We start from the raw sequence: 72089 nt of genomic DNA on the forward strand, positions 1-72089 counted from the left end.
TAACATTCGAGAGCAATCAGTAACATTAGAGAGTGAGATTAGTAACATTAGAGAGTGAGATCAGTAATAGGAGAGTGAGATCAGTAATAGGAGAGTGAGATCAGTAACATTAGAGAGTGAGATCAGTAACATTCGAGAGCAATCAGTAACATTAGAGAGTGAGATTAGTAACATTAGAGAGCATTCAGTAACAGGACTGCGAGATCAGTAACATTAGAGAGTGAGATCAGTAAATTAGAGAGCAATCAGTAACAGGTGAATGAGATCAGTAACATTAGAGAGTGATCAGTAACAGGTGAATGAGATCAGTAACAGAGAGCGATCAGTAACAGGAGAGTGAGATCAGTAACAGAAGAGTGAGATCAGTAACAGGAGACAGAGATCAGTAACAGGAGAGTGAAATCAGTGACAGGAGACAGTGATCTGTAACAGCAGAGAGTGATCAGTAACAGGAAAGAGAGATCAGGAACAGGAGTGAGAGATCAGTAACAGGAGAGTGAGATCAGTAACAGGAGAGTGAAATCAGTAACAGAGACAGTGATCTGTAATAGCAGAGAGTGATCAGTAAAGAAAAGATTGATCAGGAACAGGAGATAGTGAGATTAGTAACATTAGAGAGTGATCAGTAACAGGAGAGTGTGATCAGTAACAGGAGACAGTGATCTGTAACAGCAGAGAGTGATCAGTAGCAGGAAAGAGTGATCAGTAACAGGAAAGAGGGAGATCAGTAACAGCAGAGCCTGATCTGTTACAGGGAGAGTGAGATCAGTAATGTTAGAGAGTGATTAGAAACAGAAGGGTGAGATCAGTAAAATTAAGGAGTAATCAGTAACAGGAGAGAGATCAGTAACAGGAGAGAGAGAGACTTTGATCAGTAACAGGGAGAGAGTCAGTAACTGGAGAGAGATGGGTATCAGAAGAGAATCAGAGATCAGTAACAGAAGAGAGACAGAGAGATCCGGAACAGGAGAGTTCATGGACAAGGGAGTGAGAGAGGGATGAGTAAGATGGGAGACACATTGCGAGCAAGAGAGAGATTGACTGGTAACAGGAAAGATCAGTAAAAAGGGAGAGAGAGATCAGTAACAAGGGAGAGAGAGATTGGTCGGTAATAGGAGAGATAAGTAACAAGAGAGAGGCGGGGGACAGCGATAGAGATTAGTAACATTGTAAAGAGAGAGATCAGCTTCAGGGGAGAGTGAGATCAGCAACAAGGGAGAGCGAGATCAGTAAGAGAAGGTGAAAGATCAGTAAAAATAGAGAAAGAGATGGCCCAGTGACAGGAGAGATCACTAAAAAGGGAGAGAGAGAGAGAGAGATCAGTAACAGGGAGAGAGATCAGTAACAGGGGGAGAGATCAGTAACGGGAGACAGTGATCATTAACAAGATCAGTAAGAGGAGGGAGAGCCTGCTCCGACATTCATTATGATCATGGCTTTTTAAAAAAATGTATTTTATTCCGAACAAATATAAAAAACAGTAACATGTACAACAACACACTCCACAACCTCACAGTCCACAGTTTTTCTCCTTCCCCCCCCCCCTTCCCTACCCCCTGCCTCACCCTCCGTGGCGAACAGTTGGTTAAACATTGTCATGAACAATCCCCACAGTTTCTCGAAGCCCTCAGCCAACCCCCTAATTCAAAATTGATCTTTTCCAACCAGATAAAGTCGCACAGGTCACCCAGCCAGGCCGCCAGCCTCGGCAACATATCCGACCTACAATTAATCAGATTCTTCGCCCCCCCGCTATGTCCCCAATCATACCCTCTCCCAACTCACCCGGGAGCAGTAGTTACTCCAATGGGGTGTACCCCAGCAACCTGGGGAACATCGTCACTCCTTTCGTGCAAAGTTCCTCACCTACATGTATCTAAATTCACTCCCCCTCGGCAACTCAAACCTCTCCTGCAACTCATCCAGACCTGCAAATTTCCCTTCCAAATACAAATCCCTCACCCTCACCAGTCCCAGCTCCCTCCACTTCCCAGACATCCCATCTATCTCCCTGGCTTAATCCTGCGATTCGAGCATAGTGGTGTCAACACAAACATCCCCTCCAACTTAAAGACCGGGATTCTCCGATCCCCCGATGGGTCGGAGAATCCCCAGGGGGAGGCGGAATCCCGCCCCGCCGCTGGATGCCCTATTCTCCGGCGCCGTTTTCGGGCAGCGGCGGGATTCCCACCATGTCGGTCAGGGGCCGTTGACAGCGCCCCCCCCCCCCCCCGGCGATTCCCCGGGCCCCGATGGGCCGAGCGGCCGTCCAGTTTTGGCCAGTCCCGCCGGCGTGAATTACTCACCTCACGCACGGCGGGACCTGGCAGGTGAGTATGTGCGGGCGGTCCTCGGGGGGTCGCAAGGGTATCCGACCCCAGGGGGGCCCTCACTGTGGCCTGGCCCATGATTGGGGCCTTCTGATTTGCGGGCGGGCGTGTTCCGTGGGGGGACTTTTTTCCTGCGCGCCGGGCCCCTGTAGGGCTCCGCCATATTGCCCGGGGGCCGGTGTGGAGAAGAGAACCCCTTGCGTACACGTGGAAATACGCCACCAGTCTGCGCATGCGCAGAAATACGCTGGCCGGTCCGCGCATGCGTGAGATCATGCCGGCCGGTCCGCGCATTGAACACCGCCAATCCCTCCGGCGTCCATCTACTCTCCGAACGTTCGGAGAATTCCTTACTTTCAAGGGCTGTTGAAGCCGGAATGGTTGGAGCCGGTTTTCCCGCTGGCGTGGGGACTTAGTCCCCAGAAGGGAGAATCCCGGCCAAAGTGTCTTCGCAGCTCATTCCACACCCTAATCATCGACTGTACCACCGGGCTCCCAGCGTACTTTCCTGGAGCTTGTGGCAGCGGAGCTATCACCTCAGCACTCAGACTAGATCCCCTCAGGATTCCTCCTACATCTTAACCCACTCCACCCTCCCACTCCCCTCCCGTTCAACTTCTCCACATTCACTGCCCAATAATAGTGCAGCAGATTCGGGAGCGCCAACCCCTCTTTCTGCCTCTGTAGCAGTACCCTCTTTACCGCACTTTCCCCGCTCATATAAACTCAGAAATGATTGTCTCCAATTTCCGGAAGAAGGTCTTCGGGAGAAAGATCAGGAAGGTCGGGAAAATGAACAGGAACCTTGGCAGCACATTAATTTTCACAACATGCACCCACCCTGCCAGTTTCAAGTGCAATGTATCCCATCTCTTAAAATCCTCCCTAATACCCTCCACCAACATTGTCAAATTCCACAGGCAGACATCATAGTCCATTCCTTCGTCACTTGAATCACAAAGTACCTGAACCTTTTCCTAGCTACCTTAAATGGCAACATCACCAAGTTGGCCACTTTCACTGGAAACACCTCGCTCTTCCCAACATTTAACTTATACCCAGAGAAGGCCCCAGACCTCTCCAACATTCCCATGATCCTATCCATACTCTCCAACTGATCCGACATGAACAAATCATCCGTGTACAACGTCACCTCGTGCTCCCTGCTCCCACTCACAATCCCCTGCCACTTACAGATCCCCTAAGGGCCATCGCCAAGGGCTCAAACGCCAACACAAAGAACAATGGCGACAGCGGACACCCCTATCTCGTCCCCCTCTACAGCAGAAAACTCTTGTGAATTTGTCCCTTTTGTACATACACTTGCCACCGGGGATACATATATCAAGCGCACCCACACCACAAACTCCGGGCCAAACCCAAACCTACCCAAGATCTCAAATAATTACCTCCACTCCACCCAATCAAAAGCCTTCTCTGCATCAATTGAAACAATGACCTCCACCACCTGCCCCACTGACGGAGTCATTACCACATTTAACAGTCTACTGATGTTACTGAGAGCTGCCTACCCTTTATGAAACCCGTTTGATCCTCAGCAATCACCCCGGCATGCATCCCTCCATGTGTGGCGCGAATGTAACTTGCCACTTGTCACCCCAAGCCTGGATAGTGTCCAGGTCTTGCTGCATTTGGACATGGACTGCTTCATTATCAGAGGAGTCGCAAATGGTGCTAAACATTGTTCAGTCATCCGCAGACATCCCTACTTGTGACCTTATGATGGAAGGGAGGTTATTGATGAAACAGTTGAAAATGGTTGGGCCTTGGACACTGCCATGAGGAACGTCTGCAGTGATGTCCTGGAGTTGAGATGATTGACCTCCAGCCACCATCTTCCTTTGTGCCAGGTATGACTCCAACCAGCGGAGAGTTTTCCCCTGATTCCCACTGACTCCAGTTGAGCTAGGGCTCCTTGATGCCATACTCGGTCAAATGCTGCTTTGATGTCAAGGGTTGTGACTCTCTCCATAGACTTTACAGTGCAGAAGGAGGCCATTTAGCCCATCGAGTCTGCACCGGCTCTTTGAAAGAGCACCCTACCCAAGCCCACACCTCCATCCTATCCCCATAACCCAGTAACCCACCCAACATTAAGGCAAATTTGCGACTCTAAGTAAGGGTAATTTAGCATGGCCAATCCACCTAACCTGCACTGGACTGTGGGAGGAAACCGGAGCACCCGGAGGGCTGTGGGTCATCAGGAGCAGCAGAATTGTATTCAACCACAATCTGCATCCTCATGGCCTGGCATATCCCCACTCTCTACCATTACCACCAAGCCAGGGGATCAACTCTAGTTCAATGAAGAGTGCAGGAGAGAACGGGGAGAACATGCAGACTCCGCACAGACAGTGACCCAAGTCGGAATTCGAACCTGGGACCCTGGAGCTGTGAAGCAATTGTGCTAACCACTATGCTACCGTTTCACCTCACCTCTAGCATTCATCTCTTTTATCAATGTTTGAACCAAGGCTATAATGAGGTCAGGAGCTGAGTGACCCTGGTGGAACCCAAACTGAGCGTCCATCAGAAGGTTATTGCTGAGTAAGTACCGCTTGATAGCACTGTTAATGAGTCCATCACTTTTCTGATGATGGAGAGTAGGCTGACAGGGTAGTAATTGGCTGAGTTGGATTTGTCCTGTTTTTTTGTGTACAGGACACACTGGGACAACTTTCCACATTGCCGGGCAGATGCCAGTGTTGTAGCTGTACTGGAACAGCTTGGCTAGGGGCGCAGTAAGCTCTGGAGCACAAGTCTTCAGTACTATTGCTGGGATATTGTCAGGACCCATAGCCTTTGCAGTATACAATGCCTTCAGCCATTTCTTGATATCATGTGGAGTCAATTGTATTGGCTGAAGACTGACATCTATGATGCTGGAGACCTCCGGAGACCGAGATGGATCATTCTTTCGGCATTTTTGGCTGAAGATTGTTGCGAATGCCTCAGCCTTGTCTTTTGCACATACGTTCTCGGCTCCTCCATCATTGAGGATGGGGATATTTGTGGAACCTCCCCCTCCAGTGAGTTGTTTAATTGTCCATCACCATTCATGACTGGATGTGGCAGGACTACAGAGCTTAGACCTGATTCATTTGTTGTGGAATCGCTTAGCTCTGTTTATTACTTGCTGCTTATGCTTTTGGCACACAAGTAGTCCTGTGTTGTAGCTTCACCAGGTTGACACCTCATTTTTTGCTCCTGACATGCTCTCCTGCACTCTTCACTGAACTAGAGTTGATCCCCTGGCTTGGTGGTAATGGTAGAGAGTGGGGATATGCCAGGCCATGAGGATGCAAATTGTGGTTGAATACAATTCTGCTGCTCCTGATGACCCACAGCGCCTCATAGATGCCCAGTCTTGAGTTGCTAGATCTGTTCGAAGTCTATCCCACTTAGCACGGTGGTAGTGCCACACAACACGGAGGGTATCCCCAGTGTGAAGACGGGGGTCTGTCTCCACAAGGACTGTGCGGTGGTCACTTCAACCGATACTGCCATGGACAGATGCATCTGCAGCAGGCAGATTAGTGAGGATGAGGTCAAGTATGTTTTTCCCTCTTGGTTCCCTCACCACCTGCTGCAGTCCCAGTCTAGCAGCTATGTCCTTTAGGACCCAGCCAGTTCTGTCTGCGGTGGTACTACCGAGCCACTCTTGGTGATGGACATTGAAGTCCCCCACTCTAAGCATATTCTGCATCCTTGCCATGCTCAGTGCTTCCTCCAAGTGAAGTTCAACATGGAGGAGTACTGATTCGTCAGCTGATGGTGGCCAGTGTGTGGTAATCAGCAGGAGGTTTCCTTGCCCATGTTTAACCTGAAACCATGAGACTTAATGGAGTCCAGAGTTGATATTGAGGACTCCCAAGGCAACTCCCTCCTGACTGCATACCACTGCGCCACCACCTCTGCTGGGTCTGTTCTGTCGATGAGACTGTCAGTAACAGGGGAGAGAGATCAGTAACAGAGGAGAGAGAGTGAGAGAGATCAGTAACAGGGGAGAGAGAGAGAGAAAGATCAGTAACAGGGGAGAGAGAGAGATCAGTAACAGGGGAGAGAGAGATCAGTAACAGGGGAGAGAGAGATCAGTAACAGGGGAGAGAGTGAGATCAGTAACAGGGGAGAGAGAGAGACCAGTAACAGTGGAGAGAGTGAGATCAGTAACAGGGGAGAGAGTGAGATCAGTAACAGGGGAGAGATCAGTAACAGGGGAGGGAGAGATCAGTAACAGGGGAGAGAGAGAGAGACCAGTAACAGTGGAGAGAGAGTGAGAGAGATCAGTAACAGGGGAGAGAGAGGGAAAGATCAGTAACAGGGAAGAGAGAGAGATCAGTAACAGGGGAGAGAGAGATCAGTAACAGGGGAGAGAGTGAGATCAGTAACAGGGGAGAGAGAGAGACCAGTAACAGTGGAGAGAGTGAGATCAGTAACAGGGAGAGAGAGATCAGTAACAGGGGAGAGAGAGAGAGACCAGTAACAGGGGAGAGAGTGAGATCAGTAACAGGGGAGAGAGTGAGATCAGTAACTGGGGAGAGAGAGATCAGTAACAGGGGAGAGAGTGAGAGAGATCAGTAACAGGGGAGAGAGAGATCAGTAACAGGGGAGAGAGTGAGATCAGTAACAGGGGAGAGAGAGAGACCAGTAACAGGGGAGAGAGTGAGATCAGTAACAGGGGAGAGAGAGATCAGTAACAGGAGAGAGAGTGAGAGAGATCAGTAACAGGGGAGGGAGAGAGAAATCAGTAACAGGGGAGAGAGAGTGAGAGAGAGATCAGTAACAGGAGAGAGAGTGAGAGAGAGATCAGTAACAGGGGAGAGAGAGAGTGAGAGAGAGATCAGTAACATGGGAGAGAGAGATCTGTAACAGGGGAGAGAGAGATCAGTAACAGGGGAGAGAGAGAGTGAGAGATCAGTAACAGGGGAGGGAGTGAGAGAGAGATCAGTAACAGGGGAGGGAGAGAGTGAGAGAGAGATCAGTAACAGGGGAGGGATAGAGTGAGAGAGAGATCAGTAACAGGGGAGGGAGAGAGAGATCAATAACAGGAAAGAGAGAGATCAGTAACAGGGGAGAGAGAGAAACTGAGAGAGAGATCAGTAACAGGGGGGGAGAGAGATCAGTAACAGGGGAGAGAGAGAGACTGAGAGAGAGATCAGTAATAGGGGAGAGAGATCAGTAACAGGGGAGGGAGAGATCAGTAACAGGGGAGAGAGAGAGTGAGAGAGATCAGTAACAGGGGAGGGAGAGAGTGAGAGAGATCAGTAACAGGGGAGGGAGAGAGTGAGAGAGATCAGTAACAGGGGAGGGAGAGAGAGATCACTAACAGGGGAGAGAGAGATCAGTAACAGGGGAGAGAGAGAGAGAGAGACTGAGAGAGAGATCAGTAACAGGGGAGAGAGAGAGACTGAGAGAGAGAGATCAGTAATAGGGGAGAGAGAGAGACTGAGAGAGAGATCAGTAACAGGGGAGAGAGAGAGACTGAGAGAGATCAGTAACAGGGGAGAGAGAGATCAGTAACAGGGGAGAGAGTGAGAGAGATCAGTGCTGGAGAGAGAGAGATCAGTAATAGGGGAGAGATCAGTAACAGGGGAGGGAGTGAGAGAGAGATCAGTAACAGGGGAGGGAGAGAGTGAGAGAGATCAGTGCCGGGGAGGGGGGAGAGTGATCAGTAACAGGGAGAGTGATCAGTACCGGGGAGATCAGTAACAGGCAGAGATCAGTTGCTGGGTGATCAGTCTCTGGGATCTCAGTGAGAGTGGATCTGAGAGGAGCTGGGATCTGTGAAGCGGGCGGCGCTCTCTATCTCTCTCTCTCTCCCTCCCTCACCCACCCGGGCGGGGAGCGGGATCCGGCCACCAGCCCGTGTTTGTCCCCCGGGTTCCTCCTCTCCCCCCGCCCCGCACCGGGGCCCGGCCGGGCGCTGACGGGATGACGGTCGCGGCCGGGTTTGGGCGGACAGCAGCCAGAGGTAAGGCGGCAGGCGGCGGCGGGAAGATGGCGGTGGCCGGGGTGGAGCGAGCGCGGCTGGAAAGGACGAGGCTGGCGGCGGGGGCCTTGCGCTCCGAGGCCGAGGAGGCCTGGCCCCGGGGTGGGTGGGTGAGGGAGGAGGGCCGGCCGGCGCCTTGGGCCTGACGGTCACTCTGCTCCCTGTCCCCCGGGGAGGGGGGGTCGTGTTGCCTCAGGGCGCTCTGGAACTTTCTGGAAGGCGGGGCACCGGCCGCTGCCCCCCCCCCCCCCCCCCGGCCGGGGCTCCGGGGAACAAGTTTGTGAAATTAGCCCCAAAGTCCCCGCGGGGCCGGGTGGAGCCTCCCTGGCCTGGAGTGGACAGGCCCTCACCTCCACCTCCCCTTTGTCTGGGCGCAAGTTGTGCAAACTATTCCCTTTCTTTTTGATTGTAAATCCCTCTTTGAGCCCCCCCCCCCCCCCCCCCCCCCAACCCCCAACCCCCAAAAAAAATACTGGGGCTGCTGACCCCTCACCATCATCAATAATCACCCTCTAATATTAGTCAGAGAAATCACCCCCCCCCCCCCTTAAATATGTTCATAGTGAGGCAAGAATGTGTGTCTTTCTCCCCCCCCTTGGGGCAATTCTTATCTTTAATGTTTTGTTCTGTTATTCATGTGCTGTGTGATTTTCAATTTTTTCCCGTCAAGAGGGTTTTGGTTCCAGTAAAGTGACTGCGACCCACTTTCTTGCAGCCACACACGCTTTCCAGCTCAGCAGTTTTTGAACTGAGGGGATTAAAATGTCTTCTTCATGCCTCTTCTTTTCTGTGCAAAATTAACTTGGAACAGCCAAAACAAAAATCGTCTTGGACCGCATGTTCTGTATTTTGGAGAGATAGCAGCTCCCACCCTGTGTCAATTTGTTGCTGTACTTCCTTTTCCCAAGTTTTGAAGTATTTTCCAGAGTACAGTTTGACAACCCCCCCCCCCCCTTTACACTCACCCCTTTCCTGTCTTCTCTTCCTCCACCCTGTTTCCAGCCCAGGTGGAGTCACTCAGATCATAAATCTGCTGCAGCATACCTGCCATACAGGCAGAGTTGTCTCGGCTTGTTTCTCTTCTAAACAGCGATCCAGACAAATGTTGAGAGCTTATATCTGGAGAAAGATGTAGTTTATTTAAGTTCTTGCTATTTAGTATCATCTTATCTGTTTTAAGGCACCTTTAAATTTAATAATCTATACCAGTTTTTGTTTTTGAAAATTGTAGTTTTCTTTTAAAATTAGTTGTACACATTTTGGGCCGTTCCTTGTTCCATGTTGGTGGAGTAATTGCTGGGTTCAGAATTGGTTAAGAGTTAGAAGAGGCAAAGAAATTGTTGAAGTAGACGGGCAAACGCTTCATTCAGGTCATTTGTTCATAGCATTTTCAAGATTTCTCTGCTGCAATTTGCAAGTTTCGGTAATAGTACAATATTTAGAATAATAATTACAGAGTTAACAAAACACAGGTAGTGTTCAGTGAATTAATGTAAACTGAAGTTTTGATAGCTCACAGAATTTGCATTTTGAATCTGGACATAGTTTTGCATAAGAGTGTGTATCATTTTTAAATGGGTAGGCATGAGCCTTATTTGAACATGCTTGATGCGCACAAGTTATAAACACTTTTGTGTACTAGTGTAGGAGGGACCTTGATTACTTTTCCCTCCCAGACACCCTTTTGTCATAACAGATGATAATGAGAGACTCCATGTATCCTTAGTTTCAATGTAAAACTGTACAGATGATGAAATGGAAAGCTCAGAGCAAATCTTTTCCCTGAAACTAATTGGCTCTTAGTTTTCAGATCTGCAAGCAGATAGAAAACTGTATGTACGATAAACCATTTTGACTCTTGTAGCATGCATGTGTTATAGGTTTATCTTTCAGCACACCTGCAGAAGTAGCATCATGAAGCTGTTCAGCATCTGCAGTCACTTTTTAGTATTGGTGCTGTCCACGTCAAAATGCAGCTTCCTTATCTTGGATTTTGAATCATACATCCAGGTTTAATGATCCTTCTAATTCTGCTGCAAGGATAAGAGAGCCAGATCTAACGCTGTACAATGTAAGGAGTCAGCTAACATACGCTAGTTTTCCAGAATCTTAAAGAAATAGCACAGCGTGAAAGTACCTTTAAGGTTTTGAATGTAATTTCCCTGGAATATTTGTATGTCATTGTATTAGTTGCATCTGAGCTCTGACAGTCATTATTGTGCAGTAATTATCAAGCAGAGTTGTGGAACGGGTGTATATTCCAGTGAGTCTTCTGTTTAAGTGTACTTCAGTTGTCAGTCTGAGCATGGGAGTAACCACATTCTCAAAATGTTTTAAAGCAACTCGCGTTACGCAGTGCTGGGGGTGTCTTACAAACTCCCCTGAACAATACTGGTCCATGAACTCCAATTTGACGGCACACAAGAGTTGTACTTACTCCAAGATGTCTGATTCAAACAGTGCAATGATAATCATTATGAGCAGAATTCCATAATATTTTGCTTTGAGATCATATTGAAAATTAACTTGAAGTTATATCATCGTTTTTACATGGCTTCAGACTGGAAGCATCTCAACAGCAATGCCAACATAACTAAAATTGTATCATCAACCTAAATTTATTTTGCTGCTGTGATTAATAGTTGTTATTGTTTTGAAATACCCTAGCCACTGACTCCACCCCCTCGCTGGTAACTGATGCTGGACCAAACCGATTCCAACCTTGGAATCCCCTTGGCTCATCCGCTCACTCATAGTTTAATTACCTCCAGACTTTGCTATTTCAATGCTCTCCCATTTATCCTACATAACCTTGAGCTCATCCAAAATTCATCCCCACCAAAAATTGCCCCCTTTCACCCACTGTGCTCGATGACCCTACGCTGTCTCCTTCCCTAGCAATGCATTGATTTTTAAAAACTTTCATTCTTGTTTTCAAATCCCTCCCAATCTCCTTCACCTTCTTCAGACCTACACCGCTTCAAGATCTCTGCACATGGCCAATGCTGGCCCCTTGAATTCCTTATTTTAAATCACCTACCATTAGTGGCCTTCTCTATACTCTGCAAGTTCCTCCCTAAATCCGTGTGGATCTCTGTGCTCCTTTAAGAACCTCCAGGAATAATAATAATCTTTATTGTTACAATTAGACTTACACTATCACTGCAGTGAAGTTACTGTGAAAAGCCCCTAGTTGCCACATTCTGGGGCCTGTTCGGGTACACTGAGGGAGAATCCAGAATGTCCAAATTACCTCGCAGAAACACTGCCTTGATTAAGCTTTTAGTCATCTGCCCTAAAATCTCCTTGTGTGGCTTGGTGTGAGACTTTATCTTCCATTAACTTCAGTAAAGTGCCTTGGAATATTTTGCAAAGTTAAAGGGGCGATTCTCCGATATGGCGGCAAGTGTTTGCGCCGTCGCGTTTCAAGACGGCGCGAACAGGGCCCAGGCACGACCAATTCTGGCTCCCACAGGGGGCCAGCATGGCGCTGGAGCGGTTCATGCCGCTCCAGCCTCTGTACACGCGCCAACCCGCGCATGTGCAGTTGGGCCAGCTCAATCCTGCGCATGCGCAGTTGGGCCACGCCATCCTGCGCATGCGTGGGGAACTTCTTGCGCGCGCCGGCCCCGACCCAACATGGGGTCGGTGTTCTGGGGCCGGCTGTGGCGGAATGTAGGCACGGGGGGGGGGGGGGGGGGGGGAGGAGGACCGGCCCACCAATCCAATTGGTGGGCCCCAATCGCGGGCCAGACCCCTTCGGAGGCTCCCCTGGTGAAGGAACCCCCCCCCCCCCCCCCCAGGCTGCCCCCCCCGAGCATCCCTGCAGAGTTCCCGCCGGCAGCGACCAGGGGTAAATGGCGCCGGCGGGACTCTGTCGATTACTGCGGCCGGCGCAAATGGTGCCGATTCTCTGCACCTTGGGGGATCGCGGGCCGACCCGGCGCGGGGCTCGGAGAATCACCCCCAAAAGATGCTACATAAATTCAAGTTTGTTATCTGAAGAAGTGACCAAATGAGTTGCCTGTTCTGAAGCTTTGTTTCAGCATGAAACAAGATAGCGAAACCTGTTGGTAACGTATCATTAAAATAGCCAATTATAAAAATTTGTCTGCTGTTATGTAGGCAAATACATCAGCCAATTTGCATATATAAGGTCTCATTTCCAGTAACCTGACATGTGACGAAAGGAACTCACGTGTATGTAGTGCTTTCACATCTTCGTAAGAGTTCAAAGAGCATCGCCACCAATTTATTACTTTGGTCACTGTTGTTCTTATAGTTGAACATGGTATAGTTTGTACCTCGCAAACTCCATGTCGGTGTCCATCATCTGTATTTGATTCTGTTGATTCAGGGAGGATCCTGAGAAAATGCTTGAATTCCAAATATAAGCATGCAAGCTTTTTTAGTTCAGTAGAAAAGTCAGTTGTGGCTTCAGTTCAGTGTCTCATTTGAAAGACAGCACCTGCAACTATGCAAGAATATAATGTAGTTTTGGTATCGGGCTGACCAGAGGTTGTGAGTTTATATTTTATTATTTGCAAGCTAGGAAATTGAGTTTATCAACTTTATATTTTTCATAAAACCCAAACTGGTTTTCTGCTGTCCAGCTGTCATAGTGGTTAGCACTGGTGCTTCACTGTACCAGGGACCAGGGTTCAATTCCAGCCTTCGGTCACTGCCTGTGTGGAGTTTGACTTTCTCCATGTGTCTGCGTGGGTTTCCTCTGGGTGCCCCGGTTTCCTCCCACAGTCCAAAGATGTGCAGGTTAGGTGGATTGGCCACTCTAAATTTCCCTTAAATGCCCAAAAGGTTAGGTTGGGTTAAGGGGATAGGGTGGGGGCTAGGCCTAGGTAGGGTGCTCTTTCAGAGGGTCGGTGCATACTTGATGGGCCAAATGGCCACCTTCTGCACTGTGGTCGTTCAAGAAAGTGAAACTATCACATGTAACTAGTTCAACTTTTGTGGTTTACTGGAAATACTCTCTGACGTATGGAACCACCTGGTTGTGCAACAGGCTTATCGTCTCTTAAGACATTGAGAAATGAACAATGAATGTGGCCATGCATTCCCACGCCCAAGAGCAAATAACAATAAATACAGCACCACTGGAGTACTTGGCTGCCGTGTTATCATGCATTATGTATTCCGGTTATGTCGTGGATCTTGATCTCCCCACTCCTTGATTTTGAGGGCTTGAATTATGTTTCTATATTAGATGGCCTTCATTGGATTTTCAGAAGAAGGTGGGTATAGGGAGTCTACTGTTTATTGAGCAGTTCCAGAATCTATAAAGCTGCTGGGGAAGGGTGAGGTTTGGAGGTCCACATTTCTGATTTGTACAGGAGCTCCAACCATATCTGTGCATCACGTAAGAGCAGAAAATGCTGGAAATACCTGGCAGGTCTGTCAGTTGAGTTAATGTTTCATATCAGTGACCTTTTGCTGCTAGACCTGATGAGTATTTCCAGCATGTTCTGCTTTTATTTCAGACTTCCAGCATATGTCAGATTTTGTTTTTGCACGGCTGTGTATCGCAGTTTCAGTTTACCCAATGTTTCACAGATGCTTTACTTATATTTTGAACGGGGAGTTAGCTTTCAACCTATTTGAAAGAGGCTCATGGTATTCCAACCTGATAGTAATAGGAGTTCCTTATCCTATTGATGGTCGACCAAGTATATATAGGAGTTGGTTTAGAGGATGGTAAGAATTTAGCATTTCCCAGGAATATCTGTCCAGAAGATCTGGCAGTAGCATTGTGCCACAATGTACATTAATCTGTAGCTATTCTTCTTAGGTTTGTCCAGCACTCCTGTGTTGGGTAAAATGTTTGGCACTTGTAAGGGAAAGGGACATATAGGTTGTAAAGTTTTGTGCTGGTCCTCTTAAAATCTGAGATTGTAAAAGCCTGCATCTGTCCTCCATTGGTAGTGGATTGTCCAGGTTGCATTTCCTCGCATATTTATGTTTTCTGCTGCAATGGAGGACTGAATTTATTGTCTACAGAAGTTCTGGATGAACTGTTCCACTGGTGGTCAGTTTACAATTGGGGGAAATGGCCAGTTCTTTGAGTGTAGTGTTGGATCTGGGGATAATCCTGTTGGGTAGTGTGAAAGTTGCCAACAAACTGCTGTGATCAATTTTCATGTTCTTGCTTCATATGCTAAAATCATTGCTGAAAAATTGCTGATATACGGGAATGATGTGAGGCTAATGGGTATAACAGTGCTGAGAAAATCTATCTCGACTAAGCTGTTGATTGTTTCTGTGAGTTTGTAGGGAGTTGCTTGTCTCAAAGTCAAATCAGAAGTTTTGAGTAGATGCCTTTCCTTTTGGCAGTAATTCTGTGAGTTGTTCAGCTTCTGTAATGTCTGTAGCTGAGAAGACTCACTTAACTAAGGTTCTTCCGAGCCCTACAGTATCGTGTTTGATAAAAAGCTTTATAGCCAGGGAGAGGTTAGTGAAAAGGTTTGAATTAACCGTGAACTGAGAGCAAACAGTTGAGCTGTGACTGAAATACACTACAGGCACCAATTTGCACGTTGGCTATTATCGCAGAATAAGAAGCTCTTTTTGAGCTACTGCTTAGTGTAGTGTTGTGATATTCCTTATATTCCATAGCCATAGAACTACTTGTGCCCATATTAGTTAGTTCCGCAATGTCTATAATGAATAGTTTTGAGTAAATAGTTAAGGTGGTCAGCTCACTTGGGAAATTTAATAGGCCAAATCTTACAGGAGCAAAGCACCTCACAGTGCATGCTATTAGTTGGCCTTTTTTCTGTACCCTTCAGCTCAATTTATTTTCTCTGGCATAACTTGCTAGCAGTGTGTGCTGATAATGGTGTGGCAAGGCCATCTGGGACCTGACTGAACAATATGAAACAAACAATCGGTCTCATTAACCAAAGAGATTTAAGGATTAAGAAAGACACAGGAAAGATAGGGAAGAGTCAATTAGGCTGGATTCGGGTATAGAAAGTAAAATAAGGAATGAGAAAGGACAATTTGTGAGGAAAAAAATACACAAAATAAAATGTTAAAAAAACTTAAATCAGCAACGAGAATGAGACTGACCACTTTAAATTATTTTATTTCTGTACCAGAGAGGTTGATTGATATTGCATTCACGATTATCATGTTGCAAAAAGGCTACTCGTACTCTTCATTGGCAGACCTACCTTTCTGGGGTGAGTTTAATAGCCAATTAATGTACAAATCCTGTAACATCTTTGAAAGAACAGGGAGTCAAAGCAAACAGTAGAGTGGTGTAAATTGACCAGAAGATTCGTTCACAATTCATGGTATATCCCCTAATCCCCTGAACATGCTAATTTGTGCATTAATTATGGAATTACAATGAATTCAGTTCTTCTCATATTATTTAACCATCTTTTATGTGACCATGTGGTAGATCAACTGATGTGTTCTGTGAGACCACAAATCTTAGACATGCCAAGCATTGGAACCTATAGCTGATGGTCAGATGCAATTTCTTTTCCTTGCAGTGAGCTTTCAGAGTAAAAATCACTTCATATTAGGAGTGTTGTGGCAGTGCAACAGTGAAATTCAGGTTTGATTTCTCCAAGGCCATTGAATTGCCAACTAGGCATGCTGCTGTAGAAAGGAAATGCAGAGAGGAACAAGTACTTTATTTTGGCTGGGGATATTGTACTGGAATTGGCTCAATTGTGCCAATGCCCAACTAGCTACCACAGCACAGCATTCATTAACTTGGAGCAAGAGGTAGAGGCAAGAGCAAAATAGAGGGGGCGGGGGGGGGGTCGCATGATAGCGCGGGACTACTGGGTTTTCACGAGCTCTGGGTCCCCTGGCACTGTGAGGCAGCGGTATTAAACACTGTGCCACGCCTTATGAAGGCAGTGGTGATACATGAGGATGTTCTTGTGACGGAGCAAACATTGTCCCTGGTGGAAGCCTGCCTTCATACATTTGGGGTCCTATTGCATGGCCTGTGGTCCTCCTTGAGGGATGTGGACGAGGATGAGCGGGAACCAGTGTGGGGCCCTGTTGAACCTAGTATCGCCGGTGAGAGAGTGGAGAGTTTCCCAGCCAGGTTTGGGAACTGGCTGCCATTTTTCAGGAATCTCGGATTGGAGGGCAGGCATCTTAGAATCCACAGCGCATATTTGATCCTGTCTTCTCGTTCTTTGGGGTGGCCTGCCTGGTTTGGTATGGCCCTGTTCTGGATGTCGGCTGAGAGGCGTGTGGACTGCCTGAGTCGGCTTGACTGTCCTCCTTGCAGGAACCTAGGTTGTTGACCGTCTGGGCCTGGCCATGTCGGCAGGTTGGAAGTAATGAAGCTTGTGTCCGATTGTTGAAATATTTAGAAGATCCTGGAACATGCTTTCTGCTTTAGATCCTGCATTATCCTTGATGTCTACTTTCTTTGTGATCCAGTAGAGTAATCATTTATCCTGTTGTTTACTTTGCTCAGTTCTGATCCTGGACTTCTGATAATCATGATGCTTTTTGTTCGTTATATTATTTTGCTTGCTTGCAGAGAAGTGAATTCTTTGGGGGAGATGTCTTGCACCATCAATTATCTTATATGAATGAGTTTGTATCATGTCAAGCTTGATTTTTTTTATGTGGGAGTTGTGCACAGTTACTTTATCGTTTTGTATCCTTGGAAGGAGGATGAGCAGAACTGGTGAGGAATGGAGGGTATGGGGGTAATGTCAGTTTTGTCCTCACTATGTTCGAGGAAGATCTCCATAGTTCGATCCAGTTTGGCGGCGTTTATTCTTCTCCAGGCCCAGGCAGACTGCGTTTTATCCTGTTCAGGACGGTGTTTATTGAGCTCCCTTAGTGGGGAGTTGGTCGGTTATCCTGAATTAGCTTCCCCCTCTTTGACTATTCCTCTGCTGTCTGAACCTTTGTGACAAGGTTATCCTCTATTTCCTCTTATATACTCTATTTGTGGTGGGGTGGTCTCTCTCTGGGGAGAGGAGGCGGGGCCTCAGGTCTTGTGTTTCCCACAGGACCAGAAGGGACCAGTCTTGGGGTGGTGTTGGATAGAGGGGTCATGGTAGTCTGAGGGGCTTATTATTATGTTTATTATTCTTGTGGAGGTGCTGGGCTCAGCCAGGCCAGCTTTCACGGTCATTATCCTGGCGCACCTTAGATGATGGCACCTGCCATGGTGATCCCGATGTGGGCAATCCATGTTCGTAGAGGCATTGAGATGGGGTGGGCCAGGGGGTGCGACCCAGTCTTAATTTTTTCTCCTTGATTAATTACCCGAGAGTTGAGTTGGGTGGGTCCACGTGGTGGATGTTTGCCCAGTCCTTGTTTTGTCGTAATTTAGTGGATCCGAGGTGTACTTCTGACAGTTCTTGCTCTTCCTCTCTCCATTTGTTTCGCACCAGATGAAGTGTTGGAGTGTCACCTATATATTCTTAATTTTGACGCCCTTGTGGACTAGTGGTGGTGACGTTGAAACTTGGCCCTTGGTTGTACAGACAAACAAGGATCGATTTTCTGTCTTTTTGGGTTTTGGGTAGTCCAATCCTTTCCTTGTGTTGGTGGGGGATGGGGGAGGTCCAGCGTTTCCGGGGAAGGGGGGCCTCCCTCCAAGGGCATCCCGTTCCCCCAATTTGTGGGCCACTCTAACGGACCTCCTGACCTGTGTGTCCTTCTCCCCTGTCTTTCTGACTGGGACCAGGCTATTTTCCTTCCAAGCCCTCTGTCTGGACCTGGTTTGCCCTTGTGCCCTATGCAGATGGTATTGATGTTGACAGTCTGGTGTTTTGTCTGTGGTCCTGGTATGCAGTTGTGGGGGTCCGTTTCTTCATTCGTGGCTCTTGTTCTTGCTCTCTTTACTTTCTTTGTGGGAGACCATGGATTATCGACACGAGGTTGGTTGTGTCTGGTCCTCTATTTGAATTTGATTTTGTCTTTTGCCATCTCGAAGGGAGAATAAGGGTCTGGAGGAGAGTGCAAGTTGCACTGTAAGAGTAAGCCAAATTCCCCTTACTACTAGGGTTCTCGTGTATTATTTTCTTCTGTCATCCTGTTTCAAGCTATGGGTGTGATGTAGGGCTACATTGCTGACTGTGTCCTGTTCGTAAGCAGATGAGTCTGATCTGTGGGGGGGAAACCTGTTGGAAATGTCCTTGATTCATGTGGTCTTGTTGTTCCTTATATTGTAATTGTAATGACTGCTGTTCTAGGCAGTATTTGTTAAACATTGACACCTATAGCTGTCTCTTTGCTTTTGCTTGTTTAGTGCGTATTTGTGTAAAAAAATGAAAAACGGCAATAAATGGACGTTTTTAAAAAAAATGGGGGGCACATAAACAAAGCTGTTTTGTAAAAAAAAAAGAAATGCTGCGCACAGGGTGAGAGAACTGCTGAAATCCCTATTCCTTTAAGAACAATCAGTAATCGTTGAATTTTTGGGAGGAAGATGTGTGTGTGGTTTCATTAATCCCCAAGTGTGTGGATGATTTGAATAACCAGCAGCAAACGTTTTTTAGGTTTAAAATAAAGAAAAAATGATTGTTTATTGGAGCACTCGCCTTGAAATCCAACGCCAAGGCATCCACTCGCACAATCACACACACAAATGCCCTCAATGAAAGTACAGTTAAAAAGAATAGTACACTTTTACAAGTTACAAAAAGGAATACTACGTAACTCACATGGTTCGCCATTGTTTGGGAGAAGGTACATTGCAGGGCCTTAATTAGGAGGTCGTCTTGACTCATGCAGCTCCGTTTCAATGAGTTCAACAGCTAAAGTTATTTGCAGGACTTTCTGTAGATCACAAAGTCAGCGTCTTGCTGTTTCATTACCAGGTGGTCATTGTTTTGGGGAACCTGATATGAAACAGGCTTGAAGAACTTATAATGCCGTTTACAAGTCTTTGTCAGGCATTGGTATTATAGCCTTTTCCCTATCTCTTTCTTTCTGCAGACAGTATTTAATCATTAAAAGGGACAGGCATGGCTGCCTCGACCAAGCGACATCTCACAATTGTGATTCCTTTCCCAAATATGGCGGGGTTGTTAGTTTGAGCTACACCCTGCTTTATTGTTCCTGGAATACTGTTCCGTTGATTGGAAACATCCATCTTGATGAGCTGGGGAATTGCTTTCTTTCTCTCTCAAGGCTCATTCGATTCAGAAATGTCTTCTGGTGGTCTTCAGGAAAAGTGTAGTTTATGCCTTTTCATCTGGAATGTACCTTTTTGTCCTGATGCGACAGTGAATCAGTCCCTGAATGCGCAGACTAGGTCATCTGATCTTCGGCAGCCACCTTTCGTCGCACATATTGTCCATTTGAAAAGAAAAGTCAATTCAAAAGATTTCACATTTGAATAAAGTTTGTAATTTAAAAGTTATGAATGTGACATCTTTTACTGTACATGACAAAATAGTGAGGAAACAAGAGGCTGAATATTGCCAAGTGTATGCCTTGCTCAACATCTTTCATTGTATAAATAGCGTGGTTCCTGAGTATATACTTGTACATCTCGAGGAGCTGCCATCCATTATAGTCATTGAATCCAAAACTCAATTGCTTTGTGGTTGAACGATGGTTATAGAAATAGCATGTCGCACTTAGTGCAAAAATAGCAATTTCTTCTGACTGGGATGAGCTTTTCCCTGGGCAATTTTGTTCAGGCAGCCTACTCTTTTTTGATTGTTGAATACACTTCTAGCATTGTAAGACGCTAAATTATAAATGTCCAGCAAGAAATTGCCCTTTTACCTCTGGGAGGTGGAATTGAAACCAGCCCACACTGATGGAATGAATTTCTTCTTCGTTGCCTTAAGATTCAATGTGAAACACATTTGGGTATTTTCATTTCAGTTCACAGCATAAATTGACAGTATCACATGGAGATTTTGTAAGCATGACTTGCTTGATTATCAGTTAAAGATAATAGTGTTTTGGAAGAAGAACGAGTGAGGTGCATTCGGAGGTTGTTTGGATTCATGAATAACCCCATCTAATAAAACAATTGATTATGCATTAAGATTGCTTCATCAATCAAGACATCAACACAGTTGCTGCAAGTATAAATTTGTCAGGTATTGTGATTTACAGTGCCCGAGAAATCCAGATAATATCATGGCTTTCCCTAACCAATAAACCAACTTTATTTGGAAGATATAAAAGGAGATGGGTAAGGTTTTACAATGGCTTTATTAAACTGATGTCGGGCACGTCCCTCATTACAGTCTTAGTCCAAACATAGGCAAAAGGCTTGAATTCCAAAGGTGAACTGCGTGCCCCTGCCCTTGACACCAAAGCAGCATACGATTGAATTGGCACCACTCTAAAAACTCAAATCAGTGTGATTAGGAGGAAAGCTCTCTCATGGCTCAAGTGACACTTGAAATGAAAGAAGATGGTTTTAGTTGTAAAAGGCCAATTATCTCAACTCTGGTATATCATTGCAGAACTTCCACAGAGCAGCATCTAAAGCCAACTAACTTTCTGCTTCACCATTGGCCTTCCCACCATCATAAGGCCAGGAGTGGGTCAGCCCACTTCCGAGTGCAGTGTTCAGCTCCGTTCACATTTCCTCAGCTAATGAGGCAGCCATTACTGGCATGCAGCAAGACATGGAAAACACCCAACCATGAGCTGATAAATGGCAAGTAATGTCCCACACAAACCAGGTGCATGGCACGGTGGCACACTGGTTAGCACTGCTTCCTCACAGCGCCAGAGATCCGGGTTCAATTCCAGGCTTGAGTCACTGTCTGTGTGGAGTTTGCATATTCTCCCTGTGTCTGTGTGGGTTTGCTCCGGGTGCTCTGGTCAGTCCAAAGATGTGCAGGGTAAGTGGATTGGCAATGTTAAATTGCCCCTTAGTGTCCAAAAATGTGTAGGTTAGGTGGGGTTATGGAGATAGGGTAGGGGCGTGAGCCTAAGTAGGGTGCTCTTTCGGAGGGTCAGCACAGACCCGAAGGGTTGAATGGCCCCTTCAGCACTGGGGATTCTATGAATGACCATTCCCGATGAGAGAGTTTAACGACCAGCATTACCATGACAGGATCCCCCACCATTAATATTCTGAGGTTACCATTGGCTAGAAACTCAAGCCATGTAAATGCTGCAGTCACTCGTGAAAGTGCAAGACTGAGTTCTCTTGAGGTAAGGGGAGGCGGTGGCGTAGCACTATGTTCACTGGACTGGTGACCCAGGGTAATGCCCTGGGACCCAGGTTCGAATCCCATCACAGCAGGTGGTGAAATTTGAATTCAATAAAAATCTGGAATTAACAGTCTAATGATGACCATGAAATGATTGCTGTAAAAACCCACCTGCTTCACTAGTGCTCTTTAGGGAAGGAAATCTGCAGTCCTTACCTAGTCTGGCCTACATATGACTCCAGACCCACAGTAATGCCCTCTGAAATGGCCTAGCGCTCAGTTTAAGGGTAACTAGGGATGGGAAATAAATTCTGGCCCAGCCAGCGACACCCACATCCCCTGAATAATTTTTTTTTTAAATGTAGCTCCTTAAATTATCCACACCTGCCAAGCATAGAACATAGAAAAATACAGCACAGATGTTGTGCCAAACTTTTGTCCGAGATTAAGAACAAATTAATCTACACCCCATCATTCTACTGTAATCATGTACCTATCCAATAGCTGCTTGAAGGTCCCTAATGTTTCCGACTCAACTACTTCCACAGGCAGTGCATTCCATGCCCCCACTATTCTCTGGGTAAAGAACCTACCTCTGACATCCCCCCTATATCTTCCACCATTCACCTTAAATTTATGTCCCCTTGTAATGGTTTGTTCCACCCGGGGAAAAAAGTCTCTGACTGTCTATCTATTCCCCTGATCATCTTATAAACCTCTATCAAGTCGCCCCTTATCCTTCTCCGTTCTAATGAGAAAAGGCCGAGCACCCTCAACCTTTGCTCGTAAGACCTACTCACCATTCCAGGCAACATCCTGGTAAATCTCCTTTGCACCTTTTCCAACACTTCCACATCCTTCCTAAAATGAGGCGACCAGAACTGCACTTAGTACTCCAAATGTGGCCGTATCAAGGTTTTGTACAGCTGCATCATCACCTCACGGCTCTTAAATTCAATCCCTCTGCTAATGAACGCTAGCACACCATAGGCCTTCTTCACAGCTCTATCCACTTGAGTGGCAACTTTCAAAGATCTATGAACAGAGACCCCAAGATCTCTCTGCTCTTCCACATTGCCAAGAACCCTACCATTAACCCTGTATTCCGCATTCATATTTGTCCTTCCAAAATGGACAACCTCACACTTTTCAGGGTTAAACTCCATCTGCCACTTCTCAGCCCAGCTCTGCATCCTATCTATGTCTCTCTGCAGCCGACAACAGCCCATCTCACTATCCACAACTCCACCAATCTTCGTATCATCTGCAAATTTATTGACCCACCCTTCAACTCCCTCATCCAAGTCATTAATGAAAATCACAAACAGCAGAGGACCCAGAACTGATTCCTGCGGTACGCCGCTGGTAACTGCGCTCCAGGCTGAATATTTGCCATCCACCACCGCTCTCTGACTTCTATTGGTTAGCCAGTTCGTTATCCAACATGTGATGGAATACTGTCAACCTGCCTGAACTTGTGCACCTACAGCAATGTTCAAGAAGCTCACCACTAGCCAGGGTGAAGCTGTCTGCTTGCTTGGCACCTCAATCATTTGCCTAAACATTCACCGCTTTTACCATTGGTGTACCATGCCTGCAGGCCATAATGTTAAGCAACTCCAAAACAACAGAAGTGATTAGGTATATATAATGTTTAATTATTGAGTATATATTTTCAAGTTGCCACATCTTCTCCACAGATGTGGGCAACCTGCAAACTACATTATTTTTGAGCATGGGTAATCTTTAAAGGTGCTATACTTGCAAGCTGCATGATTGCCATGAACGAGTTCATCTGTTTGTTTTGAATGCTGGGAACTGGAATGGGTTTGAAACATGCCTCCAAAGTGCTGTAAGATTTTCTCACCAACGGGGCAGAGAAACTGGCATGTATCTGTTTTTTTGACTTGCTTGCTGAACATTTGATTGTGGTGTAATTTCCAAATTCATTGTGGTTTATGCTTGCATGCCCAACAGTTAATGTGCAGTGATTCACATCATTGTATTACAATATGTACGTTGGGATGATCATGCATGATGAGCAACTTTTGGTGGAGGTAGTCCAATATGCCTGAGCTGAAGATTTTGGCTTCTGGTGTAATTGGAAACATCCTTGATTTAGGTGCCAGAGGCTGGTGTTATAATTGACGATCGCTGATTGCTTACTGAATGATACACTGAATGTTACACTGAATACAAAGTGATGAAAATGAAGCAGAAGGCCCGTACAGTGGAAGTATAGGTTTTGTTTGTGAATAACCTGTTTTACCTGGCACTGATGCCACAACGAACTTGAAATTGGATTTGTGTCCATGACTGCTCACACATTGATTTCCTGATCTCAGCCGAGAGGAGTGATATTCCCTCAAAACAAAATAAATCAACCAGGAAGGTGCCTTCGACTCGCTGACACAAATGCGGTTGCTAGATAAGAAACCTGTTTACAGAGGTCGGGCGTTCCTACCCTCAAATTGTTTTGGTCATTGGATATAGCATGGCTTTGAAAAAGCATAAAACTAAAGCCAGAGAAAAATGCAATGAACACAACAGGCTACATAAGTGGATGCCATGGTTGCTATGTATTGGGGTTTCTTTGCTAACTCTTCGCACAAACCTGAGAGTGGAAGTCATGTTTTTGAGTCACTTCTCCCTCTGCAAAATAATTTGAAAACTTTTGTGATTTAGCACTGTTGCTTCACAGCGCCAGGGACCCAAGTTAGATTCCCGGCTTGGGTCACTGTGCGGAGTCTGCATGTTCTCCCCATGTCTGCGTGGTTTTCCTCTGGGTGCTCCAGTTTCCTCCCACGAGCCACGAAAGACGTGTTTGTTAGGTGAATTGGAAATTCTGAATTCTCCCTCGGTGTACCCGAGCAGGCGCCGTAGTGTGGCTACTAGGATTTTTAAATAACTTAATTGCAGTGTTAATGTAAGCCTACTTGCCATAAGCACTTTTCATTGTGATACTAATAAAGATTGTTATTATTATTCTTTTTTTCCTTCCTTACCATGTACCATCTCATGCTGACAAGCCAAGCGATGGATCAAGGCTTCAGTTTACTGCTCTGCACAATGCATTCGGAGCTGTACAGCTGAACAATCTAAAGTAGTTATCTTCTCAGTTCCTCCAGTAGCTAAGTGTCTGGCCTCCACTTCCGCCTCCTGATAATCCTGGGCCTCTGTAAATGGGGTTCCTATCTGAAGGCATCTTCTTCTACAACTCCTTTGGTTCTCCAAACGAACCTCACTCCTCTCAGCTGAGATCAGGAAGGCTTTGCCTTTCCATTGGGTAAGCGTGGACACAAATCAAATTTCAAACTTGTAATGGTATAGAATGTTGGAGTTTCTGTCCACTGCACCTGCTTCCAACCGTTCTCTCAGATGCGTATGGCTTTAACTTTTGCAAACCTCCATGTCTGCTGATATTTGCAATCATCACTGGCTAATTTCAGTTACTCCAGTATAATATCTATAAGTTGGGGAATGTCTTGTGAATGCAAAAACTAAAGTTGAGTTACGGTGGCAAGACTGCTTGAAGGGAGGATTAAATTCGAACAAAACTAGTTATCTCCCTACCCAACTTTAAATACTTAGGGGAGAGGATAGACTGAGAGTACTCCTAAATATGATTATTCAAAGACAAATGTTGGCAATTTGCATTGATATAGCACCTAAACATTCAAGGTATCTCTGAGGAGCATAATCAGACACAAATATTAAAACCTAGTCAAAAAAAAGATTTTAAGACAAATTAATCCAAGAGGTAGATTTTGAGGAGTGAGCATTGGAGACATCTAGAAAGTAATTTGCAGTGTTTAGGACCTAGATAGCCAAGGCATTCGGCCTATTATGGGACCAAGAAGTCAAGGATGCATAAGAGGCCAAAATTGGAGGAAGGTGGAGTTTGACGTAGGGATCGGCAAAGCTTCAGAGATTGGGAGGGGTAAGTCCACGGAAGGATTTGAGCACAAAGATGAGAATTTTTAAACTGCACATTGAAGGGGAGCGAGTGTAGACCAACGGATCTTGGGACTTGGTACACATTACAATATGGATGACCGAGTTTTGGACGTGCTCAGGTTTATGGACGATGTAATGTAGTAGGCCAGCTAGGAGAGCAGTCAAATCTGGAGGTAACAAAAGTTTAAATGAGGGATTCAACAGCAGATAGGCTATTGCAGGGATGGAGATGGGCAATTTTCAGGTGTGGGAGTATGTGATAATGATAGAGTGAAGATCGGATTGGAAGCTCAGTTCAGGATGACATGGGATGCCAAATTTACAAACAGACTGATTCACCTGAGACAGTAGCCAAGGTAGACGATCGATTTAGTGTGGAAGGAGCAGAGTTTTTGTGGTAGAGGTCAGAGACAATGGCTTCGACCAACCGAATATTTAATTGGAGGAAATTTTGGTTAATCCAATATTGAATGTCGGCCAAACAACCTGACACCACAGGGCTAATGGTGAGGTTGAGAGAAGGGGTGGTGAGATAGAGCTGGGTATCGTCAGCGTACTTGACAAGTTTTTGGATGATGTTGACGAGAACGAGGAAAGGACCAAAGATAAATCTATGTGGCAGTCCAGAGGTATTGATGCGGAAGTGGGAAGACTTGTCATTGCAGGAGAATCTCCAGCTATGACTGAACAGATGAGACTGAAACCCCATGAGGGCAATCCACCAAGCTGAAGAACTGAAGCGGATGGTGTGGTCAAGTGTGTCGAGGGCTGCAGACAGAACAAGAAGGATGAGAAAGGATCACATCATCACCACAGTCACGAAGGATGTCATTGTTTAGCATTAATAAGTGCCGATTCAGTGCTGTAACAGGGGAAAACCTAGAGGTTCAAAATGGAGTTCTGGGAAGAGACAACTTTGACATAACTTATTTTAAAATATTGATTCGTAGTACTTTATACCCACTGTACACTGGTAATTGTTGATTAAGGCACAGTCTGTATTTTGGAGGTCTTTGTTCATACATTGTCATTGACGTGCAAAGGGACACCATTTAAAGTTAATGTTTTAAAAAACATTTTTTTAGTATGTGTGATGCATTTGTGGAACAAATTGTCAGCCAGATTGGTGGAGCAGAAAGCCTCAGCCAATCTTCAAATAACTATTGGAATTTATATTAGTAAAGGGGATATGTGGCATTTAACTCCTGAATCACAGTAAGGAAACTGATGAGGTGGGTTTGGAAGTACTGGTTAGTTGGATAAATTGTATTTTGCGGCCCACAGTATTAATGTGCTGGTACGTACCTGACAGCTTGCACATAGTCTCGGGTGATATGTTCACATTTGAAAAGAAATATAGACCTGAAATTGAGTACTTCCATTACATTTTGGTGCCTTGTTGGCATCTGTTGATATTGGTATATGTCAAAACTGATGCACTTTATCCCAGTTAGAAATTGATTTACAAAACTGCAGAAATCCACATTTGGTTCTTATTCCGTAATGAAATTTGGAAGACTTCACAAAGCACATCTTACTAATTCGAGCAGAGAACATTTCAAGATTGATTTTTTTTTACAGTATTAGGTTGACAATACTGGGCAGCACATGTCATATTATATCATCTGTTACCTCTACTTTATCAAATTCAACTTAAACTGCACCAATGTCACACTTTCTGGACAGCATGCTGTGGCAAATGCTACATCAATTATTAGACCTGCAATTCACACTATCCATTAGGTTTACTCGTCATCCTCCATGGCAGTAATTTACTTACATACTGGAGGTCTGGAATGACATGATACACTTTTCTCAAGTGTATTATTTTATTCAGCTTGCTCATGTACGAAATATGTGTATGTTCTCCCTTTTTCAGCGTATGTTTCCTCCGGTGCTCCGGTTTCCTCCCACAGTCCAAAGATGTGTGGGTTAGGTGGATTGGCCGTGCTAAATTGCCCATTAGTGTCCATGGATGTGCAGGTTAGGTTACGGGGATAGGGCGGGTTGGATGGGGGAGTGAATATGGATAGTGCTCATTCAAAGGGTCAGTGCAGATTTGATAGGCTGAATGGCCTCCTTCTGCCTTCAGAGATTCTATGATTCTTGAAATCCTTACAATGCAGAAGGAGGCCATTCAGCCCATCAAGTCTGCATCGGCCCTCCAAAAGAAAACGCGACCTAGGCCCACTTCCCCACCCTATCCCCATAATGCCATACATTGACCATGGCCCATCAACCTAACCTGCATGTCTTTGGACTGTGGGAGGAAACCGGAGTACCCGAAGGAAACCCACGCAGAAATGGGGAGAACATGCAAACTCCACACAGGCAATTACCTAAGACTGAAATATAGCATGGGTCCCTGGGGTTGTGTGGTTGCAGTGCTAACCACTGTGACACCATGACACCTGGAGCCCATTTTACCGTGAACAAAAAAGTTGTGCTTCGGCCACAAACGTACAGCATGCTGCAGACATGGCTGTACTCTCACAGATTGTTCTTACCTCGCTCTTCCATTTTGCTTTTTAATGTGTATATAATTAGTTCCTTGTTTTTGGCTTTGCTCATCCTCTGATTCTCCCTGTCTTTCACCACACAAGACAAGTAACACTACTCTCACCATTGCTGCAGTATCTTTGTTTTGTTTTAGCTGTAAGAATATTCTGCAAATAGTTAACAACGTAATTGTTATTAAATTGGACTAAGAAGTTTACAAGCACAGGTAAACTGTGGTAAATCAGTTTAGCAATGACCTTAGATCCTCATCCGATCATTATTTGTAATTGGCAAACTTTGGACTATCCTTTAATTACATTGCAATTGTTTGAAGTGCTGGCTGATGTTGGACTGCAAACTGTAATCCTGTACGTGTTCAGCTGACTTTTCTTTTTACATAGCTTGTATAATTTAGATTTTTTATTATCAGATGTTATGGCATCAAGTGTCCCAAATTGATAAATAATACATGTAAGACGACTTTCTAAGTGGGAGGCCACATTATAAGTGTGCTTTGTTGAGAATGTTAAAATTCAATTCCTGATAAATGTTACAGCAGTGGGCCTTGGGAAACAAGGTGTCTGTCGCCCATAGCGTGATTATGCCTCAAGCAATTACTCCAATATGTAGTTTGTTTTGATCATACACTCTTGACCTTTTCAGACAATCTTTGTCGGTAACCGTCTGCTGCTCATATCCTAACTCCCAAAATATCCTGTTCACCCATTGCTGCTGTGCCCGCTGACCTGGCTCCTGGTCCTACCACACCTTGATGTTCAAATTTTCATGCATGTTTTTGATACCATCCATGGCTTTGTGCAATGGTATATTTGGAATGCCCTGCAGCCCTCTTTTCTCGACACCCTTCCAATTCTGGCCTCTTGTGTATCTCATTTTCATCACTTCATTGGCATCTGTGCCTTCGGTTGCCCAGGCCCTAAGCTTTGGAATTCCCTCTCTAAACCTGTATTCTCCTCTTCTCTCTCCTCTCCCCCCCCCCCCCCCCCCCCCCACCCCCACCCCCCAGGATGCTTCTTAAAACTTAATTCTGTGAGCAAATTTTTAGTCACGTGACCTAATGTGACTGTCAGATTTTCTTTGATAGCCCTCCTCCACTATGCCTAATATACTGCATAAATGCAAGTTGTTGTAAGATTAGCATGAGCACTGGTTAGTGTTTATTCGATATTTCGATGACTTGGGATGTATGTCCACTCGGTTTGTGCATCCATTCAACATAATGAGCAAAGTAGCTTTAAAAAAGAGAAGAAAAGCATTGGTGACATGTGAAGTTTAAATGAGATTGAATAAGTTCCTGCAGTTAATATGTAATTTCTCCAATAATAGAAAATTCAGGCATCGAGAAGTCTGCGACCCTTAGGCTTAAATTTCAATGTAATTTATGTTTGCGCACTTTTTTGCAATGTGGCATCATTGGTCCCATGACATAATATAACTACAGAACCTGGAGTCGGGGGTCGTTGCTACCTGCTTTCAGTCAATTAAATTTGAAATGAAATGAAATGAAAATGAAAATCGCTTATTGTCACTAGTAGGCTTAATCCATTTCGGCTGATACTCTGGTGAATCTACTTTTCTGTCTCCCTCCCATTTTAGCTATTATCCGGCAGCTGGTATGTCCAGCACCTATTTTTGACAGGAAATTTCTGTTGGCAGACGTTCTGTTTTGTGCTAACACCCTGCAGCTTAATCATAGGTGACTCAGAATTTGTCGAAATTGAGAACATGCCTGAGCTTAAAAACTGAACCTAAAGTCCTATCCAAGGAGTTATGTAAGAGTTAAGTTTTATCAGTGTTTCCAGTAAGTGATAAGAGCTGCTACTATTTATGTCTGGGAACTCATGAAGTTTGATCTTTATATTTCTTTGAGCAGAAGTCCTATGTAATATAACTAAGTTTGTCATTAACATATGAATAAGAGAAATGAACCTAAATTTGCTATAATGTGACTCAGTCTTTGAAGATGATATTTTACTTGAAAGTAACACTTTAGAGGGAAACATGCTGTTGCAACAAGTTTTAAAAATCATGATATTAAATCCCAGCTACGTGGACAAGAAACTTGAATAGCGACAACAAGAGAAAACAAATGATACTTTGTGTTGTATTTGTGACTAATTTTGGCATTTTGCAACATGTAAAGATTTGCAAACTTGAGGTAAGTGTTGCACTTTTATGGTTGGATATATAAATCTTTGTGCTTTTCGGAGGTTATAAATAACCCTTCTAATAGTTAGTGCTCAACTCAAGTGCTACGATGCCTGGTCAGATCCCAAAAGTAGCTAAGATACTGGAGCAGAACCACAATGTTTTAAGACTGTGCGGAAAGATTGATTCTCTCCAGAAGTGATTACATCAGAAATAGGGCTTGGTTATTTTTTACAAACAAAATTTATTAAAACAAAAGAAAAACAATATTTTAAACTTCTTAATGAGATAATACATGTATCTCTTAACCCTAGCACACAATTTCCCATTAAACAGTACGTAAAAAGGGCAGCACGGTGGCCTAGTGGTTAGCACAACTGCCTCACGGCGCTGAGGTCCCAGGTTCGATCCCGGCTCTGGGTCACTGTCCGTGTGGAGTTTTCACATTCTCCCCGTGTCTGCGTGGGTTTCGCCCCCACAACCCAAAAATGTGCAGAGTAGGTGGATTGGCCATGCTAAATTGCCCCTTAATTGGAAAAAATAATTGGGTAATCTAAATTTATAAAAAAAAACAGTACGTAAAATGAACATAGAGCTCTCAACTACTTATGCAGGCAGGCAAAAGTGATTCTTGAATTGGCAGAACATACTCCTGCTGTTAGTTCAGTTCCTTCAAACCCTTTCCAAAAACTTACCCCTGTGGCAGCTTTTCATGATCTCTCCTAGTGGCTTTCTAAGTCTTCTGCCCCCATCTGTTCGAACAGGATTCTTTTATCTCTCTATGCTCTACCCAGCCCTTCAAAGATCGTTCTGTCCACGCATGTCCAGACTTCAATTCATCATCGCTATCTAGGTTTATGCTTACCCACTCTCATTTACACAAAAGAACAGGGCCATGTTATGAGTATGTAATTAACCTCCAATTTACAGACAAAAGAGGCCATCATAGTTAAATGGCTGGTCAGACCAGAATGTCCCGGAGGACAATGTACCTTGGGTGAATCATCCCGGCTGAACAGGGGTATCCTGTTTATTCAACTTAATAAGTTTAAGTCTGAATGGGAGAATGTAACTCAGGCCAGGTGTGGCTGTATGCCTTTGACTCAGTGCTAGCAGTTTTACCCTTAGTCTGTTAACCCCTAAATTTCCCACTACATCTTCGATCCAAACCTGACATCTCTGTTTTGTAACACCCCCCACCTTCCAGTAGCTTCTTTGCAAATTTTGATTTGTAGTATCCTTTAACTTGATTGGTGCTTTCCATTCCTCTTCTCTCTTTGCTGATCCATTATATTGCCTTGTTAGTTAATCAACAATCCCAATATTTTAAAATTATGCAAAGATATGATATTAGAAGAATGAAATGATGCATAATAATCTTTACTGATGTCGCAATGAAGTTACTGTGAAAATCCCCTAGTCGCCGTACTCCAGCGCCTGTTCGGGCACATTGCGGGAGAATTCAGAATGTCCAATTCACCTCACAAGCACGCACGTCTTTCGGGATTGTGGGAGGAAACCGGAGCACCCGAGGAAACCCATGCAGACATGGGGAGAAAGTGCAGACTGCGCACAGACAGTGTCCCAAGCTGGGAAATGAACCGGGGTCCCTGGTCAATGAAGCAACAGTGCTAACCACATGCTACTGTGCCGCCCCTACATCTTTGGATTATGAGGGTGAGGCCCATGGGGAAAATTTATAAATTCCACACAGACAGTGACCCGAGACCGGGAATGGACCCGGGTCCGCGGCGGTGTGAGGCAGCAGTGCTAACCACTGTGCCACCGTTCTGCCCCAAAAGGGATAATAGTTATTCTGGTCTAGATATTCCTGGATGGTTCTCTCCGGTTGCTGTGGCAGCTTTGAAGGAGATTGGTGAAAGGTGGAAAATGGCTCTTTCGTTAGGTTTTTCAGTGATCTCCTGAGGTTAGGAAGGGAGGTTGGTGGTTGCTGTGGCAGAGTTTCAGGAACCCTGTAACATACGGTAAAGTATTCACCATCGCAATAACCAGTTTGTAGCATGTTTTTTTTTAAATTGTATGAAGGCGTGGCTGAATCCTTGATTGTTGAATTTCATGCTGAAACCTGTCATGCAAAATTAAGAAAATAAATTTGTTTCTCTTTTTATTGTAACTTTGAGGAAGGGGTTAGAAGTGTCTATGTCTTTGACTGTGTCTCCTTACAAACAGCTGGGAATCGGAACACAGTGGTAGCCTCCCGACCCATAAGATGATGGATTACACAGTAGTGGATGACTGTGTTAGGTCTGTCTCCAATGTTGTGTAAACACTGTGTGACAAAATTGGAGTGTAATTTCCAGGGTGCAGACCTGGGCAAAATTTATGGAGACTCTGCGATGCCCAAGTATCAGGACCCATCCAAAGGATTAGCACTGACTTGCCTGAAGAAGTTGCTGGAAAGATGACTTACTTGGAACATCTTTAGGCTCCGCTCCAGATTTTGTAGTCAGGCATCGCTCCCTTTTCCCACAACTCTCCACTAGATAGCAGAGCTATTCGGCCATAACTGGGAGTTTGTTTCATGAGTGCCAGGGCCTGCACACTGCATGCCCGAGGGCCAAACATCCTCTCGTTCCTCTGGATCTTTAGCCTGGGGCGACAGGGCCCCAGTTTTAGTATGTTGCCATGAGGTGGGACAGCTGAAGACTTGCTGATGGAGAGGTTGTGTACTGACAGGGAGAGACTTTCATTTAACACAGACAACTTCAAACCGCCTGCTGATTTTTTTTGCCCAAAACATTCACCAACTCTACAAGTTAGGGGTGGAAAGGACAAAAATCATTAACCTGATATAGAACAATTTTATTTTCTCCTCCATTGCATACATTTTTCAAAATGCTGCTTTTTATTTTAAGATTTCTTGATGTGCCACAGACAAAATACTTGCTCTCAGGATCCAGAATGCTTCCGTTACTTTCTCTTTGCTGGTGGGGCAGAGTGGAATAAACAATTTAAGCAGCTTGACTATTGTAGCATGTGGTACTGCTCTGCTGATGTGGTTTCTCTTTTAATTGAGGGCTTTAGATGTGAAACTTGCTTTTCTGTTGACTGCTCCAGTGAAGCCCTGGGCTAAACTTCTGTGCTGCAAGCAAAACTCCTTTAAATAATTCATAATGTTTATAAAGCAAAAAAAAATCCCTCCAGTCCAGAGATGAAACAATCTTGAATCATCTTTTTGTATGAGCCAAGTGTAATGAGGTATTATCCAAACCTCCTTTCTCTCCCATGTTCCCTCAGAAACTAGACTATGATTTGTATTTAAGTAGGAAATGTAGTGGCAGTTCATTTTGGAGACTTGTATTGAAAATAATGGCCATGACTGAAGTGCTTCTCAGTTTAATGTCTCTAAATTGCTGATTGCTAGTAGAAGAATGACAGGATTAGTGATTTATAGTGCTAATTTTTCTCCTTTAATTTTACATTTGTCAGAACTGCTAGTAATTGCAAAAACATGTTCATGAATTGGCTGCAAACAGTGTGTTTTGTTTGGGGGTAAAAAGTAAGTACGCTGACAAAAGCAGACTTCTGACTATTTATCACCAATCAAGTTCATGGGATGTTTTGAAGTGGCAATGACAACAGTCCTGATGGTGCGGTTTTCTGGAGTTCCTTTTCAGCTGGCCTACCCAATAATACCCCGTTTCATGGTTTGGCAACTTCTGGGAAAATATCCAATGCTTAGTGTCTCCAAGCCATTCGCTCAACCTCCAGGTTTTAGCAGCTCACACAGTACCTCTACTGTCTCCTTTTCTGCCAAACAGAAAAGCCTGGCCTCTTCCTGCGAGTAATTTGCTGCACGAGTAATTTGCTGCTTAACTTATCAAGAATTCTGTGTTCCTCTTTTTATCTCTGTCTGCTGTCTCTTTGTGCCTGTATCAGTGCACTGATAACCTTCAGCCTCCAGCGCCTCTACCTGTAGTTCTGCTTTGTGTCTGCAGCTTTCCTTTTGTGTCAGCCAGCCATAAGGCATCTTTCTTAACTTTCAATGACTTGGAGGAGGGAGCTGAAGGGTGGGTCAGTAAATTTGCTGATGACATCAAGATTGGTGGAGTAGTGGATGAGGTGGAGGGCTTTTATAGGCTGCAAAGAGACATTGATAGGATGCAGAGCTGGCCGAAAAAGGGCAGATGGAGTTTAACCCTGATAAATGCGAGGTGATTCACTTTGGTAGAAAAAATTTGAATGCGGATTACAGGGTCAACGGCAGGGTTCTGAGGAATGTGGAGGAACAGAGAGATCTTGGGGTTCATATCCACAGATCTCAAGGTTGCCACTCGAGTGGATCGAGCCGCGAAGAAGGTTTATAGTGCGTTAGCGTTTATTAACAGGGGGCTTGAGTTTAAGAGCCGCAGGGTTATGCTGCAACTATACATGACCCTGGTGAGACCACATTTGGAATATTGTGTGCAGTTCTGGTCACCTCATTATAGGAAGGATGTGGAAGCATTGGATAGGGTGCAAAGAACATTTACAAGGATGCTGCCTCGTTTGCAGGATAGGTCTTATGAGGAAAGGTTGAGGGAGCTAGGGCTTTTCTCTTTGGAGCGGAGGAGGATGAGAGGTGACTTAATAGAGGTTTATAAGATGATGAGGGGAATAGATAGAGTGGACGTTCAGAGACTATTTCCTCGGGTGGATGTAGCTGTTACAAGGGGGCATAACTATAAGATTCAGGGTGGGAGATATAGGAGGGATGTCCGAGGTAGGTTCTTTACTCGGAGAGTGGTTAGGGTGTGGAATGGACTGCCTGCTGTGATAGTGGAGTCGGACACTTTAGGAACTTTCAAGCGGTTATTGGATAGGCACATGGAGCACACCAGAATGACAGGGAGTGGGATAGCTTGATCTTGGTTTTGGACAATGCTCGGCACAACATTGAGGGCCTTTTCTGTGCTGTACTGTTCTATGTTCTATTTTCCCCTTCCTGCTGTTTCAAGGGCATCAAGTCATATGGACCAATATTTTTTATGGATCGCAGAAAGTTAGAATTGATCTCTTTATAATTGGTGCACACCTTTTCAAACATTCTTTAAAAGCTCTGTTGAATCTGTAATTGTATTTAAGAAATTCAAAAATATCCTCACTGTACTGCTTCTGGGTCAAAGATTGTCACAGATTAAGTACAACTGCATTGTTACCATGGCATTTTTTGTTGGGTTAAAATAATTCCACTAAACGCATCAACATAATGTCTGTCTTTAAGCTTTTTTAATGGCTTTCAGTGCAAATTAAACACTTTTTCATGAACTGAAAGGTGGTGGGAGGATGTTTACATGGGTTAATTGGTAGTGGATTTAAAAATTATGCAGTGGGATTTTGTCATGTCGACATTCAACCTTAATTTGAATTATCACAAAATGGCAATCCTCAAAAGGTATAAAGTTAAATTTTGTTTTAAAATAAATAATTTTGCTGAGTTAATTAAGCAACCTAAAACTGGTTGAAATCTTTTGGTCCTTACATTTAACTCGGGTGACTCATTGATGTTAACTAACATTGTTGCCACCTTCGTAGAATCTTCTAGAAAACAATAAGGCAATTCAGCTCATTGTACGTGCTTCTATCAAAATCCTTAATAATTTTGAACACTATGGACACCTATTTGTGGCAACCACCAGTTTGCACCGGGGGGGCTGGATGGGGGGGGGGGGTTTCAGAGGTGGCAGCGAGCTGGGATCGAGCGGTTTGGGGACCTGTTTATTGACAGCAGCTTTCCATGCTTGGAGGAGGAGGTGAGGAACTTTGCACGGAGGCTGGTTTCGACCTTTCCGCACCTACCGCCCCGTAGGGGATACAGGACAAGGTAGTGCCGAAAATGGGAGTGGGGGAGGGAAAATTTATAAAGAACTCATGGAATGGGAGGGAACCTCAATAGGGGCGGTGAAGCGAAAATGGGAGGAAGAGTTGGGCAAGGAATTAGCGGGGTCATGGGAGGATGTCCTGAGTAGAGTTAAAGCGTCCTTGTCGTGTGCCAGGCTTAGCCTGATACAGTGCAAGGTGGTCCACAGGGCGCATATGACTGTGGCCCGTATAAGCAGGTTCTTTGAAGGGATGGAGGATAGGTGTGGGTGGTATGCGGGAGGGTCCACAAATCATTCCACATGTTTTGCGCATGTCTAGCTTTGGAGATTCTGGCAAGGATTTGCTGATATCATGTCCACAATATTGAAGATACGGGTGGTTCCGAATCCAGAGGTGACGGTTTTTGGTGTGTTGGAAGACCCGGGGGTCCAGGGGGCGAGAGAGGCTGATGTGTTGGCCTTTGCCTCCCTGGTAGCCTGGAGACGGATCTTATTGGCATGGAGGGACTCGGAACCCCCAAAATTGGAGGAATGGGTCAGTGACATGACTGGGTTTCTCAGGCTTGAGAAGATCAAGTTGGCCCTGAGAGGATCGATGGTAGGGTTCGCCCAGAGTTGGCAGCCGTTTATTGACTCCTTTGGGGAAAATTAAGCTCTCCGCAGATATAAGATTGGGGGGGGGGGGGGAGGCGGGGTGTTGGTTGAGGTGGGAAATAGTTAGCGGGAAAGGGGGACAGGGGAAACTGTGTATGTAAGCCATGCTGGCTGGGTTTGGTTGTTGGTTGGGGGATGTTATGTGTTCTGTTGTATTTGTTCCCCTTGAAAATTGTTGTTAAAAATTATATATGCCTTAGGGCAGCGCGGTGGCGCAGTGGGTTAGCACTGCGGCCTCACGGCGTCGAGGTCCCAGGTTCGATCCCGGCTCTGGGTCACTGTCCGTGTGGAGTTTGCACATTCTCCCCGTGTTTGCGTGGGTTTCGCCCCCACAACCCAAAGATGTGGAGGGTAGGTGGATTGGCGACGCTAAATTGCCCCTTAATTGGAAAAAATGAACTGGGTACTCTAAATGTTTTTTAAAATTATATATGCCTCAATAAAAATATTTTCAAAAAAGAGATTTAAAAAAATAATAATTTTGAACATGTTTATCAAGTCTTACCTTCACCATCTCTATTCTAATTAGAACAATCTCAACTTCTCTAGCCTCTCTACATTTCTGAAGACCCTTATTCCTGGTACGATTCCCGTAAATCTGCTCCTCACTTTGCTGTGGTATCCAGATTTTGACACAAGCCCTAACCAGTTATTTATAAAGGTTTAACTTCTTTGCTTATGTGCTCTACATCTCTATAAAGTCCAGGGTCCTATATATTATTCTTTTAACAACCTAACCCCACAACAATTTGTGTGCACAAATTCCCAGCTCCCTACTCCTACACACCCATTTACAGTTGTATCATTAAGTTTATAATGCCTCTCCTCATTTGTCCTTCCAAAGTGCATCATGTCACAATTCTCTGTATTATGTTGCATCTGTCAAGCATCTGCCCACCTCGGTCCTCTTGATGTCTGCTGTCATATCCATCACCATTTACTACATTTCTGAGTTTTAACATTTTATACTGCAATACATTCCCACAATCTGCCAAAGTGGGATATTTACTCCACATTGTGTGTCACCTTGTTGAGGTTTGCAGAATTTAATTTGTCAGTGATTGTGTGTGGTGTAAGCATTTAATGATTCCTCGGGTGTGTCTTCCACTGTGACGACCAAAATGCAAATGTTAATCTGTCTATGCCTTAGCGTAACAAGTGAACGTGGTGTTAAATCATTATTAGCAATAACAAAGCAGATGTTATGTTCCTCCTGAAAATCCATACTCTGTATGATCCCTGAAAGTGTTGAAAATTGAGTACTTTTCTTTCCATCCTGTGCGTGATAATTATAAATGGAGTCTTGCATTCCCACTTGGTAATGGAGAATCTGAATTGTTATTTGCTGTTTCACAACATGTAAATGGTGTGTTGAAATGGCTTATGCCATTTTATTATAAGGAAATCCATTTGGATGGCTGTAAAATCTTTGTTCAGTTAAGCAGAAAAACACTCGGAATTACTTGGAAAGCACTTTAAGAGTGATAAACATAGCAGTACGTGAAATCAATGTACTGATGATTTTCATAGTCTGGATAGTGAGAGTTTAAATTTACTGTTAATGAAAGACGTTTAAATGTAATTAGCTTGTCAAAGTAAAGCTTGTATCAATTTTAGCTTCATTGGAAATATGACATTTATAATGGACCACTGTTCAGATGTCATTGAAGTTTGAACATTTTAAATCAAATAAATAATATTTGAGGAATGTCTTGAGCAACAGGAGAGACAAAGCATTGTTCTACAACAGTTTGAGCAGTCAATATGAATGAAGGAGGTCAACCTCTGCAATTTAAAAAAAATTGATACAGGTCAAGAATCAACCAGTTGTGCAAAGCAGAGCTTTCTGGTTGATGTGGGTCATCAAGAAGCCCATGAGGACGGATGTGAATGGTGACCAATGGCAGGAGTATGTGCATGTGTGATATGGTTGAATGCTGGAGCTTATATGCTTAAACCTCCAGGAGTATGTGGAACCAGAGCTGACAGGCCCAGTGCCTCAGGGCATGATGTTGGGACCACTGGCTGCTGTTTCTGATTTTCTCAAATGATGTGCATTCAGAGATTCAATGCAAAGTGGCAGTTTGCAGATGGCACCAACCTACCAGGAGTGCTGGAATCAAAAGAGATACTTCAGAAGTTCAGAATGAGTTAACAAGAAAGTAAAATCTTGCATTTATATAAGCACATTTCACCACTACCAGATGTCCTAAAGCGTTTGCAGCCAGTGAGGTACTTTATGAGGCGTTGTCGCTGTTGGACAAAATAATTAAATGGCCAATCAATGGTGAATGAAATTGAATGTATATAATTGTAAAGTGTGTTCCTATGGCAAGATAGACAATGAACATACTCCATGAAAGTGTTGAAATAGCTAAGGTTGATGCTGGACGAGACCTAAGAAAGGAAATTGCCTTTCACAAACTCTGGGCATCCCAAAGCACTTGCTATCCGATGAAATCGGAGGAAGTGCTTATCAAAGCTTTGCTGTAGTTAGACCGCTCTGTCCAGCTTTGTTGCCAAGAAACAATATAGACATTCAAATCCTAGAGGGAGAAGAACTCCAAAATTGAGGGGGGAAATGTTTGGTTTGATTTACATTTATTGTCACGTGTACCGAGATAAGGTGAAAGTATTGTTCTGCATACAGTCTAGGCAGATTGTTCTATACATGAAAAAACATACGACATACAATAAAGACACAATGTGAATCCATAGGCATAGACATCAGGTGAAGCAGGAGTGCAATGCTGCAGAATAGAGAAGATGCGTAGAAAGATCAAATCAGTCCATAAGAGGGTCATTCAGGAGTCTGGTAACAGCAGGGAAGAAGCTATTTTTGAATCTGTTAGTGTGTGTTCTTAGACTTTTGTATCTTCTGCCCGATGGAAGAGGTCGGAAGAAAAAATAACCCAGATAGGAGGGGTCGTTGATTATGCTGCCCGCTTTCCCAGGGCAGCGGGAGGTGTAGACAGAGTCAATAGATGGGAGGCGGGTTCACGTGATGGACTGGGCTGTGTTCACAACTCTCCGTAGGCTGTGTTCACAACTCTCCATAGTCTCTTACGGTCTTGGATCGAGCAGTTGCCATACCAAACTGTGATGCAGCCAGTTAGAATGCTTTCTATAGTTAATCTGTAAAAATTGGTAAGAATCAATGTGGACATAGACTCATAGAATTTATAGTGTAGAAGGAGACCATTCGGCCCATCAAGTCTGCACCGGCTCTTGGAAAGAGCACCCTACTTAAGCCCATGCTTCCACCCTATCCCAGTAACCCCACCTAACCTTTTAGGACACTAAGGGCAATTTATCATGGCCAATCCACCTAACCTGCACATCTTTAGACTGTGGGAGGAAATTGGAGCACCCGGAGGAAACCCACATAGACACGGGGAGAACGTGCAAACTCTGCACAGACAGTGACCCAAGAAGGGAATCGAACCTGGATCCTGGAGCTGTGAAGCAACTGTGCTCCCGTGATGCTCTCGATGCCTTAGATTCCTGAGGAAGTATAGGCGCTGTGCTTTCTTGATTATAGCGTCGACGTGGGTGGACCAGGACAGATTGTTGATGATGTGCACACCTCAGTATTTGAAGATGTTAACCATCTCAGCACCATTGATGCAGACAGCAGTGCGTATGACACTTTGCTTCTTGAAGTCACTAACCAGCTCCCTAGTTTTGCCAACATTGAGGGAGAGATTGCTGTCGTTACACCACGCCACTAGGTTCTCTATCTCCCTTCTGTACTCTGACTCATCGTTGTTTGAAATCCGACCCACTACGGTCATCAGCAAACTTGTAGATGGAGTTGGAGCCACATTTTGCCACACAATCGTGTGTGTACAGGGACTATAATAGGGGGCTAAATATGCTGCCTTGCGGGGCCTTGGTATTGAGGACTATCGTGGTGGAGGTGTTGTTGTTTATCCTTACTGATTGTGGTCTATGGGTCAGGAAGTCAATGATCCAGTTGCAGAAGGAGGAGCTAAGTTCTGGGTTTTAGAGTTTTGATTTGAACTTGGCTGGGATTATGGTATTTAAGGCGGAGCTGCAGACAATGAATATGAGTCTGACATAGGAGTCCTTGTTGTTGGGATGTTCCTGGGATGAGTGTAGGGCCAGGGAGATAGTGTCTGCTGTGGACTGGTTGTGGCGGTATGCGAATTGCATACTAGGTCAATGCATTCTGGGAGTATGGCGTTGATGTGTCTCATGACCAACCTCTCGAAGCACTTAATAATGATAGATGTCAAGGCCACTGAACGGTAATAATTGAGGCATATTGCCTGGTTCGTCTTTGGCACCGGTATGATGGTGGTCTTCTTGAAACAGGTGGTAACCTCGGTACAGAGTCGGGAGAGGTTGAAGATGTTCGGAAACACCCACCAGTTGGTCCTCTCAGGGGATGAGTGCAAGACCAAGGTCTCCGTTAGGACCTGTTGCTTTCTGACGATTCACTTTCAAGAAGGCTGATCTGACTTTGGAAGCTGTGACGTTAGGTATGGGTGTGTCCGAGGCTGTTGGGGCAGTTGACAGTGGTTTGTTGGTTTCTTGCTCGAAACGAGCATAGAATGCATTGAATTCATCGGGGAGGGGTGCTCTGTTGTCAGAGATTCTACTTGGCTTTGCTTTGTAGCCCGTTATATTGTTTAACCCTTGCCACAACTGACAAGAGTTTGTGTCGTTAATCTACGCCTCCAGCTTAGTCTAGTATTGTCTCTTGACTTCCTTGATAGTTTTGCAGAGGTCGTACCTAGGTTTTTTTGTACAGGTCAGGGTTGCCTATTCTGAACACCTTGGATCTGGCCTTCAGTTGGGAGTGAGTCTCCTGGTTAAACAATGGTTTCTGGTTGGGGAATGCACAAACTACCTTATTTGGCATGCAATCTTCTACACATTTACTGATGAAGTCTGTGACGGTGGTGTTGTACCTGTTTAGGTTGGCCGCTGAGTTCTTGAATATTGTCCAGTCCACTGACTTCAAGCAGTCGCATAGGAGCTCTTCTGTTGCTTCGAACCAGCATTGCGCAACTTTCTTAACCGGATTCTCCCACTTACGTTTCTGCTGATGGCAGAAGGTGCACTGTCTTGTGGTCGATTTTCCGAAGTGCGGTTACGGGATTGATCAGTAGGCGCCCTTGATGTATGTGTATCAGTGGTCAAGGATGTTGGGGCCCCTGGTGGGACAGGAAATGTGTTGGTGGAATTTTGGCAGTATGCTCTTGAGGTTGGCCTGGTTGAGGTCCTTTGCCACGATGAACAAGGCCTCCGGGTATTGTTTCATTGTTATTTATAGCAGTGTATAATTCACCAAGCATCTTCTTCACTTACGGCTGGGGTGGGATGTAGACCGGAGTGATGATGGCAGAAGTGAACTTGTGTGGAAAGTGGTATGGGCTGCACTTCACAGTCAGGTATTCCAGGACCGGATAGCAGTAGTTTACCAGGGTCGCCACGTCCGAGCATCAGGAGGAGTTGATGAGGAGGTAAACCCCTCCACCCTTCACTTTGCTCGATGATGCCTTTCGGTGTTTCCCTCGCTTGCTGGGTCGGCGGCTACTTCTGGATGGTCCTGGGATACGATGGGATCCAGTACGTTGTAGCAGCGTGAGCAATTCAGCTTTGAGAGAATGTGGGTGAAATCTTCCTGCTGCTCACGCTGGGAGAATCGTCTGGTCCCGTCGATGACGCATCCCCGGCCGTGGATTTCCCGGCGGCGAGGGGTGGATCTATTTGGAAATCCCATTGACAGCGGCAGAGCCAGAAGATCCCGTTGTCAAGAAACCCGGGAGGCCAGAGAATCTCGCCCGATATCTGAGAGGTAATCTTATAGAGATCTCAAAATGTTGTTCAGGATCTGAAAACATTACAGAATATGACCACTTTTGGACTTCGGGAGTAGAACGAGGCATTTAGGTTGAAACGAACCAAACATCATTTTAGAACTGATATCAAGAAGATAGAAAAACAGGCCTAGGCTAATAACTGCAATAACCTTGCAGAATGTTTTATTAATGGCAAAACCTGGAAATCATTTCAGGAACAATTGGATGTCATGGAATTGATATGTGCTTATATTTGCATGGGTGAATTAAGATGAATAATTTCCATGTAAAATTATTTTGTGTTTAATGATCACAGGATTTGTGTGTTGTCACAAGAATATGCAGTGAATTTAACCTTCTGATAACACCACTGCAAGAAGTGTAGAACATTGGAGTTACTGCTAGCAATACATTTGAAGTGTTACATGTGAGTGTTAAAGGTTAGAGATGTGATTGCTTGCAGCATTAACTTTAAAAATAAGGAATTAGGTATCATGTACCTTGGCTTAATTGCAACCACATTCCAGTTCGCTTTACTGTTGGCATTGCATACTTATGTTTTCTTTAACGGGTTGAGCATTTGTTTAAAAACCTGTCGGGGTCGCCACCAGGATTTCAGTGAAGTATATTGCTGAGAGCTGCCATCAAACTGGTGAATTACTTTTCCTTGTTTATATCTTGTGGCTGCCTAAAATGTGTGCTTGTGCTCGCCTTTTGACAATGTGTTTGAAGTGCAAATCATATTCTGACCAGGCCTACAGCCTAAAGGTGGGGTAGATGGTAAAAGCGGCTTGTCTCTATATCATATATCCTAGTTTACATGGATGTTGAGAACTGGTGGCTCTAGAACGTTTCTTTTTTCCGTGGTCTGTGTTTTTTTTTGCCTTCTGCCCTTGGTTCTGGCCTTTCCCCTGCCACGTTCTAGTCGGTAAACATTTTCTACATTGATATAACTGGTGCTTTTACATATGTAACAGATGTTGTTCAGGATAGTTGTAAGTTGTGCGAATGCAATACTGTTTGACTGCAGTGTGTAGCATTTCAAATACCCAATGCCATTGAATTCTGGAAAATCTCATGACTACCGCATGAGTCAGCTTATATGGGAACTGAAACGAGTGACTCTTTGACCACAGTTGGTTTGCATTTGTTTTCCAACTGTGATACGCTGTGGGACTCTGACCCAAATAGGAAAGTAGACCAGCAAGATCAACTGTGGAGTTAAAATTGCAGCATAACATGTTTGCTCATCTAATTCTGATGAAGGGAATAGCTGCATAATTGACAGCTTATTTTATTTACAACAGGAGACTTTCTTTCTTGTGGCAGTTTCTTGCAAGCAGCACTTAACAGGAAAAAGACTGAAGTAAATTACATCTCTTCTTTCATCTTAATGATTCACCTGTATGTCTGAGGTCTATATTGGTTGAGTTTTCGACCTTTCATCTGGTATAGTTGAGCAACAAGCTTACATAAGAATTATAATAATGTTGTTATTGTCGCAAGTAAGCTTACATTAACACGGCAATGAAGTTACTGTGAAATTCCCCTAGTCGCCACACTCTGGCATCTGTTCGGGTCCACTGAGGGAGAATTCAGAATGACCAAATTACCTAACAGCACGTCTTTCGGGACTTTTGGAGGAAACGGAGCACCCAGAGGAAACCCACGCAGACACGGGGAGAATGTGTAGACTGCGCACAGATAGTGACCCAAGCCGGGAATCGAACCTGGGACACTGGCGTTGTGAAGCAACCACGCAAACCACTGTGCTACCATGTCATTTACCATGCTTCGAGTCATTTAATAATATATACATATTATAAATACCTTCGTTACCATTGAAGATGTTTTGTGAAAGAGACAAAATGTAACAATATATGGTATCAGATTTTGTTATATTGGATTATTGAAGATTTGGAAGTTTTATTCCAATGAATCTGAATCAGTGTCAACTTTCATAAGTAGCTTGTGACATTATAGAGTGTGTCTGGTTTTCCTTTTACAAGTTCCTTAATTGTCTGACTTTTAAAAATCAAAACATTGATTTTGTGGAGAGGATTCTGTGCTAACATTATCAAAGGACAATAGCATTCTTAACAGATTTGATTATGAGAAAGCCAAAACTGGAAGTGACTGTGCAGTACTGTACATGCTCTATGTGATAATGCTAAACATCATTCCGTTTTTTTGGCAGTTTAAATTTGAGACAATAACTTGAACTTTGGCTGACATACACTATAAGGATTTACTGTGGTTCTATTTACAATACTTATATCGATTAATATAATCCATAGGGAAAGGATTGTGGGGCACAATAGCCTAGTCTGTCTAATTCTTTTTAAGTTTCTTGTAAAAATTCTATTATAGTGCATAAAATGCTACCAACTGGCTAGTGTGGCATTTTCCGTCACAATGCATGCACACAATTTATATAGAATCTACCCCTTGTTACACAATATATCTCCGCTACCTGGCCTCTTTTAAGACTTCCCCTGTTCCCCAAATAACATCAAATTGAATAATCAGCTATAGTTACCACACAATACAGGGGTGCTCCTCCAATCTGTGAACCATCCTTTTCCTGGCCCAGCGAAGATATCTTCAACTATTTCAAAGGTTTTCCGCACTGCCTTGGCTCTAAGACTTAGTGCCAGTCCGCTTTCTGAGACTGCTAGATGGTAACTGCTCCTCCTGGCTTCTCGGGGTGTAGGCAATTATACCTTTGTTGTTCTTTGATTATGCCTTCTGTGTATTCGGGTGTCTGCCCCTAATCACTTCCTCGATTAGACCTGAACATATGTATATCTCATGGACCTTCCCAATCATCTATAATCTGTTTCTCCTCCATAAGCCATTCACACCTGATTATCATTTAAGGTCCAATTCTAACCTCATGACCTGGAGAGATATCTACCAATTGAGGCCCTTTGAATACTGTCAATTGTTTTCTCCGTGCATTAACGTATAATGTAGCAGCTAAAGAAAATCATTAAAACTCAAATTGAGAGGAAAATATTTTTTTTTAATTATGCATGTAAATATTTCCATCCAGCCTTCTTAAAAGAGGTACAAGTTAGCAAAAGCAGATGTTACTCTGCTGCGAAAACAAAATGTGAACATTTCTGATGGCATCGGTGTTCCTCTGTAGCAGCTTTACCCAGTGTATGATTAAATTAACGATCTGTTTTATCCTTAAAATAATTTCTAGTTTCATCTCAATCGCAACCTCTGTATTCAGACCTTTTCACCGGTTCTTTTATTTTGTGGGTATTTAGTTAATGTATCAACTTGTGAATAACATGCTGTCATACTCCAGTTCAGCAACAGGAAGTCAGAGGTTGTCACAAATTGCTGTCTATGCTGCTACTCGTAAGAAAAACTTTGATATAAACATGTCAACATTTGTAATGTCACATGTAATTAATGAAGCTTTTGTAAATGTTGAGCATCTGGCATCTCTGGGGCAAGAGATGGATCATTTGAAATTGGTTGTTGCTATGATTATACTGGGAATAATGTGGTTTTAAATAATGATGCAACTCAGTAGCTCTCCCCAGCTATCCTGTCAGCTGGGAGGATTAGACAGGAATACTCAACAGGAATACTCCCTGCCTCCTCATCTTGGCCATTATTTTAGGTATAGAACATATTTTGGAAGGAATAAAATAATTTATGACTGGCAATACTTATAATAATAATCTTTATTGTCGCAAGTAGGCTTACATTAACACTGCAATGAAGTTATTGTGAAAAGCCCCTAGTCGCCACATTCCGGCGCTTGTTCGGGTACATGGAGAGAGAATTCAGAATGTCCAAATTAGATTGGCGATATTTACAAATAAAATTTTTAAAGCTCACACTCACTTAATATAGCCTTTTTAAAAGTTGCAAGTATTGATATAATAATCCTAATATGTTGGTTTGTCTAATACTTTTTCAGTAGCTATCCTAATTTGGATTTAATATTTTCTATGGTACAGGGCCAAGAGATTTCCAAACTAGTTGGCTTCCTTTACCATAGTGACTGACACTGGTATCACAGGCAATGACTGTTTCTAACAGCAAAGGGTCAGCCATGTCCCCCTGAACCTCAATGACAAAATCATTGCCTAGTCACATGAAGGTGATCTCAAATGATAGCTTAATGGGACCAGCCTAGTCAATTTTGTGGTTAGAACATAGAACATTACAGCGCAGTACAGGCCCTTCGGCCCTCGATGTTGCGCCGACCCGTGAAACCATCTGAAGCCTATCTGACCTACACTATTCCATTTTCATCCATATGTCTATCCAGTGACCACTTAAATGCCCTTAAATTTGGCGAGTCTACTACTGTTGCAGGCCTACTACTGTTGCAGGGTTACAGGAGCAAAACAGATTGTGTATTCACTAAGGAATGTTTCAGACTCCTCAACATCTGTCCAAGATCTACACGGCTTAATTCAGGAGATGAGATAATACTTGCAAATGCTCCCACCCATGTGAAAGGTAACAGCACTCAAGAAGCTTGACACCCCTACCCAGGATAGTTGACTTGAAGGGTGTACCGGTCACTGAACTCCAGTCTACCCCTCTGCATACTGCAGCTGCAGTATGTACAATGTATAGGATGCACTGCAGCAACTCAAACTTGGGCATTGTAAACTTCATAGCCATGTTCTACTGGGGAAGCAAAGATCCATACGATATTTGCAATATCGCTACCTCCAAATATCCTTCTAGATAATGTACTTGAGCACATACCAAATGTGAACAGATGGCTCCCATTCCTTACATAGAATCGTACAGTGCAGAATTAGGCCATTCGGCCCATCGAGTCTGCACCGGCCCTTGGAAAGAACACCCTACTTACATAATAGTACATTCTGTTTTTGTATTGTGCTGGAACTGGTTCTTTTTAGTTAAACTGTCATAAAAGAATATCACAAAACTATTACCACCACTAGAAAAGACAGCCATAATTTCTTCAGCAAAGCTGTGAATGTGTCTATTGTTAGTTAAACTCACCCGTGCCTAGTTAGGTCTTCAAAGGATTTGCTGGCAAGTAGCTGCAATTGCAAGCGCATACGTTCGCGCAAGGGAAGCTGGGCATCTTGAACCTGAGTAAATAAACAACTGTGTATCTCCTTACCCAGTCAGATTGAAAGATTGGGAAATCAACAGAAGTGAACATTAGATTGGAGTGACTGAATTCAATGTCAAATCAGATGCAGAGAGAGAATTAAGAAATTGAATATTAACCATGAAAGAAAAGCGGATTTCCTTGTTGGCAGGACGGATTAAATGTCCAAGAATGCCTATTTGTCAGAAACCTAACATGGTTCCACTCACTCACACCTTTAACCAGCATATGGGAAATCGTGTAATGAGGCAATTAATTCTGATTTTAATACAATGTTCTCACTTGAACAGCCAGTACATGGGTCTCCCAAGCTGTGTTCAACTTGCCACGGTACAGCGGGAATTGACAGGCTGGAAAGTCTTAAACACTGAAAGTGCACAGCTGCTTCCTGACCTAGTGAAAGACATTGACCCACTGCGCTTGCTCTGAGAGTATTTCCATTGCTTTACAAGTGGTTACCAACATTCTTCGAGTCAGTCTGCAAGATTGCACTTGTTCACCTGGATCTGAGCTTTGCTGCTGTCATTGTTCGTTGTAAGAGGGTAGCTTCTTATGCAGCTCCGCAATCAACCATAAATAACCAACTGGAGAAGCAGTGGCAACAAGACCAAAAGCAACTTCCTTCCCCTCCGAACATGCCACTCCACAGGATAGAGGGGATGGAAACAGAATTGCAGCTCAAAGAAGGAGATGCCCCTCCCCCCCCACCCCAACATGGGGTAGACAGATAGAATCAGCTGGTGCTTAGGCTTTCACAGCAGGTCATTGTTGACACCTGCAGCCTGGAAAAAGACCTTCCAAAAGGGCCAGGTGAGCATGCGTTGCTAGTGGCCATAAAGGTCACCATAGTTCTTAATTTCCTCACCTCCAGCCCCTTCCAGGGATTTGCTGGTGACATCTGCTTGATTTCACAAACTGCTGCACACTAGTTCTTTTGAAGATGGTGTGTTCTTCAGTGTGCACCTCCAGAATGGGTCTGCTGTGCCATGCACACTATTGGACTGTAGGGAGGACTGGAATCTGTCCTGGTCCACCCACGTCGACGCTACCACCAGGAAAGCACAACAGCGCCTAGACTTCCTCAGGAAACTAAGGAAATTCGGCATGTCCACATTAAACCGTACCAGGTTTTACAGGTGCACTATAGAAAGCTCACACAGACATGTGGAGAATGTGCAGACTCCGTACAAAAGTTAAACTTTTTGTTTTGAATGGTGGATGAATGTACACCTTTTCCCAAAGGGCAAATGTGTATTTGCAACTTATGCAGAGAAAAGGAGAAATGGGCAATTTTTATTTCATCTCAAATTTGGGACTAACGGGAAAGAAAGTATTGTTGGTAAGCAACAACTTAATGGTGAAGTGAGCACTTACAAGAATGGGCATTAGCAAATGTTTCTGCTCATTTGTAGCCACATAATTGCTCAATCCATAGCAGATGCATTTGAAGAAACCTAAACCTATTGCACCACCAATATAGCTAATATGAATCATAGTTGATGGCAGAGTTAATAAATAGCTGAATGTATTCAATGATTTCCTGTTTTTGACAAATGTCTTAAATTCTGAGGCAGGATATAATTTTGAAGCCTTTCCTGGCACGTACGCAATGGTGTCTTTTTGCCTCGTAAGGTGAGGGAGAGCATTCTGAGTGGCAAAAGGGAGAATATTCCATTCGCCTTCCTAATAGCTTGTTGCACCTAAATGCTAACCTTCAGCGACTTATGAATTAGGACACCCAGGTCCCATTGTGCACCTACTCTTTCTAATTTCTTACCATTTAGAAAATACATTGCACGCCTGTTCCTTCTACCAAAATTTTTCCACTTATATTCCATCTCCATTTTCTTGCCGATTCACTCAGTCTGTTCAAATCCTATTGTAGCTGCTTTACATTGTCCTCACAACACACATTCCCGCCTAGCTTTGTATCATACTTGAACATGGAAATATTACATTTGGCCCCCACATCCAAATCATTGATCTATATATTGTGAATAGCTGGGCTCCAAGTATTGATCCTTGCGGTACCCCACGAGCCACACCCTGCCGATGCGAGAATGACCAGTTTAGTCCTGCTCTCTGTTTTCCGCCTGTTAGCCAATCCTCAATCAATTCCAGTACATTGCCTCCTATCCCATGTGCTTTTACTTTGCTAATTAACCTCCTGTAAAAAACTTCATCAAAAGTCTTCTGAAAGTCCAAATATGCTATGTCCATCGACTCTCCTTTACCAATTTTGTAGGAAGATCCTCAAAAATCTCTGGGTCAAACATGATTTCCCATTTATAAATCCATGTTGACTGTGCTCAATCAGATCATGATAGTCCAAGTGACTATTTATCACATCCTTTATAGTAGATTCCAGCATTTTCCCTACATGCTAGCTTCCAATCTTCAGAAATAATTCCAGAATCTATTGATATTTGAATATGATCACAAATGCATCCACGATCCCTATAGCAACCTCTTTTAATCTCCTGTTATGCATGCTATGCATAATATCAGCTCCCGGGGGCTTTCAGTCCCATTAATGTTTCCAATACGAGTAGTGCACTTTAACTCCACAAGAAACTGGTTTGCAGCTGACAAGATTCATTTTGCAGGAGCTAATGGAGACTTTGGACTGAACTTTTTTGAAACTTATAACATCAAATTCAAAACTGCCTAATGTCAGCAGTGTTGCATATCAATCCAGTTCCGGATTTTATTGTGTATCAATCGCATGGGAAAAATATAAACAAAAAGCTATGCAGGATTTTTTTGGAAGAAAAAGCTTATTTCTTTACAGACCCATTTCTAAAAGTATATAATTTTATCTATGTATGATGAACGGCATCGCTACTAATACTTTTTTTTTTAAAAGGCAAAGATCACTCGGCGAAACAGCACTGCCCCAACACATTCTCCATAAATTATGAAATCTCTCAAGCAATGCAGGACATAACATTTAGAAAAGATAGAAAGGGAAAACAGGAAGGTATAAGAGCTGATTTATTCAGGATAGCATAATTGAAACTGCAGCTAACAGCATGCCAGAAGTATTATCCAAGTAGAGATTTTAAAAATCATAAAGGATCAATCACACCAATTGATATAGTCAGCAGACCACCTAATAGCAGAAGAGAGGTAGAAGAACAAATATGCAGAAGGAATGGGGAATTGAATAAAAATATAGAATAATAATCTTGAGATTTCAGTGCCCCTGATATTAATTGGACAGAAGAGGAAGATAACGGGGATAAGGCAATGAAGTTCCTACAATGTGTACAGAGCTCCTTTCTAATCCAGTATGCGACAACGGAAGATTTACTATTGGATCCAGGACTGGAGAATGAACTTGAACAGCTAAAAGAAGTAGGGGAATATCGAGGCAATAATGCCCACAAATGATAGGGAAGGACATGTGTATGATGGACACAAGGTAACTAGATTGGTGCGAGGCTGAATTGAGGTGCTGAGAATAAAAGTTTGGAAAATGAAGTGGGCAACTATATGATTTAAAACAATAATGGGAAACATCAAATAGAGTGTTTCAAAAGAGTACACAAAAAATATATTCCAATAAAGGGAAAGAACAGGAAAGTAGATGGAAAAATATTGGCTCGTAAAAATTTTTTAAATGTGTTCAGCAAGAATTTTGAAAGAGAAAATCTTGCTGATAGGTGAATATTTTGAGGAGCCAACAAAGAGAGGAGAGAATGGTAATGAAGTAGATGTAATATCACCACATTTTTAAAAACCCTTTTATAAGGTACCCACTAACAGACTAACTTGTAAGTTCCAAGAATGTGGGGTCGGAAAAAGTGATGGAATGGTTTGTTGGCTGACTTTAAGACAGAAAGAAGAGAATGGGAATGAAGGATAGGAAGTGGTGTTCCGCAAGGATCAGTGCTCCGATCATTGTTATTCAGAATTTGCGTGAATGATTTGGATTTTAGAATCAAAAACACAATTTGCAGATGGCGCTAAATTGGGTAGGTGAGGGGGCGGTAGCCATTTCTGAGGAAGACTCCCAACAAATTACAGAAGGACATTAATCAACTTGCAGATTGGGCAAATTGGAGAATGAAGTTCAACACCAATGAATGTTAGATAGTAAATTTTGGGAGGAAGAATAGGGAGGACACTTAGAACTTGGGATGGCTCTCATCCGCATGAACAAAGCAATCTCAGGACAAATGCATCAATCTCTAAAGGGTTATGGCACAGGTTAACAAAACCATTCTGATAAAACACACACACAATTTGAGAAGGTAATAAAAATCACTTACCTTCCCAGGATACTCTCTGGTTCACTCCCTGCAGATGAACAGTTACTTGTTACGTGTTGCACTTCATTCTCCAATTTGCCCAATCTGCAAGTTGATTAATGTGGAACTTGCAGTCACAGAGTGGCTGAAGCGAATGATAGGGATGCATACAAGGGAAAACTAGACAAGCATATGGAGGAGAAGGGAATGGGTGATTCTAATGACTGATTAAGATGGGAGAAAGCTCAAGTGGAGCATCAAAGTCAACATGGATTAGTTGGGCTGAGTATTCTCCTGCTGTGCCGTACATCCTGTGTATTGAATCAACATTTATTTTGCTCAAATTGATCTCTTCGTGGATCATAGTTCAATTTAATAACCTTGGGCTTAATTGTGTATCAGATTCACAATGCAATAAGTGGAATTGACATTTCAGATCCAGATGGTAATACATTTAGTAATATATTTGATACAAACAGGAATTTCTCCAGGATGAGGAGGTTGGTCAAGTTGTAAAATACGATGTCCTAGAGGAATCAATGTAGGCAGGGTTCTCCATTTTTAATATTGTGCTCATGGAATCAATTCCAAGCCAGGCTATTAATATTTTAGGTCCAAAGCTATCCAAAGCAGCGTACTGTATTTTGCTTCATCTGTTATATTATACCATGAGTGTTTGAGGTCATATAGAATGCAAAGCTTTTACATTTTAAGCCAAATACAGCACTGTGTAAAATTGTGTCCTGTAATATATTGGTGATGCACACGTTTCTAGACATGTGACCCTTATCTGGGACCAGCTGTTTGTGATTCTCAATGTTTTATTTAGGAACATAGAAATTAGGAGCAGAAGTAGGCATCGAGCCTGCTCCGCCATTCCATCAGATCATGGCTGATCTCTTCTGGTCTCAAATACAACACCCTGCCTGTTCTCCATATCCCTTTAACCCGTTTTCTTTAATCAGAGGTATGTCTATCTCCTCCTTGGAAGGAGCACCCTACTTAGGCTCACGTCTCCACCCTATCCCCGTAACCCTACCTAACCTTTTGAAGACTGAGGGGCAATTTAGCATGGCCAATCCACCTAACCTGTACATCTTTGGACTGTGGGAGGATACCGGAGCACCCGGAGGAAACCCAGGCAGACACGGGGAGAAGGTGCAAACTTCACACAGTCACCACAGGCCAGAAGTGAAATGGGGTCCTTGGAGCAGTGAGGAAACAGTGCTAACCATTATGTCACCATGCTGCCCTGTCACACATATGATCATCATACAGTATTTTACGCAAGGGCATGGTGTATCATTGAATTGCCCATTTGCCCAGTTTTTACAATATGGTTAGGGCTGGATTCTAATGAGCTCATTCTCTGCCATTTCCACATCTTCAATCGGCTCCGACTGTGCATAGCTCAATATCCACATTATCTGCTACTTTCCAGAGAGTAAGGGCAACTGGGAACAATGTCAAATGTTGCCTTTAATGGTGAATGGGTTTCGGCATTAATTATGATGTGGACTGTCAAATCAAAATATCTGCAAACTCCAGGCATACCACTGTTAATGATATGTATAAACTATAAAATGCAACTACAAGGTCTCAGTTGTGAGAAAATCATTATGGCCCAGATTTTTGGTCACGATGATGGTGAAAAGCCGAGATATGACCAGGTTTTCTAAGTTATTTCTTGACTCATCTGCAGAACAACAGACTTAATTTTCAATCACCACTAAAACTATTTTAAGAAATTGAATAGCAGTTTTGCGGTGGTTAGAAAGTTGATTTAGGCATAATGATGCCCTGAGGTTGCAAAGTAATTTTGTTAAACCACATTGATCCAATGGTGGCAAAATATCCAACATTTAAATGAGTCCTAAGACAGTTTCTGAGTGAATCAAACGATTCACCTTTGAGATGAAGGCCACAGCAGGGTTCCTGGCACGTAGGAGCTCGAGTCATAGCACTGCTTTCCATGCAGTTCACTGAAAAATGAGGGACAGGGGCAGGTCAGATGTCCGATTCACTTTGTAGCCTCTGTGAGCAGTATTTCGATGGTTGTCAATGGATTGTTAACAAAAGCTAATGTAGTCTTTTGTGAACTTTCTGGAGATCAAAGTATGTATTATTGTGGACCTAAAAGTCTAGCCTTGCGTGTCTTTTTGTCTTCAGTTGTACTTGCCGAACCCTTTGTGTCACCCATTGTTCAATGCACTTGGGAAAAATTTGAGAAGATTGGTCAGGTTTAATGAAGATATTCTTGATGAAGTTACAGTTTGGTCTCCGTTTACATAATTACCAAGTTGAATCTGGCGAAGTGTTTCTTTTGAACTTGCAATTTTATTTTTTGTCCCTATCTGCACCGAACACACTGCAAAGAGATCAATACAGGCTTCTTCTTTTCATTTCTTCAGGCAAGTTGAGGTTTATCATGCTGACAGCCTATTCACCTCCTCGCGGCTGATTTCTCTTGTGGCATCTCTACATTGTCCGAGCAGCAAAGGACTCAGCACTGAAGAAATTGTTCCTTTTGCACCCTTATCTTTCTGTTAGTAAAAGTGTTCTTGTCTATTGTTAACTGGCTGTGTTTTGCAGCTGTAATGGTGACATTTACTCTTAAGAGTTTAACATTGGAGTAACACATTTTGGTGGAAGGAGAAGAGAGCCTGCTTTCCCGATAGAGCTACCGATGATCCAAATCAGTTCTAACAATCGTTCAAAGCACCTTATTCAAAGTTGACAAACCGTGACTAAAAACACATTAGTTGTTTGCCAGGCTCTTTCAGGATGATGGAGTTGCATGGAGGGGGTGGAAATTCAAGTTATTTTTAACAGTTTTTTTAAGAACTTTTTATTTTGTATACTTTAAGTGGTATACATTTGTCAGAAGAGATATGAGTTAACTTTGTACACTGTTGTATTTAATATGAGGAATAGACTTAACACTTTGGATTTTACAGAATTTGTTCTTTGTATCTTAAAATATATGTATTTAAAAGTTGAAAAGTTAACCTGTTTGTTTACCGTTGCAGGAGATGGACATCTTGGTGTTTAGCTGTGTCCTGAACAAAGAAAAGTGTGTCGGCTAGATTGGCCCAAAGAGCATCATTGGAGCCATTGCTGTGCAAAAGGACTTGCACAGCTTGTCCAGGATGAAGAAAATCAGCCTTAAAACAATCAAAAAATCGTTTAACTTGAACAAAGGCAAAGACGAAAGTGAATTTGTGGTTGTACAGCCACCATCACTTGTCAACGATTTTGGGAAGGAGGACTCGCTCTTTAGTTGTTATGGGAAAGATTTGGCTGGCAATGATCTAAACAAAGCAGATGAGGATGACAAAGGATCAAAAAATAAGGCAAAAGGTGAAGGCTTGATGGGCACGCTGAAAAGGAGGCTTTCTGCAAAGCAGAAACAAAAGGTTAAAGGGAATGCACCTTCTGTCAACTTGGTGGAAGATGATCGATTTTCCTCCTCTTCAACTCCAACAAGCATTAATGATTTAAAAGCTCAGCGACCCTTAAGATCTACATCACTTCGTGGCCACCATTACAGCCCTACACCTTGGCCTTTACGATCAGCTAGCTCAGAAGAAACCTGCATTAAGATGGAGGTTAAGGTCAAAGCATTAGTCCACAATAATAGCCCAAACCAGGCATTAAATGGTGTTCGTAAGGAGTTCCACGATATGCAAACAGATCATGTGTTTCAGCAACAGAGCAGCACAATCAAAGAAATTGAGCCCCAGAATGGCCATTCCCATCTGAATATTGATGAATCCTGTCATGTTCCTGTGGTTATTGGAATAATGCCTCAGAACTACATTCAGTACACAATGCCTTTAGAAGAGGGAATGTTTCCTATGGATGGGTCCCGTACCTGTTGCCTTGACAATCCATTGCCAATGGAAATTGCATCGGTGCCATCCCATGTATGTAGTAGCACATTACAGATAGATGACAGCCAAATGGTCCCAGATTTAGTGGTTGCCTCTGATATATTCTTGGACCCACCTGTAAATGGTCTATTGATTGGTACCACAGGTGTCATGTTGCAGAACTCCAGTTCCAACCATGTTGACATCCCTCCACTATCTCCACTCCTACCTCCGATTCCAAATCAAATGCAATTGACGTTTCCTGGGTTTAGTGGCACAGCGGCCCACGTAGCAGAAAGAGTTCTTCACCATTTGAACTTTGATCCAAATTCTGCACCTGGAGTCGGGAGAGTTTACGACTCTGTACAAAATAATGGTCCCATGGTGGTCACAAGTCTCACCGAGGAGCTGAAAAAACTTGCAAGGCAAGGATGGTACTGGGGTCCCATAACACGGTGGGAGGCAGAGGAGAAGCTTGCCAATGTGCCTGATGGTTCTTTTCTTGTACGTGACAGTTCTGATGACCGTTACCTTTTAAGCCTGAGTTTCCGTTCACAAGGCAAGACTCTTCACACGAGAATAGAACACTCGAACGGAAGGTTTAGCTTTTATGAACAGCCTGATGTGGAGGGGCATACTTCAATTGTAGAACTGATTGAGCATTCAATTAAGGACTCTGAAAATGGCGCGTTTTGCTATTCTAGGTCTCGTCTACCTGGTTCTGCAACTTATCCTGTAAGATTAACAAACCCAGTCTCCCGGTTCATGCAAGTGCGGTCATTGCAATACCTGTGCCGTTTTGTTATTCGCCAGTACACTCGAATAGACTTAATTCAAAAACTGCCTCTGCCAAACAAAATGAAGGATTATTTGCAGGAGAAGCACTACTGAAAAGTGTTAAAGTCTTGCAGATTGCACTTTTGGAACTGGAATGCATTGGAATATGTTTTTTTTTAAATATAATTTATCAAAAATTAGCTTAAAAAATCCTTGTTTAGGTGCTCCTTCATTTTGTAATCACAGGCCTCTGTTCTCTTTCTTTTATTCTCCCCACTCCACCACATTCTGCACCCAACAGATGTCGAGCACAGTCTATTTGCCAAATAAAGTCTTCCCATTTTTCATGTTGAGCAGTAACACTATTTTCTCAGCCACCTATGAGAGTGCTGGGCCCAATCCATGCCCAATCTTTATAAATTTTACACTGGTAACTGCAGATTTCTAACCTGACCTTTGAGTCTACATAAAGACCAAGTCCCTTGAGAATGGCCAGGTTGTACACGGTGCTTCTGTGTAGGTTGGCTCTGCTCAAAAGCAAGTGACCTCCCAGTAGCAGCGTGCACCAAATGAGGCAACACCTGGTACAATTCATCTTCTTTAAAGTCGAGCTGTGATTTGTTTTTAATTGAATTCAAGAACACTGAATGAAGTAAAACAAACAAGACAATGTTCAGTGCAGTAGATAGTACACAGGGCACACCGACCCATGTATAATTTCCTTTTTAATTGGCTAAACGTACTGGCATTATCAACAGCTGACAACCTTAAGTGTGATACCTTATGGCTTTTCCTGCATACAAATTGCTGTATTCCTGACCAAAACCTCCATTAACAGGAAGCTTTGACAAAGAGTCATCCAGACTCCGAAACGTTAGCTCCCTTTTCTCTCTCCACAGATGCTGTCAGACCTGCTGAGATTGTCCAGTATTTTCTGATTTTGGTCCTTGAATGGACCTGTGCATGAGTCCAAAATTTTGCTTTTTCTTTTGGATTGGAATTGTTTTCATATAGAATTTGCCATCTTTATTCTTTTGTGCTACTTGTGTCAGCATTTTTGAGTTTGATTTGAAAGGTAGTTTCCAAATAACTTTTTTATTGTAGAGCACAACATATTTTCACACATCTGGTTTGCGCATACGGTTCTTATGCCAGTTTGTGCTTGTTTGCCCATGGACCAATTTTATAAAGGGCCATCATGCCAGTATTTTGAGTAATGGTTTAAAATCCAGTGGGAGACCACATTGAGTACAGTAAATGTTGAAGAGTATTATCCCTGGTTTTAAAGGGAACTAATGAGCTTTATTTGCGTATTTCAAATTGTTTTCTTTTTTTTTTTTTAAAAAAGTTGTAGGATATCAACATTAATTTCTATGAGGTAATACGGAGTGACTTTTAATGGATTTGTTTGTTTTTCAATTGAGTCATATGAATTGTAATTTGGATATCATGATTGAGGACTTTGAACAATTACTCAACGTCTCTATGTCCTTGTAACCGCCAGGTAAAGATTGGTTAATCATACCAGTGAGGTAAATTGGATGTTTTTTGTGATTTTGTTTTTGAGCAGTTGGAATATTATTACTGTAGTTCATTTGTATTTCAATAGACCAACTGACTGAAACTTAGCAATAATTTCTTTCTTTTCCTCTTTCTGTTGAAGTACTTTGTGCACTTTTAGATTGTGTTCAGTTTCACATTTTCCTGTATTGCCATATAGAAAACTTCTGTAAGTGTACAGGTCAAACTGTTCCTATAAAATCATTTATAATATGCTCATTATTAGCGTGCATTGTCATTCATAGCTGTGCACAACACCTTGTTCTAGTTTGGTCTTGCAACAAACACTGAGAGCCACATGAATGTTAAACTTTGAGTCTTCGCCATATTCAGGCACCAGTGAATTTGAGAGCACAAGAGCTACTTCAAATGTAGTTATTTCATAATCTTCAGGGGGTGTTTTTTAAGATTCTTCATTTGAACAAACTTTTGTTCACTGAGTAATGCATGCAGCATTCCCTGGTTAATGGGTACAGTGGTCTTTGCAATTATTCGCATTCTCCCTGTTAGAGAAGCTGTTTGCAACCATTTTAGTTGGAAGACAGAAGAGGGTCTGACACCCATAAATACTGTTACAGAGTTGACGGCGCAAATGTTTTGTGCTTAACGACATGCAGCTTCGGGTTGAGCATTAATGATTTTAAAATGTTTTATTCTTGAAGTTTGCATTTTTATTCAGTGTTAGGGTGGCACACCTTCAATATGAACAGTCGCTCGAGCACTCCCATTTTCTGATGCTTTGGAAAATTTGATAGATGACCCATTTGATTTCTTTGTCCACAGAATGTTGAAAATGCAGTGCCTATTGCTCCATGAAGTAAAACCATGATCCTAATCGTCGGTCATGGTTTAATTTTACAAAAGAGATTGATGTTCTGGTGGCTCATGCTGCATTAGGGCATGCTGGAGAGGCTTAAGGAGATGGATTTGATGTGATCCCCTCAAACAATAACTCAATATCCCAGAAGCATTTTTTTTTGTCAGATTGCCTCGCAACCCTACTTGACATATAATCGGCAATTACTGGAAGGTCTGCTTTGCAGCACTGTAAGTAAATTGAGCTCTGATGCAAAATAATACGACTGTCATTTCAGGGGAGGGAAGAAAGAATCTTTATTAAACAAGAATTATATCCTGCTGTTTTTAAATGTCACCCCCCCCGGTCCTATTTCCTAACACACTGTTCAAGTAAATATATAAATGATCCTTTCTATTTTCCCATAGGGTAACCCAAGATTGCTTTTCCTACAAAAATCCATGATTCTGCATAGCAGCAAAATTCCCACTGGTATCCATGATGCATTTTTTAAAATATCAGTTCTTTCTTGTTTGACCCATTACATTTCTTGCAACAGACTTAAAATCTCTTCTCCCTGTATCTACCCTAATGATATAAGCAGGGAAAGTTACCTTGGAAACGCACACAGGAAGAGCAAACCAGGACAATGGCTAACAGGTTGGAAAATACAAGGAACAATACAGCACAGGAACAGCCCCTTTGACCCTCCAAGCCTATACCGGTCATGATACCAACCTTTGCCAAAACCCTCAGCACTTCCTTGTGCGGTATCCCTCTATACCCATCCTATCCATGTGTTTGTCAAGATTCCTTTTGAAAGGCGTTAATATATCTGCTTCCACAACCTCCCCTGGCAACACATTCCAAGCACTCACCACCCTCTGCGTAAAAAAACCTGCCTCGCACATCTCCTGCAAACTTTGCCCTGCGGACCTTAAACCTATGCCCCCTGGTGACTGACCCCTCCACACTGGGAAAGAGTGCCTGCCTATCCACTCTATCCATGCCCCTCATAATCTTGTAGACCTCTTATCAGGTCACCCCTCAACCTCCGTCTTTCTAATGAAAACAGTCCAAGTCTATTCAGTCTCTCCACATAGCTAACACCCTCCAGACCAGACAACATCCTGGTAAACCTCCTCTGCACCCTCTCCAAAGCCTCCACATGCTTCTGGTAGTGTGGCGACCAGAATTGTGCACAATATTCCAAGTACAACCTGACCAAGGTTCTATACAACTGTAGCATGACTTGCCGGTTTGTATACTCGATGCCCCGTCCAATACTTGCATGTCACTGTCTAGTTCTTTATCCAGGGTAAATTGCTGCTGCAGGAGTAGAAGAAGGGTATGCCCCATGACTCAAACATTTTGATTTCAACATGAGCATGAATCTCCAGTCTTGTCCAGGACGTCTAACTGTAACAAATGCCTTGTACAAATCATCTGAGAGTCAATGTGACAAAATGTACTTTTATGAATGAATTACGACAAAAGAAATATCCAACTCACAATTATTTGTTTTTTGTTTAAATTGTTTTTCAGTACCTATTCTAAAATCGCTTAGCATAACCATGTAGTTTGAAGCATTTGCAACACGATAGTGAGCCTGTGATTTTTTTTTAATGAACCTTGAAATTCCTCTTCAAAATGAAGTGAAAAAATGTTTGTCTCGCTCCGTAATTATTGGGCCGTTAACAAAATGGCAGAAGGCCTAAGAGTTCTGTGAATTCGATTTTAATTAAAGAAACACAGTGATGTGGTGTTTCCAATTAATTGAAGTGTTGTTAGCCGCACCTTACCTCTGTAACTGTCTCAGCTTGTACTGTTCAGTGCTCTAACTCTAGTTCCATCCCTCACCCGATGACATTCCTCTGGTGTCTCAGCCTTGTTCCATGGAGGACATCCCCCCATCTCCAGTCCACCTTTGTACCCTTTCACCTTACTGCTTGACTACTTATGAGAGAGAGAGAAATTAGGCATTTTCCTGTTTCTCTTTTGTCCAGAGGAATTTTGCCCCATTAATATTTACAGCTTTACACAGGTGAAAGGGAAATTTTTAACTCACCAAGCTTCGAGCAAGGATAAAGGTGGTGTAGTGGTATTATCACTAGACTAGTAATCCAGAGACCCAGGGTAATGCTCTGGGGTTCCGGATTGGAATCCCACCATGGCAGATGGTGAAACATGAATTCAATAAAAGTCTGGACTTGAAAGTATAATGATGACCATGAAATAATTGCTGTAAAAACCCATCTGGTTCACTAATGTCCTTCAGGGAAGGAAATCTGCTGTCCTTACCCGGTTTGGCCTACATGTGACTTCAGATGTGGTTGACTCTTAACTGCCCCCTCTGAAATGGCCGAGCAAACCACTCAGTTCAAGGGCAGTTGGGCAACAATTCCCACATCCCAAGAATTAATAAATGAGAGAAAAATTCCATTCTATGAGCTTGACTGATTATCTGAAAGCGGCGTAGCGCTTTGCACACCTGGGATTGTTTAGCAAGAGCTGCCCAGTTGCATAATTACATCTAACGGTAGACATCTTGTTTTGGGTTTCACTTACTGCTACCAGAAGCAACATACATTGATGTGCAGAGTTCCATTCTCCATACACAAAGGAATATATTTGAGTCTTGTATCTTTGTTGAATTACCCAGTTTTTTTTTTCCCTCCATGGCCTCGGTCAATCTTGGGAGTCGCCTTGCCAACCAATCCACACACCCTTTTCTTTGTAATATTAATTGTTGTGATCGTTTGAAATTTGCCGTTCTTGCATTCATCCTGCTGAGCGCAAGACAAAGGCTGAGGCAATATGTTTAATTTGCCACGATATTTACTTTGTTTTACTGATCTCAGCTGGCTGTTCTGACTCTACTGCGACAGTTGCAAAGAAAATCACCATTCGCTCCTGACATTTTCATTATAGTCATTATTGAAGAGTTCTGTTTCATTTCAAGGGGGAGATTCATTTACCCCCCCCCCCCCCCCCCCCCCCGGAGATATTGTTAGGCTAACTGCAACAACTCACTAAGTCTCTTCAACAGCACCTTTCAAACCCATGACCACTACCATTTAAAAGGGCAAGGGCAGCAGATACATGGGAACACCACTACCTGAAAAGTCCCTGCCGACCACACACCATCCTGATTTGAAATATATTGCTGTCCCTCAGTGTTGCTGGGTCAGTCCTGGAACTCCCTCCCTAATGGCACCGTTTGTGTATTACAAGGGGACATACATTTAAGGTGAATGGTGGAAGATATAGGGGGGGGGGGGTGTCAGAGGTAGGTTCTTTACCCAGAGAGTACTGGGGGCATGGAATGCCTCTGGAAGAAGTTGAGTCAGAAACATTAGGGACCTTCAAGCAGCGATTGGATAGGTACATGGATTACGGTAGCTTGATGGGGTGTAGATTAATTTGTTCTTAATCTCGGACATAAATTCGGCACAACATCGTGGGCCGAAGGGCCTGTTCTGTGCTGTATTTTTCTATGTTCTATGTACACCACATGGACTGCAGCAGTTCAAGAAGGCAGCTCAGCACCACCTTCTCAAGAGCAATTAGGGATGGGCAATGAATGTTGGCCTAGCCAGTGACTCCCACATCCTGTGAACAGATGAAGTAAATAAACAAATTGGGGTCAAAATAGATTCAATTATTTCATAGTTGACATTAAGTGAATAGGGCCTTGAAAGACTCCTGACCTTTCTATGTGATACAGGTTTGCTGACTGGTCAGATTTCACTCTGTAATTACATAGAAAATAGAAGCAGGAGGAGGCCATTCAGCCCTTTGAGCCTGTTCTGCTATTCATTATGATCATTGCTGATCCAACCTTTCCCCACCCCCCTCCACCCAAATATCCCTTGATTCCTTTAGCCACAAGAGCGATATCTAACTCCTTGAAACTGTACAACGTTTTGGCCTCATCTACGTCCTGTGGTGGTGAATTCCACAGATTCACCACTCTCAGGAAGGCTGATTTAGCTCAGAGGGCTAGACAGCTGGTTTGTGATGCAGAACAAGGCCAGTAGCACGGGTTCAATTCCCGTACCAGCTGAGAATTCTGATTTCTCCCTCCTGTGTATCCGAACAGCCGCCGGAATGTGGCGACGAGGGGATTTTCACAGTAACTTCATTGCAGTGTTAATGTGAGCCTACTTGTGGCAATAAAGATTATTATTATTAATCTTACCACAGTTCTAAAAGATTTATCCCTTATCCTCAAATTATGACCCCTGGTCTGAACTACCCCATCATCAGGAACATTCTTTCTGAATCTACCCTGTCTAATCCTGTTCGAATTTTATAAGTCTATATGAGATCCCCCTCTCCATTGAATATAATCCTAACCAATTTAGTCTCTCCTCATATGACAGTCCCGCTATCCCAGGAAGCAGCCTTGTAAGCTTGCTGCACTCCTTCCATAGCAAGAAACTTTTTCCTCAGATAAGGACACCAAAACTGCACACAATACTCCAGGTGTAGCCTCATCAATGCCCTATATAGTTGCAGTAAAGCATTCCTATACCTAATCCTCTCACTAGGAAGGACAACATACCATTTGCCTTCTTTCCTGCCTGCTGTACCTCCGCGCTTACTTTCAGCGACTGATGCTCACTGGGTATCCACCTCTCTCAATTTACACCCATTCAAATAATCTGCTATCCCATTTATGCTACTGAAGCGGATAACCTCACATTTATTCATATTATACTGCATTTCCCATGCATATGCTCTCTCATTCAGCCGGTCCAAATCCCGCTGAAGCACCTCTCCATTCTCCTCGCAGTTCATCATCCCACGCAACTTTGTATCATCTGCAAATTTAGAGATTATACATTTAGTTCACTCATCCAAATCATTAGCATATTATGTGAACAATTGGGGTCCGAGCACAGATCCCTGTGGTACCCCACTAGTCACTGCCTGCCAATTGGAAAAAAGACCCATTTATTCCAACCTTTTGCTTCCTATCTGCTAACCAGCTTTCTATTCATCTCAAGACACCCGCAATCACATGCGCTTTAACTTTACATAGTAATCTGCTATGTGAGACCTTGTCGAAAGTCTAAATAAAACACATCCACCCATTTTCCCTGGTCAACTCTACTGGTTACGTCTTCAAATATCAAGATATGGTAAGGTTTGCAGACCTCCATTTTAAATTGCTATGGTAATAGCATTTCATCACCTGGAGCTGAGGAAGAATATCACTGTAACAGGAACAAAAGCAAACTATGTTCCAAATAAATCTTTTTGTAAATGTTTCAGGTTGCAATATTGGATGATTTTTGAGCCTTGTTGTTTAAAATGTAGAATTCATAGGTAGGAGGTGGATAATTACAAAGTGAATGATAATTACAGCTGACTACTTAGTTTGTAATTATCTTAAACTTCTGTCTATATGTGTTCTGCTCAGCAAAAATGTCTGGCCCCTTGTAGCTGAGGGTCCTGTGAAGTCCTAAATTTCCAGATTCCATTTCCTGGATATTCCCCTATAACCTCAGTCTCAAAAATGACCTGTATTCCGGTGTATACACTCTTTTAAATGTAGTGAAAACGCATCCTGTTTTTGGTCATTTTCATGTGGTAAATGCCCGTAGGAACTTCCCAGAGGGGAAAACAACCAACAATAAAAGTTGGGAAAGTCGTGAGAATTGTTTTTCAAAGGGAGATGAAAGTAACAAGGTAGGGGTCTATCCAGAGAGGATAGATACAGATGTACGTTCCGCCACCCATGTTAAAATGTCTGGGAGAGGAACTACACACGAGGGCAGATTCTCCCACACCTTCTTTTCCCCCCCCCCCCCCCCCCCCCAAAAGGTTGTGTCGCATTTTGTGACACACCGCTCGGAGAATCGCCACTCGTCGTTTCTCCAGGTGATGATTCTCCGGCCCGGATGGGCCGAGCGGCCTGACGAATCCGACCGGTTCACGCCGGCATCAACCACACCTGGTCGCTGCCGGCGTGATCATCGCGCGACCGGTAAGTGGGGCCTGTAAGGGCAGCATGGTGGCGCAGTGGGTTAGCACTGCGGCCTCACGGCGCTGAGGTCCCAGGTTCGATACCGGCTCTGGGTCACTGTCCGTGTGGAGTTTGCACATTCTCCATGTGCTTGCGTGGGTTTCGCCCCCACAACCCAAAAATGTGCAAGCTAGGTGGATTGGCCATGCTTAATTGCCCCTTAATTGGAAAAATGATTGGGTACACTAAATTGTTTTTAGAAAAAAGTGTGGGGCCTGTGGGGGGGCGGAGAGAGGATCGAGCACCACGGGCGTGCTCATCAGATGTCTGGCCCGCGATCGGTGCCCACCGATCGTCGGGCCGGCGTCTGTAAACGACGCCCTCTCTTCCCTCCGCAAGATCAAGCTGCCATGTCTTGCGGGGCAGCAGAGAGGAAGACGGCAACCGCGCATGCGCGGGTTGGAGCCGGCCAACCTGCGCATGAGCGGCTGACGTCACTTCAGCGACGCCGGCCGCATCATTCCCGGCGCGCCGCTTTGACGCAAGCGTCAAGGCCGGGCGCTCGGGAGTCACGCGCCGCCGCTCCTCGCCCATGGGGCGGGATTCTATGCCGGCTGACGCCAGAATCGGGAAACATGATTGGTCGGAGGATTCGGCGTCAACCGAAAATGCCATGCTCCGGTCTCTTGATAGCGGCGTGAATGTGTTCAATGCGCACGTCACCATGGGCATGCAAATAGTACAGTAAAGACTTGGCATAACGTTAACGGGCGTGACCCAGCATTTTCTGGACCTTCCGCAATGTTCCGCCTCCGTCGGGAGAAATGACCGCCGGCAAGGTTTACTTTGCACTAAAAATCGGGAAACAGGCACCATGTCCGCTGAGGGTGCAGGAGGGGGTGCAACCAGTGCCGGGGCAGTCTGCCAGTGCCAGAGGGAGTAGCGGGGGACGGCTAGCAGGTGGGTTTGGGGTCAGGGTGGCCGGGCATGGACCGCCATTGCATTCTGCAGACATATGGCTGTGCACGCTGCTGACTGCCCGCTGGGAGCTTAGCATATGAGTGCCATCCCAGGCCTCCTTCCTAGGTACCCTCTGGCCCCAACCAATCCATCAGAGGGATGGGTGTGCTCCAGAGCAACCAGTGCCATAATCTTGGCTGGGATGAGGGTAGGCATGCATTGGAATTACGCAAGTTCAACATGGCACTGGTGCTAATCATTAATAGGACCTGAATCGCTCCGGGACTGGCACCACGTTCGTTCACTCATGATTCAGTCCTGGCAGCAGCACTTAGTCTCTCAAATGGAGAATTTGTCCCATGGACTGTGATAATGCACTTGGAAGAGATTGCAGAGGCAGGAAGGACCAAGATTCAGAATGTTGATTTGAGCACATCGAGACCATCGTTTGCAGTATGGTTAACTCATTGTCGATGTAACCCCTGGTAAATTGAAAAATATAGAGTGGTTCAAATGAAGCCTTTTCACTGACAGCAGGACCATTTTTGTGTAATTTCTATGGAAATAAAAGAATACATCCTATTGGGGATAGGATGCGTTTTTGTGGGACACAGATCGACAACACAATCTGGGGAAAGCCACTGGAGTATGAACCAAGGTCTCTATTTTATTGCTAGAAGTTAGCTGCTAAAAGAATGGCTACTAGGCATGCAGATGGTTAAGGCAGAAATCCTTGTAGTTTTGGGCATGGAAGAATTGCCATGCAGCGCCCTCTTTTAGCCTCTGTGGTCTCCACCAGCAGCCATATTGCTGTAGGTAGACACAAAGTGAAAGGTATCAAATATTGAAGTAAGAAGGAACTTAAAAATCTACTGAGATTATTTAGCCGACCTAACCATTCCTATTCTTCTTCAACCCAATAGATCCCTATTCTCGTTCTCACATTGATTTATAGTTGCCCAGGACTCTCAACTCTTAAACAACATGAGTGAATGTTTGAATGAAATAGTAACTCAGCCTCTCTCCTGTTCAATAATGAGAGCGTAATGAGGATTGGCTGGAAAGGAAGGTAAGCAAACCACCCTCCGAAACCTGAGTGGTGGGAGTGTTATATAACATTGCTCATCTCCTGTCACCTTATCCTCCAGCCACCATTACCTAACATTAAAAAGCCTTTGCTTCTTAACTACACCTTCCTCATGTCAGCTATCGCTATCCCATACCCTTCTTCTTGTCTCTCCACTATTTCCTCATCAATTTCTCCCCCAGCTGGGAGATTGGCTGTTGGGAAGAGATCTTATTATCATCTTAAATACTAGGTAAAAACAAAACAAAACAGCCTCTGCCTGCTTTACAAGAATGGTTCCTTGAATGAGAAACTTCAGTCCAAGGATAGATAGGTTAGGGGTGTTCTCCTTGAAAAGAAGAAGGCGGAGAGGAGATTTGATAGAGATGTTCAAAATCATGAGGGGGCTGGGCAGAGGAGGTCGGGCAAAACTGCTCCTGCTTGTAAAAGACACGACCCAGTTTTGAAGTGATTTGCAAAAGAAGCAAATGTGATGTGAGAAGCGAGTGGTTTGGGTCTGGAATGCACAGCCTGGAGGTCTGGTGGAGGTATGTTTAACTTGAGGCCTTCAAGAGGGCATTGGATGATTACTTGAATAGAAATAATACGCAGGGACATGGGGAAAAGCCACTAAGCCATACTGCGAACCAGTGCAGACACGATGGGCTAAATGGTCTGTGCCATAACGATTCTGTGAACGCTGTCCCAAAATTCCAGGGCATGTTGGGACTGAAAATAAAAGATCAGCACAACTCCCATGTGTCTCCATCCCATTTTCTCCTTTTTAGGTTATTTCCTTCCCCCGATATTTTTCTCTCCTCCTCTTCCTTTTTCTCGCTGCTTTTTTGCTGCCTCCTCCCCAGTCAGTCCTTTCTACCCTTTCTGATTTTTACCTGCCTCCTTCCCTCCACCCCTGCCTGGATCCAGTTGTTCCCACCCTTCAAACCGTGCTTTCCCTGAATATTACATTTTATGTTGACATCTGCCTCTGACGCCACTGGAGACTGACGAGTTTTCCTTAACAAACTGGTGCCCCAGTTGCAAAGCAGAATAAATTCATTGCAGCCTTTTGCAATTCCTGCTAAAAATTGAATTTGCATTCTGATTTTTTTTTTGTCTTTCCTCATGCCCCACCCACCTCCCCAAAAAGAAAATAAAGGAAATCTGTAACGTTGACTATTGAGCACATCTTTGTGCAAGGTGATGGGTCCAGCTGATGGAACCAGCCTGGGTTGTCTGTCAGGCATTCTACCAGGGGCAATACAAGTCATTTGCAAAGATATCAATTATTCGTCTGTCTGCCTCAGTTGAAGCCTAAGGAAAAGTGAGGTAGGAAAGATGGTAAAATGATGCAAAACAAAAAATCAAATGAAAGCATAAGCATTAAATATCCTTCAACATTGCCAGTGAAATTCGAACCGTTTACTTAATTCCTAACTTTATTATTTCAACTTCTCAAACCTGGCTCGTTTCCCCGAGGGTTTGCATTGCTGAGTCATTACAAAGCGAGAACATGTGCACTGGAATCTGCCCAAATGTATACTTGTATCAGTCCTTCAGATGTGTCCTCCTCCGATAATGTTTTAAAATATGCGTATGTTGACTGGTGTCCCAGGACATCAGGGAAAAACAACTTATCTTGTGATTTCCAATTTATCCTGCTGCCAAAATTGAAATTTTAATCCATGGGAGTGTTTTTCTTTTCTCATATTACATGCAGGACCAAAACTGCTGTTCTGACTATCCTTTTAAAAGTCCAGAAATGTTTGTGAAGTGCAGTGCATACAGCTGGGCTGAGGTTTGACCAAGCAAGTTTTTGCAGTTATATGTTGCGACAAACTCATGATGAATAGTTAATCGGGCTCTGTATTCTTTCCATCATAAAGATTTTCAATTCTATAGCAATTCTATCCCTATAACTCTATCCCTACAACAGTGCATTTGCAGCTGATGCATGACTCCTTCACTTTCAGAGTGAAGAACTCTAATTTTCTCCATGCTGCCTTCTTAATCTACGACTAGTTCCAAACTATTGCACCAGTGATGTCGCATACCGAATCCCGCATTCTCACTATCCTATCCTCATGATCCTACATTGACTTCCCATCCACCATATATTTTAAATCCTAGACTGCAGATCCTTCCATTTTCTCATTCCACCCTACCGCTAATCTCTGGTCCGAAACCCCCTCCACCACCCAAAGCTTTCTTATTCTAATCCAGCCTTTTGTGCGTTTCCTTCTTCCTTTACCCACCATTGTTGCAAGAACGTTCAATTGTCCACGCCCCACCCTCCGAAACTCCCTCACTAAACTTCTCAGCCTCACCACACCTCTTCTTAAAAAACAAATCTTCTCAAACTCTTTGAAATGGTGCAATTTTAACTGAGACAGGTCAAACTGCTTAAAACTACAAGACCACGTTCCAAGGTGAAAGTGAGAAACCAATAAATCACCCTCCCTGGAGAGGGGGGGAAGGGACATTTCCTATCATCTGGACACCCATTGAAACTCACAACTGTCTTAAGGAAGAGACATTATGGACTGGTTTCTCCATCCCGCTGCACCAGATTTCTGGTGCGACACACCGTCGGAATTCTCCGTTTCGCCGGCTGGTCAATGGGGTTTCCCATTGTGGGGCAGCCCCTTGCCGTCGGGAAACCCCATGCTGCCAGCAAAATGGAGATTCCCGACGGCGGAGAATTCAGCCCAATAAGTGCAAAGTACTGGATATGGCTGCCACAGACAGATCCACCCAAAATCTCTTGGTAATACACAATGGGTGAAGTATTTCGAGGCAAGGTTGCCCAGCCACTCGAGAGAGAGAGATTGCAAGTGACATGGGCAATGTCAAGAAAGTCTTTGGCAGAAGAAGCAGGCTGAGGGCTGCTCTCTCCATTTCTCTCTTTTGGAATAAGTGCGTTGCCTGGTTTGAGGTCAACTCTATCAGTGAACTGAGATCATGTGATATTTGCAACATCTTCTACATTGGCCTACATCCAAGTAACCAGTTAACTTAATCAGTTGTAGTGTCAATACCAATCGTGCCTCAATGACAATTAATCATATGTTCTTTTACCTTCATTTATTTGGACTTCAGCTCCCTTTATTGTTGATACAGGTGTGTGCATCACAGGCTGCAGATTTGTCTTCAATAGCTGGCCAATTTCAGTTAGCACCTTAGAAAAATAGAGATGTTGCACACACCATTCCTTGCTAAGGTTGAGCAAAGAGAATCACTTCATCAAGATCCTGGGTAGAAATGGCCTACTGCTGAGAGTCCTTCTCATTCCCACTGAGCAGTTTATCCCTTGCTGTGTTGCCTCTGGTTATTTTCCAAGTATGTTGCAAGCGAAGGAGGGTAATAATTGCAAAACCCATGACGTGGGAGAAAGTGATCTGAGCAATCACTTGGAAGCGACAACCAAGGCTTTTACCATGTCATACCCTACTTGCTACATGTTACGTGCACACACCTGCAAACGCTTCTGTCATGAGAATGTCACTTTAAGAAATGTTTGTCTGCTCATGTTACTGCAGTGGTGTCAGAGTGTGGGTGGAGCTGGACTGTCTGTTAGTTTTTAGTTTCACTTAGAGAAAAGCTTGGGTGTGTCTGTTTTTGGTTTTGTGTTAGTGTTGGAGCTGCAGTCAGCCACAGAAGGTGTAATGTTGTTCCCTCAGCCATGTGAAGACTATCTCTTGATCATTTGGTGAATTCAGAGTGATAACTGTTCTCTGTAGGGAATTTAAACCTGGTGTGTTTCTGTGAAAAGTTTTTTTAAAGTCTTATGGATGTTAAAAAGAAAGTTTAAGGATTACTTAGTGTTGTATTCTTTGGAGGTTGTATTTGAATTGATGGTTGCTAAGATGTTCACTATGTTTTAAAATGGTTAACCCGAGTTCATAGAATAAACATTGTTTTTCTTTAAGAATTACTTTTCGATCTCTGCTTGTATCACACCTGTAGAGTGGGCCGTGTGCTCCCCATACCACAATCTATTAGAAGTTGTGGGTCAGGTGAACTCCATGATACATTTTGGGGTTCTCTAAACCCTGACCCATGACACTTCTAACTGGGGAACAACTGGTAAAAGTCAATCAGCGACTAACCCGAAAGTGGTTGATGGTTCCTTGGAATAGCCCTGGTTAGGGGTCCTTTGTTTGGCACTGTGAGGTTAAGATAGGGGAAAGGGTGTTTGAGTGTTGAAGGCAAAATTGAAACTGCTAGAATCAAGAGTTGCACGTCATGATCAGGCTACTCTGCATTTTTGTGTTGTACGTTCCTGGCACCCATACTCGCCAAAATGGAGTCCAGCATAGCCGGCATTCAGAAGTGTGCACACATGGCACGGATGCCATTTTTGCACCCAAATTCTGTGGAGAAAATGACTGCCCCAGAGCAGATTTGTTTTGCAGCATATAGGTTTGATGATGCTGATGTGGACTGAAAGATGTTCATGCTCCACTTGAAAAGGTCTTGCAATGAAATTGGCAGGAAATGTTGTCATGATTAACTGCAGTTTTTCGTAGTCTGAGAGGAATGCTCTCTTGGTGCAAACAATATGTATGTCATGTGGAAGTTATCTAAAATATCTTCATTGCTGATGAGAAAAGGAGATGCTGATGCAAGGGGGAAAGCTTATTCAGCTGGCCAATACCTATGGGTATGAGCAACAGTACAACACTCAGCACGGGGATTATGTTACACTGCCAAAGGATATACAAATGTCATGAGTCGATTATCAAAAATCTTAGAAGTTGAAAAATAGAATGGACTAGTAGGCTGATGACTTCTACCACAAACAGAATCTCTTGTTGCAGAAATGTGTTGATGATCTTTGCTTGGAGAGAAAGGAACAGTCATTGAATTGTTGCATAAACTTTGATTTCAAGGCAGCAACAGAGTCATCTTTTTAGTAGTAGGAGGGAATGGTCCAATCTCTGTGGAGATCAATGTCACCACTGTTTCGTGCTATGAAATGTCACTGGCAAAAGAATGTATTTTCTAAAATAGTTTAGCTTCTTCTCAAGCAAACAAAGATGAAATGACCTACTTATTTACACAAGTACAACAAATCTGTTACTTTAAAATTAATTGTATTGACATCTAACACTCAGATTTATATTCTTCCAGTGGAGAGAGAAGAATGTTCTGTATTGTTTGTTTTGGTGACCAAAGTCCTTGGCTGGAGCTCTGGCCAGTGATCTATCCAGTTAGAGGTGACTTGATCGTGAAAAGGAGAACATTAAAATCAGTGGTCTTCACTAGTTGCTAATAATGCTTTTAATGTTTGTT

The 72089-nt window shown here is 43.7% G+C and overlaps 1 protein-coding gene across 1 annotated transcript; it reads left to right on the top strand.

Moving 5' to 3' along the window:
- Positions 1-7976: 7976 nt before the first annotated feature.
- On the top strand, positions 7977-58217 carry LOC119972751 (suppressor of cytokine signaling 6). The gene is made up of 2 exons (XM_038810070.1): positions 7977-8322; positions 54819-58217. Exon 2 carries the CDS (start codon positions 54939-54941, stop codon positions 56550-56552), a length of 1614 nt encoding a protein of 537 aa, XP_038665998.1. The 5' UTR covers positions 7977-8322; positions 54819-54938; the 3' UTR covers positions 56553-58217.
- Positions 58218-72089: the final 13872 nt, after the last annotated feature.

The sequence above is a fragment of the Scyliorhinus canicula genome, chromosome 10, assembly GCF_902713615.1.
Source record: "Scyliorhinus canicula chromosome 10, sScyCan1.1, whole genome shotgun sequence".
Classification (NCBI taxonomy): domain Eukaryota; kingdom Metazoa; phylum Chordata; class Chondrichthyes; order Carcharhiniformes; family Scyliorhinidae; genus Scyliorhinus; species Scyliorhinus canicula.

Excerpts from the sequence above, each read along its gene's own strand:
- LOC119972751 (XM_038810070.1), top strand. The coding sequence starts at position 54,939 with ATGAAGAAAATCAGCCTTAAAACAATCAAAAAATCGTTTAACTTGAAC.